A 68903-nucleotide genomic window follows, 5' to 3' on the forward strand; every position below is an offset into this window, starting at 1 on the left:
TAGCATAGAAGATATGACTGAAGACAGAACCAGGAAACAAAATTATTTTAACAATTTAAACTGTGAGCTAAAACCTGAAAGATAAAATTTAACAGAAATATATGAAAAATCTACATTCAAGTTGAAAAATACAATAGTACAAGTACAAAGTGGGATGGGTTCTAGCTTAACCATGCGAAAATCATCCAGAGGTTTTAGTGTCTGCAAAGATCAATGTGAGGATAGCCTGAAGTTACATTTGTAACACTTCCATTTGAAAATACTGCCCTACCTTCCTCCTCCCTTTCATCCCCTTGCCACTATTCCCCTGGAATACATAGAATAATGACCCCCAGCCCCGCTCGTTCTAATCCCCGGAACCTGTGATTAGTTATGTGGAGAAATGGATTTAAGATTGGAGATGGAATTAAGGTTACTAATTAGCTGATCTTAAAATAGAGAGATTTTCCTTGATTATCTCAGTGGATGCAATATAATCACAAAGGTTCTTAAAAGTAGGAAAGAGAGGCAGAAGAGGAGACTAGAATTATGTGATGGGAGCACTCAATCCACCACTGCTGGCAGTGAAGATGGAGGAAGGGATGTGGATGGCCTCTAGACGTTGGAAAAGGCCGGGAAACAGATTATCCCCTAGAACCCAGAGAGCCCTGGGAACATCTTGACCTTATCACAGAGAGATCTGTGTGTTGGACTTCTGTTTGTTTGTTTGTTTGTTTGTTTGTTTGTTTGTTTTTGAGACAGGTTCTCACTCTGTCACCTAGGCTGGAGTGCAGTGAGGAAATCATAGCTCACTGCAGCCCCAATTTTCTGGGTTCAAGCGATTCTCCTGCCTCAGCATCCTGAGTAGCCGGAACTATAGGTGCATGCCACCCACTCAGCTAATTTTTTAATTTTCTGTAGAGATGGGGGTCTTACTCTGTCGTCCAGGCTGGTGTTGAATGCCTGGGTTCAAGCCATTCTCCTGCATCAGCGTCCCAAAGTTCTGGGATTACAGGCATGAGCCACTGTGCCCAGCCTGTGTTGGACTTCTAACCTACAGAACTGTAATAATACATCTGTGTTGTTTTAAATCACTAAAGGCTGTGGCAACTTGTTAGGGAAGCAAGAGAAAAGCTAGTACATTTTTTATCATTTATTTTCCTTCTCTGCATTGCAATGCTGTGCTTATTTAGCATCCACATGTCCTTTCTTCTCTCCTGTCTCTCTAAGCAAGCAACATGATGCCATAGAAGGGACAATAAACTATTACTTAGATGTTGTGGATTTAGAAACTTAGTCACTGATATGACTCTGTGATCATATATTACTCATGGTTAGTTTCCATAATCACATAATCACTAGTTTCCTAATTTGTAAAACAGAAATCTAAAATAGCTTCCTTCTTTGACTCTGTGCTGCTTCAAGGAATTTATGAGATGAGGTATAGGAAATAATAAAATCCAACTGTTGAGCATATAATATGTGCTGTGTATTCTTCTCTATGCTTTATGTGTAACCTTCTATTTGATCTCTGTAATGATACGTGAGCTGTGAACTTTTATTTTCTTCACCAGGATAAAGAGAAGTACTCTGAAAACTATAAAGTACCAGAAATTATAAATAAATGGATGTCCTGTAGGGAATCAATGTACAAGAAAAAAGTTTTTTCAACTAATAATTTTCTGAAAACTTTTTGTTTTCTTATTTAAACTTTACTGATACTAGCTTTCAATATTTGTACCTTGAACATTTTCATCACAGTTATTCTCTTTCTTCATTAATCTGTCCATTCATTCTATAAATATTTGTGAATTACCTATGATGTGTCAGGTACTATCCTAAGCCTTTGGGATAGAACAGTGGATGAAACAGACATGGCACCAGCTATTTAGGATTATCGATTTTAATGAGGGCTATAAAATGGGAAGTGACAAAGAAGTGTGGTCAGTAGCATCATGGGAATAGTGGTCCCTAGAAGGATATTAGTCATTCATGTAATACAGAGCTGGGGTGTCAAGGAACATTGTTTAGAGGAAGACATATCTAAAGATTTGAAAGCTAAGTAGGAGTTAGGCAAAGTGAAAGCAGAGAAAATTCCAAAAGAATAGTTACCTTCGCCAGGCGCAGTGGCTCACGCCTGTCATCCCAGCACTTTGGAAGGCCGAAGAGGGCGGATCACCTGAGGTCGGGAGGTCGAGACCAGCCTGACCAACATGGGGAAACCCTGTCTCTACCAAAAATACAAAATTAGCTGGGTGTGGTGGCGCATGCCTGTAATCCCAGCTACTCCAGAGGCTGAGGCTGGAGAATTGCTTGAAACTGGGAGGCAGAGGTTGTGGTGAGTGGAGATCGCACCATTGCACTCCAGCCTGGGCAACAAGAGCGAAACTCCATCTCAGAAAAAAAAAAGAAATAGTTACCTTCAGTATTTCTGCCTCTTCCTCATTTACATGGAGTTTCTTTTTCTCTCTCTCTCTCTTTAAACTCAAGTAGATCCTTAAGTTTCATTCCCAAAATATAATTTGATACTAAGTTCTTGTAAAATTTTCAAACATTTCATATTTAATAAGCTCTTTATACTCCATTTTTATCTGATCTCACATTCTTTTAAACCAATAACCAAGCAATGTTTGATTAAAGGGTACTTTATTTCCCTATTGAAGTAGAACATGGCCTTCTGTTATTAATCATAATATAAATAAAATTCAAAATAAACAAGCAAATGTTTCCTGTATAATTTCATTCTTGTGGTTGCCTTCCTTTGCCACTAGATGGTACTTGTATGCCTGAGAGACCAAAATGCTGATTCAGTTTACCTTCCTGGAAACTGTATAACCAATCAGAGGATCAGGTCATTGAGAAGAAGAAACTTGCCCAACCTAAAATGTAAGTGATCCTGGTTTTTAAATTTATCCTTAAAAATTAACCCAACATTATCTTTTCTCTTTAGATAAATATGACAGTAAAAATTTTTAAATTAAATTAGCTTTAATTTATGCCCATCTTGTACCAACCCCCATACCCCATTGTTTTTTTACATTTCTTTATTTTTACTTTCTAATAATACTGCTTTTCTAACATCCTAACCTGGAAAATTTGGTTACTTGTTCCTTATTGGAGGCCCTCCACCCTCCTAGCTCCTTGTTTAAGCTAATGCTTTTCTTTCTACTTGGAAAAGTCACTACCTCCCTTCCGACCCCTCCCTCATAGATTTTATTTTCAGAAATCCTAGTCATTCTTCAAGGCACATTTCAACTAGTACCACTGTCATGAAGTTTTTCCCGTTACTATTACTTGAAAATACCTTCTTCTGATTCCTTTTTCATTCTTCTAACAATTTCAGTAATTTGTTTGATAATACATGTAATGTATTATTCTGAAGATCTATATGCATCTCCATAGCAATTAGGCTTCCTGCATTGTGATTATTTATGAAATTTACTTAATCTCTGTACTATACGATGTTTGCCTCTTGAATGCAGAGACTATCTTAGTAATCTGTATATCCTGAAATATTTTGCACATTATTATTTATTGAATTGGGTTTAATGGTAATATCCATAAGACTATTGCAAAAAACTCTAAGAATAACAAAATGATATGATGATTCTTAATGATAGTCTCATGTGTAAGTTGGATGAAATTCATTAGCAAAACCTGTAAAATCAAATCATCTTTTTCGCATTTGCCCTTTTTTCCCATGGCATGAGACTCCTGCCTTCTCCAAATATATAGAAATAATGAATAGAGTATAAGTATTTTAAAATATAAAGCTGAGTTTAAAACAGAGACAGCAAAGACTTCAGATACCAGAACTGAAGAAGAAATTCAAAGCCACAATAATAAGGTCCAGGAGCTGAGGTTTTAACCCCATTTGGGACTAAAAGATGTGGTCCTGAAGCCACTTATGAGGATCTGGAGCTAACATTCCTGCATAAACTAGAACTCCAAAGAGGTTTTCACTTTTTGAAGCCTTAGAAGTCTAGGATGAGTAAGGGTGAGAGTAAAGGTTCCTGTGAATATTGAAAGCCTCTGCCAATGGAAATCCAGTTTTACCTTATCATTTGAAAAGAGAATCCTAAGCTTAAAAACAGAGAAACAGCCAGGCCCTATAGAAGCAAGTATAAGAATCCTTGATGAGGACATAGGCACAACTCAGGAAACAAAAGAATCCCACAGAATAAATGGCCTTCAGTAAAAGTGAGCTCTCAATAAAATTTGCACACCACACAAAGAAACAATCTACCAAAAGGCAGATGAGAAGACACAAGAAATAGAAAAATCTGTGCCCGGCTGGGCATGGTGGTTCAAGCCTGTAATCCCAGCACTTTGGGAGGCCGAGATGGGCAGATCACGAGGTCAGGAGATCGAGACCATCCTGGCTAACACAGTGAAACCCCGTCTCTACTAAAAAATACAAAAAACTAGCCGGGCGAGGTGGCGGGCGCCTGTAGTCCCAACTATTTGGGAGGCTGAGGCAGGAGAATGGCGTAAACCCGGGAGGCGGAGCTTGCAGTGAGCCAAGATCCGGCCACTGCACTCCAGCCTGGGGGACAGAGCAAGATTCCATCTCAAAAAAAAAAAAAAAAAGAAAAGAAAAGAAAAATCTGTGCCCAAAGAACTTGAGTTAATCAAGCAACCTGACCACTAGGAATAGTGACTCACACTTGTAATCCCAACACTTTGGGGTCCAAGACAGGAGGATTGCTTGAGGCCTAGAGTTGAGAGCAGCCTGGGCAACATAGTGAGACCCTATCTCTACCAAAAAATTAAAAAAACAAAACAAAACTGGAAGTGACTATCAAAGAAAAATCCATAAAATGATTAAAAACATAAAGGAAAATAAAAACCAAATGAAAGAAAAAGATAAGATAAAATAAAAAATTTTTAATGGAATTTATTGATCTATTAATAATTTTGATACTTATTGAACATCTGCAGAGTTCTAGCAGTGTTCTGGGTACTAAAGATAAAATAGTGAATAAGATACACAAATTTCCTACTGTCATAGAGCTTTTTCTATTAAAAATAAAAAGCTCATCAGATGGGTTAAATAGATGAACTAGATACAGTGAAAGAGATAATTATTAAACTGGAAAATAAATCTGAGGAAATTATACTGAGGATTAAAAAATGGAGAGTATAAAAGTGAAGTTATATCCTTATAATACAATAACAAGACCTAACACATATTTAATAGAAGTTCTAAAAAGAAAGAAAAGAAAGAAAATAGAGGGTAGGCCTGATTCAAAGAGAAGATAGCAGAGAATGTGTGAGATATGAAGATAGACTTGAACCAGAATGCAGTAATTCCTTAACAGGATACATGTTTTAAAAGAAATCAATATCAGAACACTTCTAATTAAAATTAAAGAGCACCAAAACAAGAAAAACAATTCCTAAGAGCAAAACAAGAAAGAAAACACACCTATAGGCTGGGCATAGTACCTCACGCCTGTAATCCAACACTTTGGAAGGCTGAGGCAGGAGTATCACTTGAGCCCAGGAGTTCAAGACCAGCCTGGGCAACATGGTGTCTCCAAAATGAATAATTTAAAAAATTAGCTGGGCTTGGTGGCCCATGTCTGTCATCCCAGTTACTTGGGAGGCTGAACAGGAGGATCACTTGAGTCTGGGAAATCAAGGCTACAGTAAGCCATGATCATGCCACTGCACACCAGCCTGAATGACAGAGTAAGACCCTGTCTCAAACAACAACAATAGTCTACCTATGAGGAAACAAAAATAAAATTGACAATAGGACTGCCACTAGTAAAAAGAAAGATTAAAATACAATTTTTTTTTTTTTTTTTTTTTTTTTTATACTTTAAGTTCTAGGGTACATGTGCATGACGTTTATATCATGTATAACTCCCCAATGCAATCCCTCCCTCCTCCCCCCTCCCCATGATAGGCCCCAGTGTGTGATGTTCCCCTTCCCGAGTCCAAGTGATCTCATTGTTCAGTTCCCACCTATGAGTGAGAACATGCGGTGTTTGGTTTTCTCTTCTTGTGATAGTTTGCTAAGAATGATGGTTTCCAGCTGCATCCATGTCCCTACAAAGGACGCAAACTCATCCTTTTTGATGGCTGCATAGTATTCCATGGTGTATATGTGCCACATTTTCTTAATCCAGTCTGTCACAGATGGACATTTGGGTTGATTCCAAGTCTTTGCTATTGTGAATAGTGCCGCAATAAACAAACGTGTGCATGTGTCTTTGTAGTAGAGTAATTTATAATCCTTTGGGTATATACCCAGTAGTGGGATGGCTGGGTCATATGGTACATCTAGTTCTAGATCCTTGAGGAATCGCCATACTGTTTTCCATAATGGTTGAACTAGTTTACAAGCCCACCAACAGTGTAAAAGTGTTCCTATTTCTCCACATCCTCTCCAACACCTGTTGTTTCCTGACTTCTTAATGATTGCCATTCTAACTGGTGTGAGATGGTATCTCATTGTGGTTTTGATTTGCATTTCTCTGATGGCCAGTGATGATGAGCATTTTTTCATGTGTCTGTTGGCTGTATGGATGTCTTCTTTTGAGAAATGTCTGTTCATATCCTTTCCCCACTTTTTGATGGGGTTGTTTGCTTTTTTCTTGTATATTTGTTTGAGTTCTTTGTAGATTCTGGATATTAGCCCTTTGTCAGATGAGTAGGTTGCAAAAATTTTTTCCCATTCTGTAGGTTGCCTGTTCACTCTGATGGTAGTTTCTTTGGCTGTGCAAAAGCTCTTTAGTTTAATTAGATCCCATGTGTCAATTTTTGCTTTTGCTGCCGTTGCTTTTGGTGTTTTAGACATGAAGTCCTTGCCCATGCCTATGTCCTGAATGGTACTACCTAGATTTTCTTCTAGGGTTTTTATGGTATTAGGTCTAACATTTAAGTCTCTAATCCATCTTGAATTAATTTTCGTATAAGGGGTAAGGAAAGGATCCAGTTTCAGCTTTCTACTTATGGCTAGCCAATTTTCCCAGCACCATTTATTAAATAGGGAATCCTTTCCCCATTTCTTGTTTCTCTCAGGTTTGTCAAAGATCAGATGGCTGTAGATGTGTGGTATTATTTCTGAGGACTCTGTTCTGTTCCATTGGTCTATATCTCTGTTGTGGTACCAGTACCATGCTGTTTTGGTTACTGTAGCCTTGTAGTATAGTTTGAAGTCAGGTAGCGTGACGCCTCCAGCTTTGTCCTTTTGACTTAGGATTGTCTTGGCAATGCGGGCTCTTTTTTGGTTCCATATGAACTTTAAAGCCGTTTTTTCCAATTCTGTGAAGAAAGTCATTGGTAGCTTGATGGGGATGGCATTGAATCTATAAATCACCTTGGGCAGTATGGCCATTTTCACGATATTGATTCTTCCTATCCATGAGCATGGTATGTTCTTCCATTTGTTTGTGTCCTCTTTGATTTCACTGAGCAGTGGTTTGTAGTTCTCCTTGAAGAGGTCCTTTACATCCCTTGTAAGCTGGATTCCTAGGTATTTGATTCTCTTTGAAGCAATTGTGAATGGAAGTTGATTCCTGATTTGGCTCTCTGCTTGTCTGTTACTGGTGTATAAGAATGCTTGTGATTTTTGCACATTAATTTTGTATCCTGAGACTTTGCTGAAGTTGCTTATCAGCTTAAGCAGATTTTGGGCTGAGACAATGGGGTTTTCTAAATATACAATCATGTCATCTGCAAACAGGGACAATTTGACTTCTTCTTTTCCTAACTGGATACCCTTGATTTCTTTCTCTTGCCTGATTGCCCTAGCCAGAACTTCCAACACTATGTTGAATAGGAGTGGTGAGAGAGGGCATCCCTGTCTTGTGCCAGTTTTCAAAGGGAATTTTTCCAGTTTTTGCCCATTCAGTATGATATTAGCTGTGGGTTGTCATAAATAGCTCTTATTATTTTGAGGTACGTTCCATCAATACCAAATTTATTGAGCGTTTTTAGCATAAAGGGCTGTTGAATTTTGTCAAAAGCCTTTTCTGCATCTATTGAGATAATCATGTGGTTCTTGTCTTTGGTTCTGTTTATATGCTGGATTACGTTTATTGATTTGCGAATGTTGAACCAGCCTTGCATCCCAGGGATGAAGCCCACTTGATCATGGTGGATAAGCTTTTTGATGTGCTGCTGAATCCGGTTTGCCAGTATTTTATTGAGGATTTTTGCATCGATGTTCATCAGGGATATTGGTCTAAAATTCTCTCTTTTTGTTGTGTCTCTGCCAGGCTTTGGTATCAGGATGATGTTGGCCTCATAAAAAGAGTTAGGGAGGATTCCCTCTTTTTCTATTGATTGAAATAGTTTCAGAAGGAATGGTACCAGCTCCACCTTGTACCTCTGGTAGAATTCAGCTGTGAATCCATCTGGTCCTGGACTTTTTTTGGTGGGTAGGCTATTAATTGTTGCCTCAATTTCAGAGCCTGCTATTGGTCTATTCAGGGATTCAACTTCTTCCTGGTTTAGTCTTGGGAGAGTGTAAGTGTCCAGGAAATTATCCATTTCTTCTAGATTTTCTAGTTGATTTGCGTAGAGGTGTTTATAGTATTCTCTGATGGTAGTTTGTATTTCTGTGGGGTCGGTGGTGATATCCCCTTTATCATTTTTTATTGCGTCTATTTGATTCCTCTCTCTTTTCTTCTTTATTAGTCTAGCTAGCGGTCTGTCAATTTTGTTGATCTTTTCAAAAAACCAACTCCTGGATTCATTGATTTTTTGGAGGGTTTTTTGTGTCTCTATCTCCTTCAGTTCTGCTCTGATCTTAGTTATTTCTTGCCTTCTGCTAGCTTTTGAATGTGTTTGCTCTTGCCTCTCTAGTTCTTTTAATTGTGATGTTAGAGTGTCAATTTTAGATCTCCTGCTTTCTCTTGTGGGCATTTAGTGCTATAAATTTCCCTCTACACACTGCTTTAAATGTGTCCCAGAGATTCTGGTATGTTGTATCTTTGTTCTCATTGGTTTCAAAGAACATCTTTATTTCTGCTTTCATTTCGTTATGTACCCAGTAGTCATTCAGGAGCAGGTTGTTCAGTTTCCATGTAGTTGAGCGGTTTGGATTGAGTTTCTTAGTCCTGAGTTCTAGTTTGATTGCACTGTGGTCTGAGAGACAGTTTGTTATAATTTCTGTTCTTGTACATTTGCTGAGGAGTGCTTTACTTCCAATTATGTGGTCAATTTTGGAATAAGTGCGATGTGGTGCTGAGAAGAATGTATATTCTGTTGATTTGGGGTGGAGAGTTCTATAGATGTCTATTAGGTCCGCTTGGTGCAGAGATGAGTTCAATTCCTGGATATCCTTGTTCACTTTCTGTCTCGTTGATCTGTCTAATGTTGACAGTGGAGTGTTGAAGTCTCCCATTATTATTGTATGGGAGTCTAAGTCTCTTTGTAGGTCTCTAAGGACTTGCTTTATGAATCTGGGTGCTCCTGTATTGGGTGCATATATATTTAGGAGAGTTAGCTCTTCCTGTTGAATTGATCCCTTTACCATGATGTAATGGCCTTCTTTGTCTCTTTTGATCTTTGATGGTTTAAAGTCTGTTTTATCAGAGACTAGGATTGCAACCCCTGCTTTTTTTTGTTCTCCATTTGCTTGGTAGATCTTCCTCCATCCCTTTATTTTGAGCCTATGTATGTCTCTGCATGTGAGATGGGTCTCCGGAATACAGCAGACTGATGGGTCTTGACTCTTGATCCAGTTTGCCAGTCTGTGTCTTTTAATTGGAGCATTTAGTCCATTGACATTTAAGGTTAATATTGTTATGTGTGAACTTGATCCTGTCATTATGATATTAACTGGTTATTTTGCTCGTTAGTTGATGCAGTTTCTTCCTAGCCTCGATGGTCTTTACATTTTGGCATGTTTTTGCAATGGCTGGTACCGCTTGTTCCTTTCCATGTTTAGGGCTTCCTTCAGGGTCTCTTGTAAGGCAGGCCTGGTGGTGACAAAATCTCTAAGCATTTGCTTATCTGTAAAGGATTTTATTTCTCCTTCACTGATGAAGCTTAGTTTGGCTGGATATGAAATTCTGGGTTGAAAATTCTTTTCTTTAAGAACGTTGAATATTGGCCCCCACTCTCTTCTGGCTTGTAGAGTTTCTGCCGAGAGGTCTGCTGTTATTCTGATGGGCTTCCCTTTGTGGGTAACCCGACCTTTCTCTCTGGCTGCCCTTAAGATTTTTTCCTTCATTTCAACTTTGGTGAATCTGGCAATTATGTGTCTTGGAGTTGCTCTTCTGGAGGAGTATCTTTGTGGCGTTCTCTGTATTTCCTGAATTTGAATGTTGGCCTGCCCTACTAGGTTGGGGAAGTTCTCCTGGATGATATCCTGAAGAGTGTTTTCCAACTTGGTTCCATTTTCCCCCTCACTTTCAGGCACCCCAATCAGACGTAGATTTGGTCTTTTTACATAATCCCATACTTCTTGCAGGCTTTGTTCATTTCTTTTTCTTCTTTTTTCTTTTGGTTTTCTCTTCTCGCTTCATTTCATTCATTTGATCCTCAATCGCTGATACTCTTTCTTCCAGTTGATCGAGTCGGTTACTGAAGCTTGTGCATTTGTCACGTATTTCTCGTGTCATGGTTTTCATCTCTGTCATTTCGTTTATGATTTTCTCTGCATTAATTAATCTAGCTGTCAATTCTTCCACTTTTTTTTCAAGATTTTTAGTTTCTTTGCGCTGGGTACGTAATTCCTCCTTTAGCTCTGAGAGGTTTGATGGAGTGAAGCCTTCTTCTCTCATCTCGTCAAAGTCATTCTCTGACCAGCTTTGATCCGTTGCTGGCGATGGGCTGCGCTCCTTTGCAGGGGGAGATGCGCTCTTATTTTTTGAATTTCCAGCTTTTTTGCCCTGCTTCTTCCCCATCTTTGTGGTTTTATCTGTCTCTGGACTTTGATGATGGTGACGTACGGATGGGGTTTTGGTATAGGTGTCCTTCCTGTTTGATAGTTTTCCGTCTGGCAGTCAGAAGGACTGTCTGTTGGTCTGTTGGAGATTGCTTGAGGTCCACTCCAGACCCTGTTTGCCTGGGTATCAGCAGCAGAGGTTGCCGAAGATAGAATATTGCTGAACAGCGAGTGTACCTGTCTGATTCTTTCTTTGGAAGTTTCCTCTCAGGGGTGACGCCACCCTGTGAGGTGTGGGGTGTCAGACTGCCCCTAGTGGGGGATGTCTCCCAGCTAGGCTACTCAGGGGTCAGGGACCCACCTGAGCAGGCAGTCTGTCCGTTTTCGGATCTCAACCTCCGCGTTAGGAGATCCGCGGCTCTCCCCAAAGCTGTCAGACAGAGTCGTTCGCGTCTGCACCGCCCCTGCTCTTCCCCTAATGGGCTGCAGCTGTGCGCTGTCCGCAGCGGTAGAGTCTACAGAGACAGGCAGGCTTCCTTGAGCTGCTGTGAGCTCCACCCAGTTCGAGCTTCCCAGCGGCTTTGTTTACCTACTTAAGCCTCAGCAATGGCGGGCGCCCCTCCCCCAGCCTCGCTGCTGCCTTGCGGATAGATCGCCGCAGACGGCTGTGTTAGCAGTGAGGGAGGCTCCGTGGGCGTGGGACCCTCCCGGCCAGGTGTGGGATATATTCTCCTGGTGTGCCTGTTTCCTTAAAGCGCAGTATTGGGGTGGGAGTTACCCGATTTTCCAGGTGTTGTGTGTCTCAGTTCCCCTGGCTAGGAAAAAGGGATCCCTTTCCCCCTTGCGCTTCCAGGTGAGGCGATGCCTCGCCCTGCTTCAGCTCACGCTGGTCAGGCTGCAGCAGCTGACCAGCACCGATTGTCCGGCACTCCCTAGCGAGATGACCCCAGTACCTCAGTTGAAAACGCAGAAATCACCGGTCTTCTGTGTCGCTCGTGCTGGGAGTTGGAGACTGGAGCTGCTCCTATTCGGCCATCTTGCTCTAAAATACAATTTTTAAAGGGCTATGGGAAATTCTATTCTCAACTAAACTGACAAAATGAGGATGAGAAAAGTTGTCAGATAAAGACCACTAGAGTTTACCATTCACAGACGTAGGCTGAAGCAATGACTGACAGATGTACTTCAATAAGAAGGAAATTGAATCTGAAAGGAAGAAACAAGATGTAAGAAGAAATATTGAACAAAGAAACTGAATAAAATTTTGGAGAAACTAAGTATTGACATGTAAATAATGTATTATAACCAAGAAAATTAAGATGCTATAACATGAAAGAAGAGGAAGTCAGGGTCGAACATACTCTGTTTCTAAATTCCATTTTTTGAGAGGAGGCTACAGTTATTATTAATTTTGGAAATTGTAAAATGAAGTATGCATGTTAAAAATTTCAAGACACCTGTCGTGTATTTGCTACATCATTTGAGAATATTCAATTCAGGGACTAGAAAATGAAAGAAAGGAAGAATTAATTAAGAGATACATAGATATGTTAGATATAAGATAAGTAGAGTATATGTGTACTGAGTGCATAAACAAGAAGATATGGAAGGACTGGGTAAGCACCAAATATTCATGAAACACCCAAGGCACTAAATATTCACGAGGCCCCATTTTGGCTTCGTGTATCCTCTGCTCAAGACAGATAAAATCCATGGGTGCGCAACAGGTAACAGTGGTGAGTCACAATTGTAGCCAGGCGGACAAGTCCCTGAGTCTTTCTTGCAGAGAAAATATAAATTGGCTCTAGGCACCCTCATCTGCCGAGTCTTCCTTGTTTATATGCAATTCTGGTCCTTAGAATCACAATGTTAGTAAGAAGAATTAATACAGAAAAATAGAAGAGAGGTCATATAAACATTTTATAGAATAGGCTTCAGTTAATTCAATCCTATAGTAATTGCACCCTTTCCTAAGTACATTATTAACCTACTTTCCCCCTTTCCCCTTGATTCTTGCTGTATCCTTTAAATTGACTCAATAAACTGTGATCTCAGCATCTTACTTTGGTCTGTGAGCCTGTCTGGGCCAGTCCTTTGGTAAAGGACTTGGAGACACCATTGTATCAAGGTAATCTCCCACTAACATACCACTAAAAGGTAGAAATATATAACTTGTAAATTAGTAAAAGAAAAAAGGGGAAGAAAAAGATCACTCAAATGGAAGGCAAGAAAGGCCTAAAAAATTAAGAAACGGCATCTTAAAATCAAACTTGATTACCTCTTCTTTTATTTCAAAGATAGACAACTCATTTTTAATTCACCTACCTTGTCACGTAATTTCTTATTGGTTATATAAATACGTGGTTAAGAAGGATTCTAAAGTGAAGTCCCATATTAATAAAAAAGAGTGCCTTCATCTATTAGCAATGTCTACCCAAAGGCACTGGAAATGAGCTGAAATAATATGAGGAGTACATATGTGTCTTTATTAATCCAAGTTTTCTAAGCTTAAAAAATCACCACCAATTCCCAAAGCCCTCAAAAAGTCAATTATATTTTCTTTTAGTTTTTGTAAATTTGATGCTTTTATGCCTAATATTTTTATATGTTTGAGAGAAGTTACTTCATATACTACTAATTCAAATAAGAATATTTGTAGTATCTATAACAGCATGAAAATCATAAGATAATATTTTTAGTTACTACACAGGAAAGAAAGTCCGTCAATATGCCTATAACTGGCAAGAAATTTCAGCCATTATTCAATTGGATTCTACAAATGGTCATTGAGCTCTTACTGTGACATGCACAAGGAACTCTACTAAAGGATGCAAAATTTAAAAACATAGTCCCTGCCATCCTGTCATCAAGAAATTTAATAGTGAAGGAGATATCCATTACATACTCAACTGTAAAACAGTATTATGTCAGTAGATTCTACATCTAGCTGGGTATTAGGATCATCCAAGAAGCTTTTTTGTGTGTGTTTATCATTTTTGACTGTCAGAACCTGTCCAAGATCTGAAAAAAAAATCTCTAAGATATGAAGTCTTGAAATTTATAGATTTAAAAGGGCTTCCACATAATTCTGATACTTAGCCATATTTATGAACAGCCATGATAAATGTTATGCTATTAATACTTAGAAGAATGTGGCTTCTGTTACTTTATTGCAATTGTTTTATGACCCTAGTTCTCAAGGAAAGGGAACATAATATGAGTACATTTCCTTAGGAGGATAAACTTACAAGGATAAACTTGCAAAATAGAATATTAATATGGGTTCAACCCTGGAGTGCCAGAGAACACTATGAAAGCATTTGATGACAAGAGGGAATAGAGGTACAAACTTACCCAACATGTTGGGGGAAGGGACAGGATAAGAAATATAAACATAACCTGTGTCCAAATTGTGCCATGAGGCCAGGCCTGTTTTTTAACTTTCTTTGTATCTGCACTTCAGCCTGAGGACTGACTTGGAATAGCTCTTGTTAAATTGGAAATTTTAACTACAAAAAAAAAAAAAAAAAAAAAATCGTATTTGTACACTTCTCGTTCCTAGATTGGCAAATATTTTCAAGTCCCTCAACTATTATTTCTGGCATATTTTTGTGTTATTTTCTAAAAAGACAATCTATCTAGTCAGATAAGTTTTCTAAGTAGGATTGCTTGACTTTACATATTTTTGTGTAGACCTTTTATTTTCTTGTGAAGATTTTTATTTTTCAAATAATTTTTTATTTTTATTTTTACTGTTGTTTCTTGATGTTAAAATGGCTTGCGTTCATTCTTTTACAAACTAAGGAAAAGAAGAAAAGTATGAATTAAAATAAAGGAAGCATTTTAACTCTAGTTGTTCTGATATACGTTATATACCATATGGCTTAGGATAGACTGATAGACCAAATAGACCAGTTGACCCAAAAATGTGCAACAGGCCAAATACCACTGATATTTACTTCTTACTCACACAGTAATTCAAAAGGATGCCCTAGGCATTGTCATCCAGTTGGGGGATAGTGGATTGAAAAGGCACAAAGGAACAAAAGGCCCCCTTATTTACAGTCCAGACCCTGAAGTGACAATTATCACTTAAGCCTACATTTGTTTTATGAGAAACAGCTATGTGGCTCTACCTAGTTGCCAGACAAGTGCCAGTCTTGGCTGTGTGGCCACTTTCCAGCTATAGTTCCATATTATGGAAGGATTACAAATATTCAGTGACAACTAGCCATATGTATTCTCTTTCTTGAAAATGTAAGAGAATCTACTTTTGAAAGTGTCTAAGCCTGGCACTTCATAGGGGTTATTTATTGACAACACTATTTTTACTCCATTATTATTGGTCTTCTTAAAAATTTGTGGAAATTCAGCTGGGCACAGTGGCTTACGCCTGTAATTCCAGCACTTTGGGAGGCTGAGGCGGGAGGATCACGAGGTCAGGAGATCGAGACCATCTTGGCCAACACGGTGAAACCCCGTCTCTACTAAAAATACAAAAATTAGCCAGGCATGGTGGTGGGTGCCTGTAGTCCCAGCTACTCGAGAGGCTACTTGAGAGGTGGAGGCAGGAGAATCGCTTGAACATGGAGCACAGAGCTTGCAGTGAGCCGAGATCGCACCACTGCGCTCCAGCCTGGGCAACAGAGAGAGACTTCATCTCAAAAAAAAAAAAAAAAAATTGGAAATGTATATTTTCCCCCAAAATTATTCATCTAAATTTCCTAATGTAATAGCTTAGATTTGTGCAATAGATTCTCAAATAAGTATTTTAAATTTATTTGAATCACCGGTTACATCTATGCATCTATGTATTCCTTTAATCCTGACTCAGACAATAAGCTGTTTATCTAATTTGTTAGTGTTTTTAAGGAAAAATAATTGAGTCTACTTATGAATTCTATTATTTTTCTGCATAGAATTTTTTGAGTATTAAATCTTGCATTTGTATTCGGATAGTGTTTGTTTGTTTGTTTGAGACATTGTCTCACTTCATCACCTAGGCTGGAGTCTTGGCTCACTGCAAACTCTGCCTCCCAGGTTCAAGTGATTCTTGTACTTCAGCCTCTAGAGTAGCTGGGATTACAGGCGTGGGCCACCACTTCCAGCTAATTTTTGTATTGTTAGTAGAGACAGGGTTTCACCATGTTGGCCAGGCTGGTCTTGAACTCCTGACCTTAGGTGAGCCACCTACCTTGGCCTCCCAAAGTGCTGGGATTATAGGCATGAGACACCATGCCCAACCATGTATTCAGATAGATTTTTAAAGCAATAGTGTAGGAGCGATGTAATTCCTAAGCCCTTGTGTATTTAAAAATTATTATTATTATTATTATTATTATTTTTTTTTTTTTGAGACGGAGTCTCGCTCTGTCGCCCAGGCTGGAATGCAGTGGCCGGATCTCAGCTCACTGCAAGCTCCGCCTCCCGGGTTTACGCCATTCTCCTGCCTCAGCCTCCCGAGTAGCTGACACTATAGGCGCCTGCCACCACGCCCGGCTAGTTTTTTGTATTTTTTAGTAGAGACGGGGTTTCACCGTGTTAGCCAGGATGGTCTCGATCTCCTGACCTCGTGATCCGCCCGTCTCGGCCTCCCAAAGTGCTGGGATTACAGGCTTGAGCCACCGCGCCCGGCCTAAAAATTATTCTTTTACCTTAACACGTGAATCACAATTTAGCAGCTGGGAACAGAATTCTTGGGTAATATCCTTTTCTTCTCAGAACTTTGTGTACACACACACCACACACACACACACACAAAGAGAGAGAGAGAGAGTTTTTATTTTCTGAACCATTTGAGGTAAATAATATACCTTCATTGGGGCTGGATTTGGCCCCTGAACTGCAGTTTGTCAACCCCTGCAACAGAGGCTGAAATGGAATGAAGAAATATAGAAGAGTTAAAGGAACTTTTTTAATTGGCAAAATCATGAGTCATATACAAATACAAAATGAACATATATAAAACATTTTATTTAGTTCTTTAAATAATGGAAGAATCAGTAAGATGTTACCACTGGTTCAAAGGTGAAATTCAAACAACCCTCCCACACACACACATGCATGCACACATGCACACACACACACAAAATCAAGGGTGCTGAAATAATTTACTAGTGGATGCAAAATTGGTCAATATCCATGGGCAATGATCAATTGTATTCCTCTGGACAAAATTCATTTGCATTTCTAGAGACAATAATCATCTGCTTTATCCTTTTTTACAACTTTCAACGTTATAAAACAGCTCAAAGATAATGAGAGGCTCAAGCCCCTACATTCATGGCCACATTAGGGAAACTGAGACCCTAATGAGGCTTTTCAGCTATCAAATCAAGCATAATGACATCTTAGCATGTACTGATTTCAAAATATCCAATTCAGACCTTAATGCTGCTTTATAGGGAATGCTAAAAATTAATTTGTATCATTTGTTTATAAAATGTAATAACATTTTTATAATATGGCACCGAAGAAACATTCCAACTCCTCTATTGCAAGAGTAGGTGCTGTCTTAGCGAAGAGGACTTGAAACCACCTTTGCAAAAATCGTATCAGTGAAAAAATTATGACAGTGGAGGAGATCTGATCTAGCCCACATCCCTCTTGTCTTTAGCTTTCAAGTTGCCTTTAATTATTCCTGACCTAACTTTGGAAGATGCTTAGGTTGTAGTTTAAATGGTAATAGCCCTTTCTCCAAAACTCAGCCACCCTTGTAAAGCTAATGAGAGGCCACCAAACTAGGTAAGGGGAGAAGAGGAGCTGAATTCTGCAAAGGCATAGACTGACCACAAGATATGAAACTTCCCTAACCACCTGCAGATAACATCACAATTGTAGATTGGCCTTTTGAGATATCTTTTCAGGGTTTTTTTTTGCATGTCTGACACTGATGGCTCCACTTGAACCCACCAAACCACTCCTGTGCCTACCCTCCCAGGAGTGACTCAGCTAAAGAGGGCAGCTTTAACCCTCTATGATTTTATCTCTGACCCAGCTAATCAGTAGCAAGCACCAACTTCTTAACCACCCCTATTCCTTCCTCCAAACTGCCTTTGGCAAAACCCCTAATTTGGGATCCTTCCATGAGACTGATTTGAGTAATAACTCTGTCTCCCATGTGGTGTAGCTGGACTCATATCAATTAAACTCTTTCTTTACTGCAATGCTGTGGTCTTTATTTGTGCAGCGGGCAGGATGAACCCATTGGGTGGTTACAGAATTTGCACAGGGACAGAAACACTAAAGTGGCTTTCAAGATGCAGACTGAAATCACAGCTCCAACACATTATACAAGTATAACAGCCTAATGTATTATATTGAGGTAATACAAGTGACACACTTAGTATATAGGCTGGTACAAAGTAATCACTCAATATTGTTATTTTATTTTATTTATTTGTTTGTTTGTTTGTTTATTTTTGAGACAGAGCCTTGCTTTGTTGCCCAGGCTGGAGTGCAGTGGCGTGATCTCTGCTCACTGCAATCTCTGCCTCCTGGGTTCGAGCAATTATTGGGCCTCAGTCTCCCAAGTAGCTAGGATTACAGGCACCTACCACCATGCCAGGCTAATTTTTTTATTTATAGCAGAGACAATATTTTACTATATTGACCAGGCTGGTCTCAAACAACTGACCTCAAGTAATCCACCTGCCTCAGCCTCCCAAAGTGTTGGAATTACAGACATGAGCCATCACACCCAGCCCTGTTATTTTTCTTTTAGATCAGGGACTTGATAACATCTGATTTATCTAAAATTTGCCAAGATATGATTTTGGACACTCTTGACAAAGCTGTGAGTTACTATATTTATGTCACATTTGTGTTTTATTAGAGAAAGTTATTATATCTTGGTGGGAAATACCAATACATTCAATTTTCTAGAAACTTGCTGAAGTGTAGGGGCACGGAATTGCCACACCTCTCCTAAGGTATCTTCTGATATCATTTATCCTGGGGTGTACATTTAGGTTAGTAGAAAGAAGAGGAACACCATCTAATTTTCTATAGGAATCAAAAGGTTCTTTGAATTACATTCAGTCTTCTCTAAAAGTCTCAACTGACACTATGGAAATTAATCTTTCCAGCATGGATTCAATTTTATTAGAACCTAATATAAGGAAATATCTTGTTCTATACAATTTTTTTTTTGAAAAAAGCAGACATTTTCCACACTAAAATGAACACAGAGGAAGAATTAAATTTGAACCTAATTTTATTTGAAGTAAATTATAGACACTTAGTTGCATCTTTTCTGTTCAATTTATAGCACGCATTAGACATTTAAGAAACTAGAATTGTTATACCCTGCTACTGGACAGGGGTCCTGATCCAGACTCCAAGAGAGGTTCTTGGATCTCGTGTGAGAAAGAATTCAAGGTGAGTCCATAGAGCAAAGTGAAAGCAAGTTTGTTAAGAAGGTAAAGGAATAAAGCGGCCCCAAGGGCTGCAGGTTGCCCATTTTCATGGTTATTTCTTGATTATATGCTAAACAAGAAGTGGACTATTTATACCTCTCCTTTTTAAACCATGTAGAGTCTAAAACTTCCTGACGTTGCCATGGCATTTATAAACTGTCATGGTGCTGTTGGGAGTGTAGCAGTGAGGACCACCAGAGGTCACTGTCATCGCCATCTTGGTTTTAGTGGGTTTTAGTGACTTCTTTATGCAACCTGTTTTATCAGCAAGGTCTTCATGACCTGTATCATATACTGACCTCCTGTTTTATTCTATGACTAAGAATGCTTTAATGAATGCAACCTAGTAGGTCTCAGCCTTATTTTACCAACCCCCTATTCAAGATGGAGTTTGCTCTGGTTCAAACACCTCTGACCCCTGTATTTCTAAATTGAAAAAAAAAAATTATCACTGAAGTGACTTTATTTTTAGAACCATGAAGATTTTTTTTTCTTAAATGTAACATTTTTCTATATGAAGAACTGTCATTTTAATTCCATACCATACTCACTCATCACTCTGCTCAAATTATCATTCCAATTCTCAACTCAGTGGTTTGTTGTTGCTGTGGGTTTTTTTTTTTTCTATTTATGGTAGATGAAAACTAACATTGATGTTATAAAAATAACATTAACATGCACACTCAAAGCCCATAAGAAAATCTTTCTGGGTTGAGGACATTTCTGGCTGGGTTTTCAAACAACAAAAGTCTGTTGACTTTTGAAATATCCTTTATTTGACATTGGATTGTTCTCTTTTGCCTGCTTGATCAGAACAGGTGAATTTAATTTTCTCTTTTCTTTGTGCTATTATCAACTGCAGGCACCTCTTTAAGAGGACCCAGTAGAAGAGAACTGCCCTTGAAATGCTAAAATGGGGAAAACAACTTGAGAATGTTATGAGGCAAGACAGACTGACGTGAAAGATATTTTCATCTCTGTGCACTTGGTGCCAACTCAAGGCCAAGTTAGGAAAACAGTCCACGATGTACTGTAAAGTAATACTGAATGGAACAGGTGAGTTAAGAATGGAGTAAGAATGGAAAAGTGAGTCAGACATAAAGTCACAACACCCTGAATTTGTCCTCAAGATAATTATCAGTGGCATTAATTGGCAAATTTCTGTTACTATTTAATAGTAAACTAATTAATGCTACAAATATTTGCATTTTGTGAAGAGAACATTACAATGTTCTCAGTATAAAACTAAATGGGGTAGTGGAATTTAGTTTCAAACTCCGACCTATCTCTTAAATCACTCATTTCTATTTCAAGCTGAAGGGGAGAAAAAATATTGTGCATGAAACCTATAAGAATTTAGAGTGCTTATCAGGAAAAGGAGAGTGTTCTGCTAGTAAGGGCTTTATTTAAATTTACTAAGGGAAAGTGTATTTTCTGCTTCTATGGCAATTTTTCTGTATGACTACTTTCTAACAAAAATGAAATCTTTCTGTCCAAAATAGGTGAGTGCCTTAAACGAGAGAGCCTATATCATAGTCTTTGATTGTTGATCCTGTTTTTACATGACCTTGGAACCATCTCAGGTTCTTAATTCTTAGCTTTTCCTTTACATAACTATAAAAATGGAGATGATAAAATGCTGAAAAGTTTTAAATGTTTGTATGTGTTTGTTTGCTTTGTTCTGGGATTCCCGAGTGAGCATTTTTATCTCTATGAAATATTACTACACTGGGAACTTAAAAATACAGGGGCAGAGTCAGGGGGCAATGCCATAAAAATGAAGACAATTTTGATGAAACAGAACTTTAAAAGTATGAACTTTTAAATACTTTAAAGATATATATCTTAGAATTAAGCTAAAAAAACATTTTTCTGAATGTTGATGAGGGTACAGAGCAATAGAGCTTCTTATATACTGCCAGAGTGGTGTGTAGTGGTAACATCTTTCTCGAAAGTAATTTATCAACATGTGTCAAGAACTTTAAAAATGTTTTTAAGCCAGATGTGGTGGCTCATGCCTGAATTCTAGCACTTCAGGAGGCTAAGGCAGGTGGATCACTTGAGACCAGAAGTTCAAGACCAGTCTGGCCAACATGGTGAAACCCCGTCTCTACTAAAAATACAAAAATTAGCAGGAGGCAGTGGCTCATGCCTGTAATCCCAGCACTTTGGGAGGCCAAGGTGGGCGGATCGCCTGAGGTCGGGGGTTCAAGACCAGCCTGCCCAACATGGAGAAACCCCGTCTCTACTAAAATACAAAATTAGCCAGGCATGGTGGTGCATGCCTGTAATCCCAGCTACTCAGGAGACTGAGGCACCAGAGTTGCTTGAACCCAGGAGGCAGAGGTTGCAGTGAGCCGAGATCATGCCCCTACACTCCAGCCTGGGTGACAGAGGGAGACTCTGTCTAAAAAAAAAAAAAAAGTGCTTTTACTAATTTGCTTAGGCTGCCATAACAAAATACCGTAGACTCAGTGGCTTAAACCACAGAAATGTATTTCTCACAGTTTTGGAGGCTGGTGTCCAAGATAAGGTGCCAGCTGATTTGATTTCTGGTGAGGGCTCTCTCTCTGACTTGTAAAGGGCCGCCTTCGTGCTGTGTTCTCACAGAGCAGGGCTGCAGGGAGAGAGAGAAATATCTTTCTTTTCTTATAAGACTATAGTCCTTCCTGTTGGTTAGGGTCCTATCCTTGTGACCTTATTTCCTAATGACCTCTTTCCAGATATAGTCACATTGGAGATTAGGCCTAACATATGAATTTGGGTGGGGAACATAATTCAGTAATGTTCTTACCATTAGATCAAGTAATTCAACTTCTAGCAATCTATCCTGTGTGCATAGTGTAAGGTATGGGTGGGGAGGAAGGGGAGGGAACTGAAATGTAGCCCTATATGGGAGCTTATTTATATTCATCACATTCTTTATTTACAATTTAAAATAGAAAAACAACACAATGTTCAAAAGATATTTTGTTTGACCACAACACACAAGTGTGTGTTTGTACCCTGACACACTCAGAAAATAGTTGAGTGTGTTATGGCACAACATAGACAGAAAATTAGACAGCCAAAACTTTTACTTTTTTTAAATCATGGGAAAATGATTATGTTCTATTTTAAAATGTAGGCTAATGGCCAGGTGCGGTAGCTTACGCCTGTAATCCCAGCACTTTGGGAGGCTGAGGTGGGCAGATCACCTGAGGTCAGGAGTTTGAGACCATCCTGGCCAACATGGTGAAACCCTGTCTCTACTAAAAATACAAAAATTAGCTGGGCATGGCAGCGCACGTCTGTAATCCCAGCTACTCAGGAGGCTGAGGCACAAGAATGACTTGAACCCAGGAGGCGGAGATTGCAGTGAGCCGAGATCGAGCTACTGCACGCTAGCCTGGGCAACAGAGTGAGACTCCATCTCAAAAAAAAAAAAAAGAAAAAAAAATGTAGAATAAAAAGTTATTTATGTACTGTGATATCCGCAATGTAAAATATATGGATGTATGCATAGAGAAAAGCCTTAGGAAATATATTACAAAAGATTAACAACGATTATGTCTGGGTAGCAGGATTATACGAATCTTTATCACATTTTTTGCAATAAGCATATAGTGTATTGATAACATAAAAAATATTTTTTCAAAGTGAACATATATGTAAATGTGCGGTAAAGTCAAAATAGGAAAGCTAAATGTGTCTGATTATCTAGGAAACCCATCAAGTATCTTAATGATGAGATGACATGAAGAATTTTCAAATAAAATCTCAGGTAAATAAATGTAGGCTTGATTTGTTTGTTTGTTTATTTATTTTAGCTCTATTGTTCTTTGTAATCCCCAAAGCGTTTCCTTCCTTGTTCTGCCCATGTTTACGGGTTGGAGATAGAAAAATAAGGAGAATGTGTCTGTTTCTGATTTAATCCCTTATATTGCGTTATTTTAATTACTGTATGTAAATTGAATTTATTGTTCTTTTAGATAGGGCTGCTGAATGGAATACACAAAAAGCCATTTTTTTTTATGTAATTTTTTTTTTTATGCCTTGCCTTATTTCCAACATAGGGGTCCTCAAATTTTCTCTACAATAGAGTTGAATTTCAGGCATCAGTGGAAGGAACGATGAAACCTGATCTTGTGCTATTAAAGAATCTCCTACTGCTGCTCTCTATCCTTAAGCTTGATGAGATCCCTTTTGAAAATAAATATTCAGGCTGGGAGCGGTGGTTCATGCCTGTAATCCCAGCACTTTGGGAGGCTGAGGCGAGCGGATCACCTGAGGTCAGGGGTTTGAGACCAGCCTGGCTAACATGGTGAAACCCCATCTCTACTAAAAATACAAAAACTAGCCGGGCATATTGACGCATGCCTGTAGTCCCAGCTACTTGGGAGGGTGAGGTGGGAGAATTGCTTCAACCCAGGAGGTAAATGTTGCAGTGAGCTGAGATAGCACCACTACACCCCAGCCGGATTGACAGAGCAAGACTCTGTCTCAAAAAAAAAAAAAAAAAGAAAAGAAAAGAAACGTTCGTTGTTACAAACAATTCTGCCTGACACTGAAACATGACTTTTGTTATTGTGGATTGGTTTGTCTTTCTTTTTTTTTTTTTCCTTTTTTTTTTTTTTCCAGATGGAGTCTTGCTCTGTTCAGGCTGGAGTGCAATGACACAATCTCGGCTCACTACAACCTCTGCCTCCCAGGTTCAAGCGATTCTCCTGCCTCAGCTTCCTGAGTAGCTGGGATTACAGGTGCGCACCACCACACCTGGCTAATTTTTTTTCTATTTTCGGTAGAGACCGGGTTTCATCATGTTGGCCAGGCTGGTCTCGAACTCCTGATCCCATGATCCACCTGAGTCAGCCTCCCAAAGTGCTAGGATTACAGGCGTGAGCTACTGCAACCAGCATCAGGTTTACTCTATATATTTTTATTTTTATTTGAAATAAAGTCTCACTCTGTCACCCAGGCTGGAATGCAGTGGCATGATCTCAGCTCACTGCAACCTCTGCCTTCCAAGTTCAAGTGATTCTCCTGCCTCAGTCTCCCGACTAGCTGGGATTACAGGCATATGCCACCACGCCTGGCTAATTTTCGTATTTGTTGTAGAGATGGGGTTTTACCATGTTGGCCAGGCTGGTCTCAAACGCCTCACCTCAGGTGATTTGCCCACCTCGACCTCCCAAAGTGTTGGGATTACAGGCATGAGCCACCATGCCTGGCCCAGGTTTACTTTAGAATGTCCTTGGACAACAGCCTAACCACCTAATGAATTCTTCCTACCCATTGCACAGACAAAACCAATTCACTGAGACCATGGCACTGCAATAAAAAAAGAGTTTAATTGACGTGAGGCTGGTCACACCACACGGCAGACTAATTTATTACTCCAATCAATTTCCCTGAAAATGTGAGACTGGGCAACATGGCAAAACCCATCTCTACAAAAAAATACAAAAATTAGCCAGGTGTGGTGGCGTGTACCGGGAGTCCCAGCTACTTGGGAGGCTTAGCCCAGAACGTCAAGGCTGCTGTAAGCTGGGATCACACCACTGCACTCCAGCCTGGGCAACAGAGTGAGACCCTGTCTCTAAATAAATAAACAATAAACTAAATGTCTCTCAAAGTTAGCTTGGCCCAAGCCCAGGAATAATTATGGGCAGTTTGGAGATTAAAGGCAAGATGCGAGTTGGTTACATCTCTCACTGTCATAATTTTCTCACTTTTATAATTTTTGTGAAGGCAATTTCAAGAAGTGGAGTCTATTCAGTTAGTTGGGGTATTTAGAATTTTATTTTTGGTTTACACTTTCCAAATAGCCCAGCTCTGAGAAGTGAAACTCTAGGCTTTCAAATATATATGTGTGTGTGCGTGTGTGTGTGTGTGTGTGTGTGTGTGTATTCAGACAGGGTCTTGCTCTGTCACCCAGGCTAGAGTACAGTGGCATGATCCCAGCTTACTGCAGCCTCAAACTCCTAGGCTCCAGAGATCCTACTTTTACAGTAGGTAATTAGTCTGATATGAGCAGAGCAGGAGAGGCTCCTCCCCCATCAGGAATGTCAGGTGACCATCAGGTGATGGTCAGTCAGTGGTTACACTGTCTCTTTAAAAGAATAATTAGTCACAGCTGGCAGCAGGGAAGGACAGTCTCCCAGTAGATAAAAATGCCTGAAACTGATGATCAGCATCTTCCCGATAAGATCTCAGGAGTTAAGCAACTGGGCTCAAGCATGTGCACTAAGAGGCAAAATAGCAGAGTTTAACTGGTATATGACCTTTCTCTGGAAACGCTTGACTGGTAAGGGAAGAACGCCTCAAGTGAGCATGTATACAACTTCAGTAAAGACACTTCAAGTGCAGCCCCACCAAGTGCTAGCAGGCCACTGTGCACGCAGACAGCCCACCCCAAAGGAAGAATCAGGGGAGAAATAACGTGACCCTGGAAGCATGCCAATGTATAAGATCCCAAGTCAAAGGCCAGACTGCACACCAGAATCTCTCAGGTTGCCTGCTTGGCCGTCTTCCAGTGTGTTTTACTTCCTTTCATTCCTGATCTAAAACTTTTTAATAAACTTTCATTCCTGCTCTAAAACTTGTCTCAGTCTCTCACTCTGCCTTATGCCCCTTGGTCAAATTCTTTCTTCTGAGGAAGCAAGAATTGAGGTAGCTGCAGACCTGTATGGATTCGCCACTGCCAACACTCCCACCTCAGCCCTCTGAGTAAGTGGGACAACAGGTGTGCATCATCATGCTCTGCTAAGTGTGTGTGTGCGTGTGTGTGTGTGTGTGTGTGAAGATGAGTTCTCACTATGTTGCCCGGACTGGTCTCAAACTCCCGGACTCAAGTGATCCTCCCTCCTTGGCCTCCCAAAGAGCTGGGATTACAGGCATGAGCCACCATACCCAGCCCCTCAAAAATATTTTCTTGTTAGTGTTTTTCAAAAGCTTATTTTAGAGTACAAATGCCACCAATTTGACTATTCCATCTCTATGTTAAGTATACTGAGTAGTTCAAATTTCATAATATAATTTACAGAAGATGAGAACAACCTCAGTAAATAACTCAAAATTTATCTGTGTATTCAAGACCACACTCATTTATTCAACCTCTATTTGTTGAGCACTATGTGCTAGACATTGTCCTAAACACTGATGGGCATACTTCAAAAGATAGAAATACAATTGGTTTTCACAGCATGTAATAAGTTCCCTGAAACATTTTGAAAGAAAAGTGGTGACCCAGAAATATGTTGTACTAGAATAATTCATTGGTGGGTGAACACCAGGTAATGTACTCTGGGGACCTAGGCAAATGAGCCTATCACCACCTGAATAAAACCATGAGTTAGTTACAACAGCAGAATCCCAGTAGATTTCCAGATTGGCATCAAGGTAAACCAAACAGTGTTACAAATCCAACTCAGGCAAACAAGAGATTAATGAGCTAATAAAAAAAAAATCAAGCAAGTTACAGACTAAGAGAAAACCAATGCATAAAAAAGTTCAAAATAGGGCCGGGCGCAGTGGCTCATACCTGTAATCCCAGCACTTTGGGAGGCCAAGGCGGGCGGATCATGAGGTCAGGAGTTCAAGACCAGCTTGGCCAATATGGTGAAACCCCGTCTCTTCTAAAAATACAAAAATTAGCCAGGCGTGGTGGTGGGCACCTGTACTTTTAGCTACTCGGGAGACTGAGGCAGGAGAATCACTTGAACCTGGGAAGTGGAGGTTGCAGTGAGCCAAGATGGTGCCACTGCACTCCAGCCTGGGCAACAGAATGATACTCCATCTAAAAAAATAAATAAATAAGTTCAAAATAGAAGGGAGGTGAAGCTGGCATAATTCTCTGAGTGTGGATTTAAGTATTCATCAAGATTGACATGTTTGACACTGTGTCAGTGGCCTCAAGCCTAATCATGCTAGTGTGATAATCTTTTTTGGCTTTTGCATTTTCTTTCTTTCTTTTTTATTTTTATTTTTTGAGACAGAGTCTCCCTCTGTTGCCCAGGCTGGAGTGCTGTGGCACAATCCCAGCTCATTGCAACCTCCGCCTTTCAGCTTCAAGTGATTCTCCTGCCTCAGCCTCCCGAGTAGCTGGAACTACAGGCATGCTCCACCATGCCCGGCTAATTTTTATATTTTTAGTAGAGATGGGGTTTCACTATGTTGGCCAGGCTGGTCTCAAACTCCTGGGCTCAAGTGATCTGCCCTGCTCAGCCTCCCAGTGTGTTGGGATCATAGGCGTGAGCCTCTGTGCCTGGCCGTTTTTGCACTTTCAAGACAGTTATAAGCAACACTATTTTAGAACAAATTAAGCAATACTTATACGCAGTCTGAATAACAACAAAGTTCTAAGTCACTTTCTTTTTCTCTTTATTTTCTCTTGGCTTTCTTCTATTTGCATGGCCTCAAGTATCACCTCAATACTCAAATCTGTAACCCGTAAGAGCAGTCCAAACAAATGACTTGGCATATTTTCCAAATTCTACTGATACACCGCCAAATGCTTGCTGGCCATTTTCCCCAATTGTTTTGACATCTCAAACTCATGATGTCCCAGACATCACCTTCCTGGAAATGTATCTATCCTACTGTGATCATATGCAACTCCCTCACGATGCGTGTGATCACAATGGCACCACCCCCATCCCTCTTCTTCTAAGTTCCTTCCTCTTCCAAGTCACCCAAATTCAAAGCCTTGAAGCCGTCATCCTTCTAGCTTACAACTCCCATCCAGGCTCAGATTCATATTAATTTGAGGTAATCAGTGAGGTAGTCTTTACATACGTTTATTTTTATTTGTATATGCTATTGAGAGGCATATCTCTGGGTCTATTCATGACCTCTTTTTAATGCCTCTTTTAATTTTTTTTTTGGCCACTTTAAGAAGATGTAAAAGAGATATATGTGGTTGCAGCAAGTTGTTTTACTTGTATTCATGAGTACTGCCCGTCTGCTGAAAAATGCTTGTCTGTGAGACTGTTCTTAGTTATCCATTCCCTAGTTTTCCCTGTGAAAGAGAAATTAGTCACTTTTCACTCCAGCCTGGGCAACAGAGCAGGACCCTGTCTTAAAAATAAAACTGATTACTTTTATTGAACAGTATAAAAAAGAGGATGACATTCCATCAAGTGTAATAGTGACAGAAAAATAAAACTGTGCTTGCCTTTTCCAAAAAAAAAAAAACACGTACTGTCCTAAAGTAGCAATCTTTTGTGATGTAGACTGAATATTTGTGTTCTGCCAAAATTCGTATGTTAAAATCTATTGCCCAAATGTGATGTTATTACAAAGTGAGGTCGTTGGAAAGTGATTTGGTCAAGAGGCTGGAGCCCTTATAAAAGAAACTCCAAGCTGGGGGCAGTAGCTCACACCTATAATCCCAGCACTTTGGGAGACTGAGGCAGGTGGATCACTTGAGCCCAGGAGTTCTGATACCAGCCTGGCCAACATGGCAAAACCCCATTCCTACTAAAATGATAAAAATTAAGCAGGTGTAATGGCGTGCTTGTAGTCCTAGCTGCTTTGGAGGCTGAAGCAGGAGAATCGCTTAAACCCGGGAGGCAGAGGTTGCAGTGAGCTGAGATCATGCCGGCACACTCCAGCTTCGGCGACAGAGTGAGACTGAAAAAAAAAGAAGAAAGAAAGAAAGAGAGAAAGAGAGAAGGAGAGGGAGAGAGGGAGAGAGGGAGGGAGGGAAGGAAGGAAGGAAGGAAGGAAGGAAGGAAGGAAGGAAGGAAGGAAGGAAAGAAAGAAGGAAAGAAAGAAGACTCCGGAGATCCCTTCCGCTTCTGCTCTTCCACCATATGAGGACACAGTGAAAGGACAGCTGTCTGTAATACAGCAAACCAGCTCTGATCAGATACTGAAATCTGCCAGTATCTTGATTGTGGACTTCCCAGCCTCCAGAACTGTAAAACATACATGCTGATTGTTTATAAGCCACTCAGTTTATGATATTGTGTTGTAGCAGCATGAACTAAGACAGTACTTAATTATGCTTTTTGATATTCTGGAAACAACTAACATTTTAAGGCAGTGATTCTCTTTCAGGGTATCTGTAACATCCAAGTAATACAAATATAATAATACTGAAGGAAACCAGAATATGCCACCCCAAAATGTGCTGCTTTGACATAAAAATTATTTTCAGGCTGACGACAATTACGAAGCAGCAAACAGAAGCAAAGCTATCTCTATCCAACCCCTTTTCTCCCTTAATTTTTCTTTACTGGAGACAATCCTAGACTCTTATAAGCCCAGGCATGGCACCAGAGGAATCTGCAAACAAACCTTACTGCTCTAGTTTCCTCCCATATATTTTACCTTCCCACAGTTTCTAAGCCACTGCTTTGAATTACTTTTCATTGAGATTTCTCTGCATGATGTGTGCAATAGTAATCAATAACTTAATTTTTCTCTTGTTAATCTATCTTTCATTATAGAAGTCCTAGCTAAGAACTAGGAGGAGTTTAGGAAAAAATTAAGTATTTTTCCTCCTGCAAATACCAAGATAGATTGTTAATATGCCACATGTTCATCGTTGCTATTTTCAAATCAATCAATATTTAAAATTTTATTTTCTTCAATTACCCAAACATTGAATGTTGATAGTTATAACCCACACAGACAAAAGTTATCTGAGATATTCAGTAAGTCCTACAAGTACAAAGTGGTACAGAAACCAACAAGCCCAAGAGTATTGATATCGTTATATTACATTAGTATTAGACTATAGTATTATATTAGTAGACTTTGAAATGGGCATAAAAGGGCACCAGGTGTTGTGTCATGCACATCTTTCTGGGTTATCTCTACCTGTCATTATCTATGAGGTATTTTATGACTCTGTAAATTGTAGAGAACTGAGAATAATACACATGATTTCTGACCATAGAAATGCAGATGAATTGTGTGCTGGCAGAAAGCAACTGATTATTGCCCTATGGATACTGACAACTTTCACCAGTTTTGCAGCTATTTTTAAATGTATTTCAGCATTCCTGATTGCCTATGTATCACTAGCATTTTAGATTTTCCTTTGAACCACATGTCTCTTGATAAACTAGGAATTCTTCATTGATAAGAGTTACGTATTCTTTATTCCCTTATCATCTAACTGATGGTATAATCATTGGGGGCTTGCAGTTAAATAAGGTCAATCTAACTGGTAAGTATTTGAATATGAGAATGTTAATACTTGCCTTCTTTCTTTATAGGGTTTCCTTTATTTTAGTAATTTACTTTCCTGCAGGATTTATCTTTAATTCTGTATAAATTTCTTACAGATTATACAATTAATTAGCTGAAGTGAAACAACAAAAGGAAGAAAAAGCAAAGCAAGAAACTTGTACCCAAAATAGAGCAAGGGAAAAAAATGTATAAGGGGAGCAGGCAGATGGGGAGAGGGCCTCAGTGTTTGAAGCCTAAAGCATACCACAAATGAAACTGGTAAACTTAATTTTTATTCCCTCTACAGAAAACACTAGAGAAACTTTGAGCCAAAAATACATGCTGACTTGATACAGTGTAAAGAGTTTTAAAAATTATGTGTAATCCTAGACAAAATTATTTAAAGTCAATAAATTTTTCTTCAAGGAATTTCACATCTTGCGATTCCATCACTGCTCATCAAGGTTATCTTAGTTTCTCTAAAGATTGAGTCAAGATTTATCTTCAAGATAGCACTTTTCAAAAGAATTGATGCATCGTCCACAGTTATCCTGTCTGCCCACAGTTCTTTTATTTTGGTTCATTTTATCTCCACTTGAATATGGACATATTGACGCCACTGTCAGAAATTCTCTACATTTTTTAAAGTAAACGGCTCTCAATTTTTGACATCCTCTCTAAACCCAAATGAGTTCAAATTGTATGTGTTCCTAAGTTATCACACTGAAGAACAGCATGGGAGATACCCTGACCTTCAAATCCAGAGGTTATGTCCTCAAGATAAAAGCCTTAACCAAAAAAAAAAAAGTCCACCTTCATGTATGATGCCAACATGAAACTGGAATAGTAAATCAACATAGCGCAAAATTTCCCCATGTCCTATGCTTTTTATTTTTTATTTTTGTTATTTGTTTTTTGAGACAGAGTCTCACTGTGTCACCCAGGCTGGAGTACAGTGGTATGATCATGGCTCACTGCAGCCTCAACCTCCTGCGCTCAGGCGATCCTTCCACCTTAGTCTACTGAGTAGCTGGGACTACAGGCACATGCCTCCATGCCTGGCTAATTTTTGTATTTTTTATAGAGGCGGTTTCATCATGTTGCCCAGGCTGGTTTTATGCTTTTAAATGATCAGTTCTGTAGGCTTGGAGCCAACCTTTATGGTTATCAATACCCCATCACTTTAACCTGTCTTAGGTATCATACTATTCCTTTTTTACTTTTTCCTTGCTCTGTCGCTCAGGTTGGAGAGCAGTGGTGTGATAACAGCTCACTGCAGCCTTGACCTCCTAGGCACAGTTGATCCTCCCACCTCAGCCTTCTGAGTAGCTGGTATCACAGGTGTGAGCCACCATGGCTCGCTAATTTTTGCTTTTTTTGTAGAGACGAGCGTCTCACTCTGTTACTGAGGCTGGTCTTGAACTCTTGGTCTCAAGCAATCCTCCCACTTGGCCTCCCGAAGTGCTGGGATTACAGGCGTGGCGCGAGCCACCATACCCGGCCTAGTACTCCTTCTTATATGTATCAAAAATCATACTAAACAATTAGTTCCAGGTTGCAAATGAGGATTTGTTTTCTCCATCTGTTCATACACATTTGTTAATATTTGTCCTCTTTTGGGAGTTTTAATTCCTTTATTCCTCAAATGGGTGCAACCCATGATAGACCTCCTGTATTAGTTATTTCCTTCCCAAATATTTCTTTCTTTTTTCCTTTTCTTGTGTTATTCGTCAATTCCACCCCCAAAATCCAATGAATTGAGTTAGGCAGGGAGTGTATTTGTGTGTGCATAGAAAGAGATTGTGGCAAAGGTCATATGTGATACTCCTTTTTTCTTTTCTTGCCGAGACAGAGTCTCTCTTTGTTGCCCAGGCTAGAGTGCAGTGGCACGATCTTGGCTCACTGGAACCTTGGCCTCCCAGGTTCTCCTGCCTTAGCCTCTGGAGTAACTGGGATTACAGGCATGCGCCACCACGCCTGGCTAATTTTTGTATTTTTAGTAGAGATAGGGTTTTGCCATGTTGGCCAGGCTGGTCTCAAACTCCTGACCTCAGGTGATCCACCCTTCTTGGCCTCCCAAAGTGCCAGGATTACAGGCATGAGCCACCACACCTGGCCATGATATTACTATTAAGCATACAAAACGAGTATGGAGTATACGCTTCTAGTGGATAAAAGGTATACAGACATAGAATGCAGAACTTCTGCCCCCAGAGTTATTATTACCTGGAAGAGGAAAAAAGACATTTACAGAAATAATGTGTTGCGAGAAGGAAATTCTAGAAAAGTGATACTGATAGAATGATGCAGGCCTTCTGAAGAGGAAGAGAATCCTTCCTGCTTGGGAGGTAAGAATACATTCAGGGTGAACTATTTCATTACGAATTTCTCATCTTGAGATTCTAATTAAGTTTTTTTAAAAAACAAACATACAAACAAAGCACAACTAGCCCAGGCACGGTGGCTCACACCTGTAATCTCAGCATTTTGGGAAGCTGAGACAGGAGGATCCCTTGAGCCCAGGAGTTCCGGTTGCAGTGAGCTATGATTGTGTCACTGCACTCCAGCCTGGGCAACAGAGCAACAGACTCAAAAAAACCTCTCTGTCGCGCGCACACACACACACACAAACACACACACACACACACACACACACACAGTAAAACGGATGGAAGTTTTCTTCACTGGGAAGATCTTATACCTTACCAAAGATTTTCAGTTGGGAGAATATTTTTTCAATGAACATAATAAAGTGGTTTTAATAAGAAATGCGCAGTAAAATATATATGTATATCTCCATTTAAGTTTTGTCAAGTTTTAATTAAATGATTAAGAGTATCTGGTGTGGAAACAAACTCCTGAGTTTTCATTCTAATTCTACCCACTTCTGGCAATGTGACTGAGGGTAGATAACTGTTCAATATCTGCAAAATGCAGATTATTATGGATGTTGTTATTCAGTTGTGAGCACTGGATGTGATAACAGTGCATTCAAAGCAGACTTGAAGGCCAGGCATGGTGGCTCATACCTGTCATTCCAGCACTTTGGGAGGCTGAGGCGGGCTGATTGCTTGAACTTGGGAGTTCGAGACCAGCCTGGCTAACATGGCAAAAACCCATCTCTACAAAAAAAAAAAAAAAAAGATTAGCTGAGCACAGTGGCATACACCTGTGGTTCCAGTTATTCGGGAGGCTGAGGTGGGAGGATTGCTTGTGCATGGGAGGATTGCTTGAGTCTGGGAGACAGAGGTTGCAGTGAGCCAAGATCACACCACTGCACTCCAGCCTGAGCAACAGAGCGAGTCTGAAAAATAACAGTAATACAGTTAAATTAAAAAATAAAGAAAACCCCAAAACAGACTCAAAGAAAAATGTCATTTTAGAGTCAATAAGAGTCGTAGCAGCAGGAATACAAAGACTTGGATAAAAAGCTAGAAGTTGCCATATTTTTTTGATCTTCTAACTTATTAGAAGATACACTTGATTGGATAAACATTGGAATAAACAAATACCTTTTTACTGACTAGATACCTGTTAACTTTCTGCTCAAAATTCATGACAAGCCAATAAAGCTCTCCACTGGAAAACAAACAAAAAGCAAACATAAAAGGGCTAACCAAACTCATTTTAAAAACATACATGCAAATTTAGATGATAATGCATAAGAGCCAAACCAGTTTAATTCAAATTGCATAACAATTTCAATAAACATGATGTTTCATGTATATAAAATAAAATACATATTAATTGCCATTAGATGTCATTACTAGCTTACCCCATGATGTATTAAGTTCATATAACAAATGTAAAACTTTTAGAGAAATCCACCCTTTGACTTTCTTCTTGGTTCTGTAAACAAGACTGCTATATAAATAGTTGTTTTGAATAAATATTATAAATATACAACTTTCCCTGCTGACTTTTTTTCTAGAATTTTTAGCATAGTAAGTCATTATTTTGTATCATAGCACAATAAAATAGTTTCTAAATAAAACCTGAGGTTAATTTTCCCACCTTTGCATAGAAATTACATTGTATACTTGGTTGTGCCATTCTCCGCTGTGAAGGTGAACTATGCTGTAAAACTAACAGGGTCTAGTTTAGTGAAAACCATACAGGCTTCCTGGCCCACCTGTGCTGACTGTACAAAAGCACGTCCTAAGCTGAGAACACAGATTACTCAATGGTTTATTCAGGAATAAGAACTCAGCAGCCACACTAGAGCAATATTTTGACATAGCCTAGAAAAGCACTGCCCTCTGTGGGTACTTATAGGAGGGTTTGTTAGGATATGTTGGAACCAGATACTATGAACTCCCAAAGCTGATAGCCAGCTGAACTGATTGCCTAGTGTGTTTGGTTGGAAGAGACTAGCTACCTGGCCACATTTGCTGTTAGCATCTACAGTGAAATGAGTGCCACTAAGGCCCACATTCAACCCATGGTTGCAAGTGAAAAGAACCAATGCTCTTGGGTGAACCGTCTTTGTGTTCTTCAGGATGCTGGTGATGGCCCTGGCTTGATTGGAAATTCATGATCCCTGGAAAATTCAGAACATCTAAGCCACATAAAACTACCAACTACATTGCTTGCAGGTATCATAAATGACCAGGCAGACCATCCTACCTATGCGTAGGTGGTCTGCAAAAAATGTAGCCTTCACAGCAGTGTTCGCAGAGCCAGCACACATTCATAGATTCATAGAAGTCTAAGTCTGGGCAAATGTGGCTGCTCTGTTTAGAATATCATAGCTTCATACTGTGGGACACCATTCCCTCTGTACTGTCCACACTGTTCATCAATAAGGGAACTTAAGGTCTGCCAGCAGTATCCTGATTCATTTCAATTCAATTTATTCATTTATCTAACAAGTATTTATTAAGTGCCTCCTATATGCAAAGCACCGTACTATGCTAAAGATGGAGCAATGAACAAAACATACATACACAAATAACACACACACACACACACACACACACACACACAGAGTTTCAATGGAGGAGGGAAAAAAAAACAAGATAAAAAGTAAAGCATATGAAATGTTACCCCATGTGAAGGAGAAAAATAATTAAGTTGGCAAGAGAGATGCTGTGGTTTCAGTGTCTCCCCAAATTCATGTGTTGAAACTTAATCCCCATTGTGGTAGTGGTGACAAGCAGGGCCTTTTGGGAAGTGGTTAACTCATGAATGGATTGTCACCTTAGAAAAGGGATGGAGGGAACTAGCTGAGCTCCTTTTGCTCTTCCTCTCTTCACCAGGTGAGGGCACAGCATTCATGTCCTGTTGCCCTTCCCCCCTCTGTCATGTGAGGATGTTGTTGCAAGAAGATGCCTTGCTGGAACAGACCCTCACAGAAGCTGCCAGTGCTTTGATCTTGGACTTGCTCGCCTCCAGAAGTGTGAGGGGAAAAAAAATTCTATTATTTATGAATTACTCAGTCTGTGTTATTTTTGCTCTTGCAGTACAAACCAGGCAGATCAACCTACCTGTGCCTAGGTGGTCTGCAAAAAATGTAGCCTTCACAGCGGTGTTCGCAGAGCCAGCCCACGTTCATGGACTCATAGAAGTCTAAGTCCTGGCAAACTGAAATGAGAGATATGGCATTGGGAGAGTGGGAATCTAAATTTTAGATGAGATAGAGCTAAGGATAGCTCAGTTAAAATGTGACATTGTAGGCAAAGATTTCATGGCTAAGACTTCAGAAGCATAGACAACAAAAACAAAAATAGACAAATGGGACTCTACTAAGCTAAAAAGTTTCTGTACAGCAAATAAAACAATCAGCAGAGTGAAAAAATAACCTGTTGAACGGGAGAAAATGTTTGCAAACTATTCATCCTACGAGGGACGAATATCTACACTATACAAGGAACTGAAACAAGTCAACAGTAAAAAAGCAAGTAATCCCATCAAAAATTGGGCAAAGGACATCAACAGACATTTCTCAAAAGAACACATACAAATAGTTAACTGGCCAATTTTTTTAAAAAGTACAACATTACTAATCATCAGGGAAATGCAAATCAAACCCACAATGACATATCTTTCCCCAGTTAGAACGTTTTTTTTTTTAATTAATTAATTTTTTTTTTGAGATGGAGTTTCACTCTTGTTGCCCAGGCTGGAGTGTTGCGGCACAATCTTAGCTCACTGCAACCTCCACCTCCTGGGTTCAAGTGATTCTCCTGCCTCAGCCTCCCAAGTAGCTGGGATTACCAGCATGCGCCACCACACCCAACTAATTTTTGTATTTTTAGTAGAGACGGGGTTTCTCCATGTTGGTCAGGCTGGTCTCGAACTCCCGACCTCAGGTGATCCATCTGCCTCGGCCTCCCAAAGTGCTGGGATTACAGGCCTGAGCCACCACACCCCGGCCATAGGATGGCTATTACTAAAAAGACAAAAAAATAACAGATATTGGTGAGGATGCAGAGAAGAGCAAACTCTTACACACTGTTAGTGAAAATGTAAATTAGTACAGCCATTATGGAAAGCAGTATTGAGGTTTCTCAAAAAAATAAAAACTTGAACTACCATAGGACCTGGCAATCCCACTGCTGGACATTTAGGAAAAGAAATCAGTATATCGGAAGGATACCTGCATTCATGTTTATTGCAGCAGTATTCACAAAAGCAAAGATATGGAATAGACTAAGTGATCATCATTGGATGAATGGATAAATAAAATGTAATATATACACACAATGTAATACTTTTCAACCATAAAAATATAAAATCATGTCATTTGCCTCCAACATGGATGGAACTGGAGGTCATTATGTTAAGTGAAGTAAGTCAGACACAGAAAGACAAATTTTTCATGTTTTTATCCATATATGGAAGCTAAAAAAGTTGATCTCATGGATGTAGGGACAGATAGATAGATACCAGAGGCTGGGAAGGATGTCCAAGCTGAGGGAAGGGGATGAAGAGAGGTTGGTCAATGGGTACAGTTGATAGAAGGTGTAAGTTCTAATATTAGATAGCAGAGTAGGATGATAATATTAATAGTTAGCAACAACTTATTGTATATTTCAAAGTAGCCAGAAAAGAGGCTGGGCACCATGGCTCAGGCTTGTGATCTCAACACTTTGGAAGGCTGAGGCAGGCAGATCACTTGAGGTCAGGAGTTCAAGACTAGTCTGGCCAACATGGTGAAATCCCACCTCTACTAAAAAGAACATACAAAACTAGCCAGGCATGGTGGCGGGCACCTGTAATCCCAGCTACCCGGGAGGCTGAAGCAGGAGAAGCACTTAAATCCTGGAGACTGAGGTTGCAGTAAGCTGAGATCGCTGCCACTGCATGCTAGCCTGGGTGACAGAGCGGGACCCCATCTCAAAAAAACAAAACAAAACAAAACAAAAACCTGTAGCTAGAAGAGAAAACTTGAAATGTTTCTAACACATAGAAATGATAAATACTCAAGGCGATGGGTACCCCCAAATACCCTGACTTGATCATTACACATTTGCTGCAACAAAGTATCACATGTACCCTGAAAATATGTAAAATATTATGTATAAATTTTAAAAATATGACTTTGGAGTTGAAACTCGAAGAAGGTGGGGAAGCCAGCTGTGTGAATTTCAAGCCAGCCAGCTGTCTTTCCCGGTAGGGAGAATAGTAAGTGCAAAGGCCCTGAGGAGGGTGCATGTCCATTTTGTTCTAGGAACAGCAAGCAGAGCAGAGGAAGTGGGAAAGAGAGACCGATGGAAAGAATGAGAATGAGGTCAGAGAGGTAATGAAGTGAGGGCAAGAGCGAGCTTTGTATGAGACCCATGAGAGCTGCACCGTATATGCTATTGGCCATCCTTTAACTCCAGCTACTACTTAGGCAACTAGCGGCACAGATGTAATCCCACAGCACCTCTTCTGATGGCTACTTACCTATTGCTTCTTCCCCACTGCGGCATGGAACACTTGCATGAACCCCTTAGCCCTGTCCATACCAAGAGTCCTTATGGGGGATGGGAGCCAATGGATAAATATATCCTTTGCAGGACCATTGAGGGATCCGGCTCCAATTTTGCCTATTGTGGAGGTCAGCTCAATAACGTACACTTGGATTTCCTTTCCTTCCTTCCTTGTTTCACTTTTCAAACAGTCTTCATTTGGGGAATCTTTTTTAACCCATAAGCTACCCGCACATAGCCCCTATACCAGGCTCTACTTTGGGTGGGAAGGAAACCAGGGCTAAGACAACTAGTAGATCATAGTAAGAACTTTGGCTTGTTTTTTCTTTTCTTTTCTTTTTCTCTTTTTTTCTTTTCTTTTCTTTCTTTTTTTTTTTTTTTTTGAGGCAGGGTCTCGCTGTGTCACCCAGGCTGGAGTGCAGTGGTGCCATCTCGGCTGACTACAACCTTCAAGGGATTCTCCTGCCTCAGCCTCCCAAGAAGCTGGGATTACAGGCGTGCACCACCACACCCAGCTAATTTTTGTATTTTTAGTAAAGGTAGAGTTTGGCCATTTTGGCTAGGCTGGTCTCAAACTCCTGGCCTCAGCTGATTCACCCACCTTGGCCTCCCAAAGTACTGGGATTACAGGCATGAGCCACCGTGCCCAGCCAGAACTTTGGCTTTTACTCAGAGTGAGATGGGAGCCATTGGAGAATATTTGAGCTGAGACATCAGGTGATCCGACTTCTACTTGAAAAGGATCACTCACTCTCACCTGCCAGGTTGAGAACAGACCACCTTAGAAATGGCACAGTCAGGAAGACAAGTTAAGCTTCCGCAATAACCCAAGTAAGAGATGATGATGTCCTGGACTAAGATGGTGGCTGTGGAGGTGGTGATCAAAGTTAACTTCTGAATAAATGTTGAAGGCGGAGCCTAGGGATTTGCTCATGAGTTGGATGTGGGTTATAGCATAGACAAAATGTTTGTGTTCCTTAGTTTCTAATTCATATGCTGCAACCCTAACCCCCCAGTGTGACGGTAGACAGAGGCAGGGCCTTTGAAAGGTAATTACATTATGATGGTGGCATCTTTGTGAATGCGATTAATGCTTTTAAGAGAACTCCGAAATGGTCAGAGTTCTTTCCTTCTGCCGTGTGAGGGCACAAGGAGAAGATGGCTGTCTATGAACAAGAAAGTGGCCCTCACTAGGCACAGAATCTGCCAGCATCTCGATCTTGTACTTTCCAGCCTTCAGAAGAAATATTAATAAATGTCTATTGTTGAAGCCCTGTAGCCTATGGTATTCTGTTATAGCAGCCTGAGCAGACTAAGACACTCGATAGTCTCAAGGTCCACTTTGGAATTTTATTTTATTTTATGAAATGAGATAAGATGAAAGTCTTACTTTCTCACTCTGTTGCCCAGGCTGGAATACAGTGGCACCATCTCACCTCACTGTAGCCTCCACCTCTTAGATTCAAGCTCCCATCTCAGCCTCCCAAGTAGTTGAGACTACAGGCATGCACCGCCACACCCGGCTAAGGTTTTGTTAATTTTTGATGGACACAAGTTCTCACCATGTTGCCCAGGCTAATCTTGAACCCCTGAACTCAAACGATCTGCCCACCTTGGCTCCCCTCTCCCCAAAAAAGTGCTGGGATTACAGGTGAGAGCCACCATGCCTGCCCACTTTGCAATTTTAATGACAGTTTTTCTTTTCCTACAGACCCAAAGTTTTCAATACAAAATTCAAATTGTGGTGTCTAAAATTCAGTTTGGTACTACAGAGGTCAATCAAAATCACAAGTACAGTGAAAAGCCTCCACAGCAGTCCTTCCTACGTGTGTGTTTTCTCCAAATGTAAGATGTACCTGGAAAGAAAATCTCACTATTTTGGAAAATCCTATGCCCTTGCCAACAGAAATAATTTTTAAGCCAAACATGTATTAGCACAAAAGCAGGCAATCTCTATTCCAAAGGAAGGTTGCAACACTCCTTTTCTTTGTACAACAGATGTGTGCTGGTCTTTAGGTCATAGAATAGTTAAACAATCTTTCTCCAAAACTACTGCTGATGGTTCATTGACTAATTGAAGAAGAAATGCTTCCTCCAAGTTAGAGCGATTATTTCACTCTAACTTAAGGGTTTTAACTATAGGGACATAGATCGGATAAGTCCAAAGAACAGAGCTCTATGGCTCAGGAGCCTTTGCGTATTTTCCACAATAATAAGTTATGGTACCTGTTTATTATATTATTATATTGGTAATATTGTTATTTATTGTGTATATTATTATTAATTGTATATATTATTATTATATAGGTAATATTGGTATTATATATTATTTATCTATATATTACTATATATAATTATTGTATATACCACATACTATATATATTATTGTATATTATATAGTATATGTTTATTGTATATATATTATTGGTATTTACTGTATTGTTATATTGGTAATGCTAATCTGAACAAGCAGATCCATGAGTCTCCAATATTTGCACACTTGCTAAAGTGTCTGAATGTTAAATGCAGATGCATTGATTGCCTATATTTGTGTTTCAGCAGCCCAAATACCTGAGAAAAATGACTCAACTCTAATAAAAATTTTTTACCCATAAATCAAATCTGAACATGATTTATTATAATTTTTTATTTTTCATTGAGACAGAGTCTTGCTCTGTCACCCAGACTGGAGTGCAGTGGTGCGATTTTGGCTCACTGCAATCTCCGCCTCCCAGGCTCAAGCGATTCTCATGCCTCAGTCTCCTGAGTAGCAAGGATTACAGGCATGCCTCACCACACTCCGCTAAATGACTTAATTTTCAATTTAAATATTGTAGAACTCAGTTTAGCTACCTGTTGAATTAAATGTCAGGCACACTGGCCAGGCGTGGTGGCTCACGCCTGAAATCCCAACACTTTGGGAGGCTGAGGTGGGCGGATCACCTGAGGTCGGGAGCTCTAGACCAGCCTGACCAACATGGAGAAACCCCGACCCTACTAAAAATGCAAAATTAGCTGGGCATGGTAGTGCACGCCTGTAATCCCCTGCCTCTCAGGAGGCTGAGGCAGGAGAATTACTTGAGCCTGGGGGGCAGAGGTTGCAGTGAGCAGAGTTTGTGCCGTTTCATTCCAGTCTGGGCAAAAAGAGCGAAACTCCATCTTGAAAAAAAAAAAAAAGTCAGGCACATCCTTAATTTACTAAATCAGCCTTCACATCTGTAATTGAAGTAACAATCTCTTTGATAATGTTATCTATAAGGCAAGGGAATACTTTGACTTAATGAAAAAGAAAATGTCTGTGAATGAGTATATCTTCTCAGGAAAAGCTTCCTTGCTTATGCTGCAATTGAATCAAAGAAACACTGAGTTTGTCAGTAAAACCTAATAGAGAGCATATTTGTAATTTAAAAATGATTATAATTGTACAAATGTAAAAATGATTATTATGTAATTAAGCAATATGAGTTCATCACATTTGCCCTGACAGAAAAAAATCGGTTTCTCTTTTTTTTTTGAGACGGAATCTCAGTCGATCACCCCAGGCTGGAGCGCACTGGCGCAATCTTGACTCACTGCAACCTCTGCCTCCCAGGTTCAAGCAATTCTCCCGCCTCAGCCTCCTGAGTAGCTGGGATTACAAGCGCGTGCCACCACACCCAGCTAATTTTTGTATTTTTTGTAGAGATGAGGTTGCCCCATGTTGGCCAGGCTGGTCTTGAACTCCTGACCTCAAGTGATCCTCCAACCTCGACCTCCCAAAGTGCTGGGATTATAGGCATGAACAACCGTGCCCAGTCAAAAATAGGTTTTCTGATACCAAAACAATCTCCGGTTTTATCCTGCCCTATGACCTTAGGAATTTTCCTAACGGATGTTTGCTTCAGTTTATTCTTATCTTAGATGGGTAATTCATTAAGTGTAAAATATTTAAAGGTAATTTTAATGCACAATGTTTTTAATTTATTGTTTCTGTTTATTTTGATAATTCTCTAGAAAGCCTGAGTTTCCCTGTTCTTCTCTTAGCCCTGCCAGCAGCCAGCTTTCTGATTTGGGGCAAATTATTTAACCTTGGATGCTTTCATCTATAAAATGTGAGGACCGATCTTCATCTATAAATTGTGAAGATCGATTTGTAATATTTGGTTGAGATCTAATTTCTGTGGTTATTTTATTTTTTTATTATTTATTTGATTTTATGTTTTTGAGACGGAGTCTCGCTCTGTCATCCAGGCCGAAGTGCAGTGGCATGATCTTAGCTCACTGCAACCTCCGCCTTGCCGGTTCAAGTGATCCTCATGCCTCAGCCAGCCTCCCAAGTACCTGGGATTATAGGCATGTGCCACCACACCCAGTGAATTTTTGTAATTTTTGTAGAGACGAGGTTTCTTCATGTTGGCCGGGCTGGTCTCAGACTCCTGGACTCAAGTGATAACCTGCCTCGGCCTCTCCATGCCCGGCCTATTTGCTTTATTTAAAGATTATCATTTGTTTTCCAAAAATTAAAGATCTTGTTTATATTAAATTGATATTTTATTTTTATGTATCGAGTTTCTTTCTTTCTCTGCCTCCCTCCCTCCTCTCTCCCTTTCTCTCTTCTCTTTCTCTTTCTTCCTTCCTTTCTTGCTTGCTTGCTTGCTTTTCCCTCCCTTCCTTCCTTCCTTCCTTCCTTCCTTCCTTCCCTCCCTCCCTCCCTCCTTCCTTCCTTCCTTTGTTTCTTCCTTTCTCTCTTTCTTTCTCTCTTTATAAAAAGACAGGGTCTTGCTCTGTTGCCAAGATTGAAATGCAATGGTGTAATCATGGTTCAGTGTAGTCTTCACCTCCAGGGATCAAGACATTCTCCCACCACAGCATCCTGAGTAGCTGGGACCACAGGCATATGCCACCATGCCCAGCTAATTTTTTGGGGGGGCTGGGGCATTGGGGTAATGGAGTTTCGCTCTTGTTGCCCAGGCTGGAGTCCAATGGTGCAATCTTGGCTCACCACAACCTCCACCTTCTGGGTTCAAGCAATTCTCCTGCCTCAGCCTCCCAAGTAGCTGGCATTAGAGGCTCCTGCCAGCACGTCTGGCTAATTTTGTATTTTTAGTAGAGACAGAGTTTCTCCATGTTGGCCAGGCTGGTCTCGAACTCCCTACCTCAGGTGATCCGTCTGCCTCGGCCTCCCAAAGTGCTGGGATTACAGGTGTGGGCCACCGTGCCTGGCCTTCCAGCTAATTTTTTTTTATTTTTTGTAGAGATGAGGTCTTGCCATTGTGGCCAGGCTGTGTATTGAGTTCTAAAATCTATAAAGCTGGAATAACAGTGAAAGACTTCTTTTGTCATATGGTGAACCCCAGCATTGGGATTCAGCCTGGGAGGCTGCATGGGTTCTTGACTTTGCACAGAAAGGAATTCAAAAGTGAGCTTATGAAATAAAGTGAAAACAAGTTTATTAGGAAAGTAAAGGAATAAAAGGTGACTAATCTATAGGCGGAGCAACCCTGAAGGCTGCTGGTTGGCTATTTTTATGATTATTTCTGATCATACACTAAATTAGGGGTGGATTTTTCATGAGTTTTCCAGGAAAGGGGTGGGGAATTCCTAGAACTGAGGGTTCCTCCCCCTTTCAGACCATGCAGGGTAACTTCTGGATGTTGTCATGGCATTTGTAAGCTGTCATGGGGCTCGTGGGAGTTTCCTTTAGTAGGCTAATGTATTATAATTAGCATATAATCAGCAGTGAGGAGGACTAGAGGTTGCTTTCATTGCCATCTAGGTTTTGGCTGCCTTCTTTACCGCATCCTGTTTTATCCGCAGGGCCTTTGTGACCTGTACTTTGTGAAACCGGTCCTGCTGAACTCCTTTCTTACTTTGAAATAGACAAAGAGTACTGAGTGTCCTGTCTAGAACAACCTTTGGGCTATCTCCACCTTTCATTGTCTTTGAGCTATTTTACAACTCCATGAGATATAAAATGCTGATAGTAATACAAATGATTCTTATCCGCAGAAATGCAAATTGTGTTCACTGATATGCAATTGAACATTACCTTTGGATATTAACTTGTTTTACATTTATTTGCAAATTCATTCCAGCATTCGTAATTACTATGCATGTGTAGTCTTTGAATTCTCCTTTGACTCGGTTCTAACATCTTATTGATTGCCTCATTAATTAATAAGTTAAATAAAACCTTACACATGTTCATTTGATGTTTGTATTTGAGTCATGATTTTAACCTTTTAAAAATTATCCTTTATATACACATAATCTGAGAGGAAAAGAAAAAAATTATCCTTTTTTTTGAGACAAGGTATTGCTCTGTTGTCACCCAGGCTGGAATGCAGTGGCGCGATCATGGCTCACTGCAACCTCCACCTCCTGGGCTCAAGCAATCCTCCCACCTCAGCATCCAGAGTAGCTGGGACCACAGACACATGCCACCCCATCTGGCTAATGTTTGTATTTTTTGTAGAGACAAAGTTCTAGCCATGGTGCCCAGGCTGGTCTCGAACTCCTTGGCTCAAAGGATCCCCCTGCCTCGGCCTCCCAAAGTGCTGGGATTACAGGTATGAACCACTGCACCCAGCCAGAAATTATCCTTTAATTTACCTAAATCAGATTACTGTAAGGATGAAATAAGATGACACATAATAATCACTTATAGCACAGTGTCTGAGACATAATGATAGAATTATTATTCGTATTTAATCTACTGACCAAACGAGCTTTCATTCTGGTTAGCAAATATCATCTTCACAGCTCACTGGTAAGAATTAAAACTACAATAACATAAAGGATTTAGCTGAAATGGTTTAAAAAGAGTGAAGGCCACAGTAGACTTGAGAGACAGACTTATATTTCATTAAAATACATATATTGTGTTATAAATGTTCAAGTATTGATATCTTACTTAAAACCGTGTTTTGATTTCATATTAAATGCTTTTTTTTTTTTTTTTTCTCGCTGTCGCCCGGGCTGGAGTGCAGTGGCCGGATCTCAGCTCACTGCAAGCTCCGCCTCCCGGGTTCCCGCCATTCTCCTGCCTCAGCCTCCCGAGTAGCTGGGACTACAGGCGCCCGCCACCTCGCCCGGCTAGTTTTTTGTATTTTTTAGTAGAGACGGGGTTTCACCGTGTTAGCCAGGATGGTCTCGAACTCCTGACCTCGTGATCCGCGCGTCTCGGCCTCCCAAAGTGCTGGGATTACAGTTTTGAGCCACCGCGCCCGGCCCTTAAATGCTTTTGAAATCCGCGAAGGGGCTAGCAGAGATTTATTGCTACCCGAACTGCCTAGGGGTGCAGAGGCTCAGGAAAAACTCCTGGAAACATGCAGTGGAGTTTGAAGGGAACCGTCTTCCTACTGTTCACAGTTCTGTCACCAACAGAGATCACTCACTTGTTGCAGATTAATTAATAATATGGCTTTTGTCACCATGGGGGAAAATATAAGGGGAAAGGACAAATAAGAGTCAAAGTAAGGGAGTACAAATTAACTTCCAGTCTGGGTGCAATGACTCATACCTGTAATCCCAGCACTTTGGAAGGCCTGGGCAGGCAAATTGCTTGAGTTCAGGAGTTTGAGACTAGACTAGGCAACGTGGCAAAACACACCAAAATAAATAAATAAATAAATAAAAATCAGCTGGGCATGGTGGCATGCGCCTGTAGTCCCAGCTACTCGGGAGGCTGAGGTGGAAGGATCACTTGAACCCTGGAGGTTGAGGCTGCAGTGAGCCGTGATTGTGCCACTACACTCTAGCCTGGAAGACGGAGTCAGACCCTGTCTCAAAATAAATAAATAAATAGATATAAAAATAAATGTCCAACTGTCATGTTTTTTAAAAGTCTCCAAGCCTAACTTATCACAAAAATAAACAGACCTAGGCCGGGCGCGGTGGCTCAAGCCTGTAATCCCAGCACTTTGGGAGGCCGAGACGGGTGGATCACGAGGTCAGGAGATCGAGACTATCCTGGCTAACATGGTGAAATCCCGTCTCTACTAAAAAGTACAAAAAATTAGCCGGGCGAGGTGGCGGGCGCCTGTAGTCCCAGCTACTCCGGCGGCTGAGGCAGGAGAATGGCGTAAACCCGGGAGGCGGAGCTTGCGGTGAGCTGAGATCCGGCCACTGCACTCCAGCCTGGGCGACAGAGCAAGACTCCGTCTCAAAAAAAAAAAAAAAACAGACCTTGCAGTGCAGATAAGTGAAGAATATTTTCTTTCTGTATGTATTCCTATATTATTCCACTGAACAAAGAAATATGAGCCGGCTAGCTTTCAAAATAGGGTTTGGATAAACAGGAAGGCTTCCTGATTATAAGCTTATTACACACTCAAACAGGTTTTCTAGGAACAAGACTGGGCTTCATTGAAATCGATTAAATAGGTTGTGAGATGAAATGAGAAGGGTGAGGCCGGGCGCGGTGGCTCAAGCCTGTAATCCCAGCACTTTGGGAGGCCGAGACGGGCGGATCACGAGGTCAGGAGATCATAGACCATCCTGGCTAACACGGTGAAACCCCGTCTCTACTAAAAATACAAAAACTAGCCGAGCGAGGTGGCGGGCGCCTGTAGTCCCAGCTACTCGGGAGGCTGAGGCAGGAGAATGGCGTAAACCTGGGAGGCGGAGCTTGCAGTGAGCTGAGATCCGGCCACTGCACTCCAGTCCGGGCGACAGAGCGAGACTCCGCCTCAAAAAAAAAAAAAAAAGAAAGAAATGAGAAGGGTGAATAGAAATGTCCTCAAAGAATGTTTCCCCTCAATGTTAGGATGAGCAGAATAAACATGCAAACTGCCAACTAAAAGAGTTGAACTCTGTAAAATATCTGAAGAGATTTATTTTGAGCCAAATTTGAGTGACCATGGCCCATGACAGCCCTCAGGAGGGCCTAAGAACATGCGCCCAAGGTGTCAGGGCGCAGCTTGGTTTTATACATTTTAGAGAAGCTTGAGACATCAATCAAACACATTTAAGAAATACACTGGGCAAGGTGTGGTAGCTCATGCCTGTAATCCCAGCACTTTGGGAGGCCGAGGCGGGCGGATCACCTGAGGTCGGGAGTTTGAGACTAGCCTGACCAACATGGAGAAACCCCGTCTGTACTAAAAGTACAAAAAATTAGCTGGACGTGGTGGCTCATGCCTGTAATTCCAGCACTTTGGGAGGCTGAGGCGGGCAGATCACCTGAGGTCGGGAGTTTGAGACTAGCCTGACCAACATGGAGAAACCCCGTCTGTACTAAAAGTACAAAAAATTAGCTGGATGTGGTGGCTCATGCCTGTAATCCCAGCTACTCAGGAGGCTGAGGCAGGAAAATTGCTTGAACCCGGGAGGCAGAAGTTGCAGTGAGCCGAGATCACGCCATTGCACTCCAGCCTGGGCAACAAGAGCGAAACTCCGTCTCAAAACAAAACAAAACAAACAAAACAAGATGAACAAAAAAGGAAATACATTGGTTTGGTCCAGAAGGTAGAACCACTCACAGCAGTGGGGGGCTTCCAGGCAACAGGTGAATTTAAACATTTTCTGGCTGACAATTGGTTGCATTTATCTAAACACCTGGGATAGACAGAAAGGGAATGTTCAAGTTAAGATAAAGATTGTGGAGACCAAAGTTCTTTTGAAGTTTTATAGTGGCTGTCCTTAGAGACAATAGATGACAAATGTTTCCTACTAGGATCTTAGTTAATCTCCTTAGGACTAGGAGGATATGGAAGAAAAAGATCTAGCTATGTTAATAGAGATTCTTTACAAATTTTCCCCCACAAAGAACAGCTTTGCGGGGCCCTTCCCTCCCCTCCCCTCCCCTCCCCTCCCCTCCCCTCCCCTTCCCTTCCCTTCCCTTCCCTTTTCTCTTCTCTTCTCTTCTTTTCTTTTCTTTTCTCCTTCCTTCCTTCTTTCTTCTCTTTCTCTTTTTTTTGTTTTTGAGATGGAGTCTCACTGTGTCGCCCAGGCTGGAGTGCAGTGACACTATTTCAGCCCACTGCAAACTCTGCCTCCCAGGTTCAAGCGATTCTTCTGCGATTCTCCTGCCTCAGCCTCTGGAGTAGCTGGGACTACAGGTGCACTCCTCCACACCCGGCTAATTTTTGTATTTTTAGTAGAGGCAGGGTTTCACCATATTGGCCAGGCTGGTCTCGAACTCCTGACCTCGTGATCCACCTGCCTCAGCCTCCCAAAGTACTGGGATTACAGATGTGAGCCACTGCACCTGGCCAGGGCCATTTCAAAATATGGCAAAGAAACATGTTTTGGGGTAAAATATTTTGATTTTTTTCTTTGTCTTGTAATGTTATGCCAGAGTCAGGTTGGAAAGTAAATCATATATAGGGTTAACTAAAATCCATCTGCATTTATGACTTTTTAGGGCATGACTCCCCAGACTCCTTAGAAAAGAACTTGGGCAAGATAAAATTTTGTTTTTATTTTTTGCCCCAAAAATCTTTTGAGTTTAGTCCTCAAAACAAATAAAGAAATGCAACCAACATTTATTAAATGCTGACTAGGTGTCAGGTACTATTACAGCCAGGAAATTCTCTGTCCTTGGGAAGCTCACCTTGGGAGGGAATGAGGATCAGAGCAGGAGAGGGAAATGGGGAATGAAATGAAGTAAATGACATGTTGTATTAGAAAGTGGTAGGTGCTCTAGATCCTTGAGGAATTGCCATACTGTTTTCCACAATGGTTGAACCAGTTTACAATCCCACCAACAGTGTAAAAGTGTTTCTATTTCTCCACATCCTCTCCAGCACCTGTTGTTTCCTGACTTTTTAATGATTGCCATTCTAACTGGTGTGAGATGGTATCTCATTGTGGTTTTGATTTGCATTTCTCTGATGGCCAGTGATGACAAGCATTTTTTCATGTGCCTGTTGGCTGTATTCATGTCTTCTTTTGAGAAATGTCTATACCATATGACCCAGCCATCCCATTACTGGGTATATACCCAAAGGATTATAAATCATGCTGCTATAAAGACACATGCACACGTATGTTTATTGTAGCACTATTCACAATAGCAAAAACTTGGAATCAACCCAAATGTCCATCAGTGACAGACTGGATGAAGAAAATGTGGCACATATACACCATGGAATACTATGCAGCCATAAAAAAGGATGAGTTCGTGTCCTTTATAGGGACATGGATGCAGCTGGAAACCATCATTCTCAGCAAACTATCGCAAGAACAGAAAACCAAACACCACATGTTCTCACTCATAGGTGGGAATTGAACAATGAGATCACTTGGACTCTGGAAGGGGAACATCACACACTGGGGCCTATTATGGGAAGTGGGGAAGCGGGGAGGAATGGCATTGGGAGTTATACATGATGTAAATGACGAGTTGATGGGTGCTGATGAGTTGATGGGTGCAGCACACCAACATGGCACAAGTACACATATGTAACAAACCTGCATGTTGTGCACATGTACCCTAGAACTTGAAGTATAATAAAAAAAAAAAAGAAGAAAGAAAGTGTTGGTTGCTGTGGAGAAAAATGAAAACATCAAGCAGGGAAAGGGCTGAGGGCTGCAGTTTTAAATAGCTTGGTCAGAGGTCACTTTGAGGTGATGTTTGAACAAAGACTTAAAGGAGGAGAAGGAGCAAGCCCTGAGCATGTGGGGTGGGGTAGGGGGAGGAGAGAATGTTTGAGGTAGAAAACCCTGAGGCAAGTGAACGTCCCTGCTTGAAGAATAGGAGGTCAATTGGCCTCAGCAGAATAAGCAAGGTCAAGAAAAGTGGACAAAGGCAGAAAAGTAATGGTGTGTGGATGGAGGCAGATCCTCATAGGCCCAGTGAGCCAGTCAGAAGTCTTTGATTTTCATTCTCAATGAAACAGGGAGCTACTGGAGAATTTGAAACCATGGGGTGATGATCTCACCTGCCTTAAATTTCTGAAGGATCACCGGGGGGAAAAAAGGCATCAGCAATTGTGATCCAAAAGTGAAAGGGGTCAACGGAGAAAGAGATGGAGAAGTCTATAAAGAGAAACAGAGAAGTACCTGTCTCTAAACCTTGCTCCTGTGCCTCCCTCACCCCAACCTCCTACTGCCACAAGGCATTATTGGAAAGAATCCTCCCCCAAATCTGGGGACCATCCAATTGAGTTGGTTCATTTGCTTTTTTTCTCTTTGAACTGAAGATTAGTAAAAACTATTGTTGAAGAGCAGGGGCGAGATAGAGGAATGAACAAGGAGGCTCAGTCTCCGATGGATACAAAACCCAGGGCCACACAAATCAAGTGGAATGACGCAAAAGGTGAATAAACAGATGACATGCACTGTAGACAAAGAGACAAGAAGTCACCTGTACTCTATCAGGACAAATACGAGGTCCAGGTAGAGCCAGGCAAATCTTAGCAAAAACAATAGCTTTGTAACAATACAGGTATCCTATGGGCGAAGAGGGAATGTAGCATGAAAGAGGCAAACAGCCACCTTGAAGGAAATCATAGATCAACAACAACATAAAAAGGGATAATATTCATCCAAGGAAAAACATTACAAGATTCAAAGGAACATAATTACACCACTAAATTTAAAAAATCTGAAATAACAATTAAAAATACATATACTATTGAGAATTGAATTACTGACATAGAGGAAAGGCTTTAGATAATCAATGTAAATGAAGGTAAAGAATATAGAGAATAAAACAATACATGAAGCTAAGAAGATTCAGGACACATGGCTGGGCACTGTGGCTCACACCTGTAATCCCAACACTTTGGAAGGCCGAGGCCAGAGGATTGCTTGAGGCCAGGAGTTTGAGAATAGCCTGGGCAACATAGTGAGACCTAGTCTCTACAAAAAAAAAAATTTTTTTTTAAAGAGAGATCCAGGACACAGACTAAAATAATCCAATAAAAATAATCTCTTTCCCTGAAATAGAGACCCCATCAGATGATACCAAAGATGTATTTAAAAATAGGCTTCCAGAGAATATCCTATACATCTAGAAAAAAACTTCATCTCTCAATTTACAAGAACACACTTCCTAGGAAAGTCTGATAAAGAATGCTCAAATTCAATATGATGACTCAATGATAGAAGAATTCTCTAGGCATCCAGGTAGAAAAAGCAAATCACCTTCAAGAGGAGAGAAAAAAAGTTGGCGTTAGACTTCTCTACAACAGCCTTTGAAATCCAAAGATGACAAAGAAAAGTCCACAAACAAGCCACTCAACGTGGAGTCTGCAGATCGGTAGCGTGAACATTACCTGGAAGCTTGTTAAAAATGTAGAATCTCAGGCCCAATGCCAGACCTACTGAATCTACATTTTCAGCAAGTCCCCAGAAAATTCCCTTTGCATATGGAAGTTTGAGAATTATTAGCCTACAAAGCTTTTATGGAACGAAGGTGTTGCCAGGAATATTCAATTGCAGTTACTGTCATTCCACTTACAAGATCCTATTTTCAAACATGAAATAACTTACGGAATTAGCCCTTCTGAATGCTTGACAACAAACATCATGTCTCAAAAAAGAATTCAAAAACAAAAAGCAAGAAGTGAAAATAGTGTGATAACTTTGAGTTCATCTGAATATACAGCAAAAAACAGCCGTGACAATTGTAGTCAAGGAATTTAATGTGAATGCAATAACCTGGATGATGTAAAAATGATATAACTCATAACAGGGAAGAGGAGAGAAAGAATATTTTACTCTTTCATAGAAGACAGACTATACATACTGTCTAAGATCGAAGCATATTATGTTTTCTAAAAAACATAATGACTCCAATATCTTAATGTTTCTATTGTTTACATTCGTTCCTTAAAAAAAAATTAACCTACAGACATATTTTAGGAAATGAGTTCATCTGTGGTGAAAAGACACATGAAATTCAACAATTTCACTTCCTTTTATTTTTGTTATACTAAATTCAAGAAAATTTAATATTTTAGTTACATTTTTATAGTTTTTTATTTTTTATTTTTTTGAGACAGAGTCTTGCTCTGTCACCCAGGCCGGATTGCAGTGGCACGATCTCGGCTCACTGCAGTCTCTACCTCCCGGGTTCAAGCAATTCTGCCTCAGCCTCCCAAGTAGCTGGGATTACAGACACGTGCCACCACTAAAACTACAGTTTTTGTAGTTTTAGTAGAGACTGGGTTTCACCATGTTGGCCAGGCTGGTTTCAAACTCCTGAACTAAGGTGATCTACCTGCCTCAGCCTCCCAAAGTGCTAGGATTACAGGCGTGAGTGACCACACCCGGCCCACTTTTATAGTTACAGCATTTATAGTTACCATTTTTACAAAAGCATTTTGATCTTTCTCTTTTCATCTCTCCATCCATCATTGATCTTTTACCAACACATATGCACAAAGAGTTGCATGTGCATTCGTGGTGTCTAGAATGATGTTTAATGTTGACAACACAAGTATTTAATTGTTCATATTTTTATATTTCTTCCTTTTCTAACTTATTTCAAAAGAGTATGTACAATTTAAGAAATAATATAGCAAAACAAATATGAGAAGACATAAATAGTAGTTAATTAGCCAGGTAAGGCTAATTAACTACTAATGGTTTGCATCTGTAATCCTGGCTACTTGGGAAGCTGGGTGGGAGGATCTCTTGGGGCCAGGAGTTCAAGGCCAGCCTGGGCAACATAGCAAGAAACTGTCTCGAGAGAAAGAAAGAAAGAAAGAAAGAAAGAAAGAAAGAAAGAGAGAGAGAGAGAGAGAGAGAGGAGGAAGGGAGGGAGGGAGGAAGGAAGGAAGGAAGGAAGGAAGGAAGGAAAGAAAGAAAGAAAGAAAGAAAAAGAAAGAAAGAGAGAGAGAGAGAGAGAGAGAGGAGGAAGGGAGGGAGGGAGGAAGGAAGGAAGGAAGGAAGGAAGGAAGGAAGGAAAGAAAGAAAGAAAGAAAGAAAAAGGAAGAAAGAAAGAAAGAAAGAAAGAAAGAAAGAAAGAAAGAAAGAAAGAAAGAAAGACTAAAAAAAATTAGCCAGATGTTGTGGCATGAGGTCAAGGCTGCAATGATCTATGATTGTACCATTGTGCTCCAACCTAGAAGACAGAGTGATACCCCATCTCTAAATAAATACATAAACAAAAATAAGCAAATAAATAGTAGCGGGGCTTTTGGGGGTTTATTTTTGCTGTTTTTGTTTGTTTGTTTGAGACAGGGTCTCACTCTGGCTCTCAGGCCGGAGTGCAGTGATGCCATCATGGCTGACTGCAGCCTCGACCTCCTGGGGCTCAGGTGATCCTCTCACCTCAGCCTCCTAAGTAGTTGGGACTACAGGCCCTCTCCACCATGCCCAGCTAATTTTTTTTTTCTTTTTTTTTTTTGTAGAGATGGGGTTTTGCCATGTTGGTCAGGCTGGTCTCAAACTCCTGGGCTCAAGTGATCCGCCCACCTCGGCCTCCCAAAGTGCTGGGATTACAGGCATGAGCCACGGTGCCCAGCCAATAAATAGCAGTTAATTGTAAGTGGCAGAAGAAAATAGAAAAGTTGATTCTCTTATTTGATTTTTTATCTATTTTTTATTTTAAAAAAATTTAGCCAAACTTTATGTCAGCGATGGGCTTCATTCAGTCCCATGGCCTTAAGTACGGGAATGGAGAGGCAGAAGTCAAGGTCAAAGCACATCTAAAGTAGGGGGTCTTAGAACTCTCTCTTTCTTCATATAATAGCCAGGATTCTCAAAGGATACACTCTCAGGGTAAATTAAACTACAACTGACCTATCCAGCATCCCAGCCACAGAGTTGTGTTGGCATAAATGTTCCCTTGGTATGGAAGAGAAGAAAATGGGTAAAAAAAATGAGTTAATTTTTGTTTGTTTGTTTTTGAGATGGAGTCTCACTTTGTCTCCAGGCTGGAGTGCAGTGGCATGATCTCAGCTCACTGCAACCTCCGCCTCCCATTTTCAAGTGATTCTCCTGCCTCAGCCTTCCAAGTAGCTGGGACTACAGGTGCATACCACCACACTCTGCTAATTTTTGTATTTTTAGTAGAGACAGGGTTTAGTAGAGACAGAGATAGGTTTAGTAGAGACAGAGCCATGTTGGCCAGGATGGTCTCGATCTCTTGACCTCGTGATCTGCCCTCCTTGGCCTCCCAAATTATTGGGATTACAGGTGTGAGCCACAGCACCTGACCAAAATTATGATGCTTGACATGGTAAGGTTACAAACCAGCAGATCCGCATGCTAGGAATGACCAGCTGAGATGGGATGGGGACTCCCAAGCCTTGAAGTTGGTTTGAGATGGTCCCCAATTGGTAATTCACTCAAGTACTTGCAGATACGAATAACAGATCTCTCAGGAAGAGGCTGCCATCATCATAAGCACCGAAGAATCCTCACAGAGTTTTTCAAGGACAAAGGCCAGCGCTCCATCAATGATGATAACCCAGATACAGGTAACAAGGCAACATGAACTCAAACCAGCAGAAACAGAGACGGCAGAAACAGTCCCACAAATGACCACATACAGATTATAAAACAAATATCCTCAATGTGCTTAAAGGAATAAGTGACAAAAGCTTGGGCGTATTTGTAGGCAGCGTGAACCTACAAGACTGACCTTGCAGATTTGAAAAATAACCAAACAGATCCAGACTGTCTCGAAATGAAAAATGTTAATAGCTAAAATGAAAACTCAACAGATATGTTAGGAAACAGACACAACAAGGTAGTGGAATTAGTTAATGGGAAGATTGAAGTAATTACTCAGAATTTCAGCTCAGAAGAAAAAAATATGCAAAATGCAGAAGAGAGCTTAAGAGACGTGGAGAAGTCTAACACATTTGATCAATTATAGAAGGAAAAGGGAAAAGAAATAGAGGAATATTTGAAGAGATAATGACAGAAAAAGTTCCAAAATTGGTGAAGGTACCAATCCACAGACTTGAGTGGCTTGATAAATCCCAAGAAGGCAAATAAGAAGATAAGTATGATCATACGTATCAGATTGTTTTAACCACAATGAAGCTGGGGTAGCCATATCGATGTCAGGGAAAGTTGACTTTAAGACAGAAAGAATTAGTACACCAGGGATAAAGTGGGCTGGTTCATTAGGATAAAGCACTCAATTTAAAAGGAAGGTAATCATTCTATATTTTATGTGCACCTAATAATACAGCCTAAAAACAAAAAGAGCTGGGTACGGTGGCTTATGCCTGTAATCCCAGCGAGGCTGGTATTACAGCCGAGGTGAGCAGATCATCTGAGGTCGGGAGTTTGAGACCAACCTGACCAAAATGGAGAAATCCCATCTCTCCTAAAAATACAAAATTAACCGGGCGTGGTGGCGCATACCTGTAATCCCAGCTACACAGGAGGCTAAGGCAGGAGAATCGCTTGAACCCAGGAGGTGGAGGTTGTGGAGAGCCAAGATCGCACCATTGCACTCCAGCCTGGGCAACAAGAGCGAAACTCTGTCTCAAAAAACAAACAAACAAACAAAATATATATAAAGAAAAAAAAAAGAACCACAAGAAGAAGAAAAAAATCTGTAAATTACATTGTAAAAACAAAACGAAAACAACCATTTCAGTAATTGATGGAACAAACACATTAAAATGTCAGAACAGAGAGATACAGAAGATTTAAACAACAGGATTAACAAAACTTGAGCTAATGGATATTTATAGACCATGGCTAGCAACCACAGTGGAATGCATATTCTTTTCAAGAATTTACATAGACATACATGTACCCAAGATGCTCCTATATAATTTGGAACAAGGCATGAACATAATACCATACACATATACAACGATGCTCATAGTGGAATTATTTAAAGAGCCAAAATCTGGACACAACCCAACTACTTATCAATAGTAGACTGGATAAACAAATTGGGGTAAATCCATAAAAAGAATATTATTAAAAAAACAAAATAGGCCGGGCACGGTGGCTCACGCCTGTAATCCCAGAATTCTGGAAGGCCTAGCCGGGTGAATCACCTGACGTAGGAGTTTAAGCCAGCTTGGTTAACGTGGTGAAATGCTGTCTCCACTAAAAATACAAAAGTTAGCCAGGTATGGTGGTGGACAGCTGTAATCCCAGCTACTCAGGAGGCTGAAGCAGAAGAATCGCTTGAACTGGGGAGGCAGAGGTTGCAGTGAGCCGAGATTGCACCGCTACACTCCAGCTTAGGCCACAGAAGGAGACTCTGTCTCAAAAACAAAACAAAACAAAAAAACCCCAAATGAACTATAGTCACGCATGCCAACACAGAAGTATTATGCAACATAATCTTGATTAAAAGACACAAAAGCAAGATACATAAAAAGAGATATAGCATACTTTCATTTATATAAAATATGATAAAGGGCAAAACTCAACAGTTGTGTTCAGACTCTTAGAGACATAAAGAAATCCAAGACAGTGATTTTTGTAGAAGTCAGAATATCATAGACTGGGCGTGGTGGCTCATGCCTGTAATCCCAGAACTTTGGGAGGCGGAGGCAGGTGGATTGCTTGAGTACAGGAGTTTGAGATCAGCCTGGGCAACATGGTGAAACCCCATCTTGACTAAAAATACAAAAATTAGCTGGGCGTGGTGGCCCATGCCTACAATCCCAGCCACTCTGGGGGCTGAGGTGGGACGATGGCTTGAGTCCTGGAGGTAGAGGTTGCAGTGAGCCGAGATAGTGCCATTGCACTCCAGCCTGGGCAACAGAGTGAGACCTCGTCACAAAAAAAAAGAAAGAGAGAAAGAAAGAAAATAAAGGTGAGAACATTAGGATAATGAATACCTATGGAGTGAGGGAAAGGGGTTGTAATTAGAAAAGCACCAAAGGGAAGAGGCTTCTGTAGTGAGAGCAGTAATGTGGATAGTAGGTGTTCATTATGCTTTATAAAGTTGGCTCTATATGTTGAACAAAAATTTCTGTATGTATATTATATTTCTTTTCTGCATTTAAATAGCTGATCTATTTTTTATTTATTCTAAAGTACGTCTGAAGAATGGGTCCAACTTTAAACTTTTTTTATGTAGCTATCCACATATCACTATAATGGGTACTTAAAAGTTGATCTTTCCCCCACGCATTTGCAATGTGCCTTTTTTTTTTTTCTCTGAAATGGAGTCTTGCTCTGTCACCCAGGCTGGAGTGCTGTGGCATGATTTCAGCTCACTACAGCCTCAGGTTCAAGCAATTCTCCTGTCTCAGCCTCCCAAGTAACTGGGAGTACAGGCGCCCACCACCACGCCAGCCTAATTTTTAAAATTTAAAAATAATTTGTATTTTTAGTAGAGAGGGGGTTTCACCATATTGGTCAGGCTGGTCTTGAACTTCTGACCTCAGGTGATCCGCCCGTCTTGGCCTCCCAAAGTGCTGGGATTACACGTGTGAGCCACTGCACCTGGCACAATGTGCCTTTATTGTATACTAAATTAAAAATACAAGTGGATCTAATTCTGTATTTTCTATTCTGTTCCACTGACCCGTCTACTCATGCACCAATACCAAGATGGCTTAATTAGAGAAGATTTAGTGCCTAGATTCTCAACCGCAGCACCATTGACATTTTGGACCAGATAATTCTTTGTTATTGAGGGCTGGTCTATGTAATCTTTGGCCTCTACCTACTAAAATCCAGTAGTGCCCCCTGTCTCTACCCTTACTCCCACTCCTGGCTATGACAATGAAAAATGTCTCCAAACACTGCTGAATGTCTGCAAACACTGGGGGGCAAAATAGTCCCTGGTTGAGAATTACTGCTTTGGAGTATATTTTAATATTTGGCCCTGCCATCTCCACCCCTCGCTCTTTTTGTCTTCTTGGTTATTTAATTCTGCCAAATGCATTTTATACACCACATGTCTAGTTCCAGAAGAAAACATAATAGAATTTTTAATGAGATTGCATTGAATTGATAAGTTAATGAAGGGAAAAGTTCTTTATGATATTGAGTATTCCTATCCAAGAACATGAGTATGTGTATTTATTTAAGTTTATCTTTGTGTCTTCCAGGAAGGTTTTATAGTTTTTCTTATGTAAGCTTTGGATGTTTCTTGTTAGTTTTGCGATTACTGGGTAATTTTGCATTGTATTCTGGACATTATGGATTCTGCTATTTTCCTCCAAGTGTTGATATTTATGTTTTAGCTGGCAATTAACTTGGTTGAACTCACTGACTCTGTGTGGGAGGCACCTCAGATCTCAGTTCAGGCTGCCTTCAGCTGGTTCTGTTCGTGCATGGTCCCGAGGTGAGCCAGAGACTTGGCAGAGTTTTCACACAGATGTTGGGATCCTCCATCTCTCATTTTCTCTTTTCTGGGATTCTCCCTTCTCTCTCTGGAAACTCTGATTTTCCTGAGGCCTTTGTTTGATTCCTCTGACCAGAAAGAGTTCAAAGCAGGGATCTTTGGTGTACCTCACTCTGTCGCCCAGGCTGGAGTGCAGTGATGCGATCTTGGCTCACTGCAACCTCCTCCTCCTGGGTTCAAGCAATCCTCCTAACAGCCTCCTGAGTAGCTGGGATTGTAGATGTGTGCCACCATGCCCGATTAATTTTTGTATTTTTAGTAGAGACAGGGTTTCACTATGTTGGCCAGGATGGTCTTGAACTCCCGACCTCAGGTGATCCACCTGTCTTGGCCTCCCAAAGTGCTGGGATTACAGGCATGAGCCACCATGCCTGGCCTGGTGACTAGCTTTATGCAGGTTGGATTTCTCAAGTATCATTAGACATTATTAGACCATATCCTATCACGACCTCTTGCACATAGTCATAAACTGGACACAGCAGAATCTTTCCTAGCTTGGCTGATGTTCTCAGTGAGTGCCTGTCGGTGATTTAGGGATCCTTTTGTTACCCACCAGAGTTATCAGATACCACATTCTTTTCCTCACTTCACCCAAATAAATGATGATTCCACACAGACCTTGTAGGTTTGAGTGGTATAGTAGTTTCCTAGGTCTATTGTAACAAGTTTCCACAAGCTGCAGGGTTAAAATAACAGAAATTTGTTGTCTCGTAGTTCTGGAGCTAAGGAGTCTGCAGGGTCATGCTCTCTTCTATGGGGACCCCTCCTTGCCTCTCTTCTAGTGATGCCAGCAACCCTTAGCATCACTTGGCTTGAAGACGCATCACTCCAGCATCACTCGAATTTCTGCCACCATTGTTACATGGCATTCTCCATATGTCTTCTGTGTGCTCAGATTTCTCTTCTCTTAAAAGGACACTAATCACTGGATTAAGGCCCAGCCTCTCCTTCATGAGCTCATCTTAACTTGATTGCATCTACGAAGATCCTGTTTCCAATTAAGGTCACATTCAAAGACACTGAGTAGGATTTGAACATACCTCTCTGAAAATACAACTCAACCCAAAATAGGTCGTTTCCTTCAATGGAACCTACTGGAGGAAGAAAGCATGGGGATAATGCGTAGAGTTTTGTTACGGAGGTCATTCCGGGATTTTTGGTCTATTTTTCTAGGTGTTCTTTTTTTTTTTTTTTTTTTCCGTCAGGAATGGGGAGATTTCTAAAAGGTGAAAGCACTGGATACCTAAGGAATAGAGTGGGTTGAATAGGGTTTGTAGTGGAAGAAGAGGGTGTTGTTTTAAGGGAATAAAAAAAGTAAAGAATACAAGATGGTGGACTGAAAACAAGTTTGCTTTAGACATTAGTATCACCCAAGACACATCCACATTGTAGTTCTACCCTAAAACAAGCTGGAAAACACCTATTTTAAAATTAATGAAAAATCTAGAGAAAAACTTTCTTTTTTTCAGTTTCTTGATCATGTAGTGGCATGATTTTGGCTCACTGCAACCTCTGCCTCCCGTGTTCAAGCAATTCTCTCGCCTCAGTCTCTGGAGAAGCTGAGACTACAGGCGTGTGCCACCACACCTGGCTAATTTTTGTATTTTTATTAGAGATGGGGTTTCACCACGTTAGACAAGCAGGTCTTGAACTCCTGACCTCAGGTGATCTGCCTGCCTTGGCCTCCCAAAGTGTTGGAATTACAGGTGTGAACCACCGCGCCTGGCCGAATTTAGAGGAGAAAATTTCAAATATACATCTTAGATTCCATATTTCTAACTATAATATTCACTTTACACATAGGAAAAATATTTTACTTGTATGTAGAGAATTAAATGGCTTGTATAATATCACATCAACTGTAAATTAGAATATAATTCACTATGCTCTTTTGTGCAGTAAATACATCACATTATCTCAGAACAGGGCTACTTATTTTACATTTATTTCTTTTAAAAAATGGAAAACTGTCAGGTGTGGTGGCTTAGCCTACAATCCCAGCACTTTGGGAGGCCCAGGCAGGTGGCTCGCTTGAGCCCAGGAGTTTGAGACCAGCCTAAGCAACATGATGAAACCTTGTCTCTATGAAAAATACAAAAGTTAGCCAGGCATGATGGTGCATGCCTGTAATCCCAGCTATTTGGGAGGCTGAGGTGAGAGGATCACTTGAGCCTGAGGAAGTGGAAGCACTCCAGCCTGAGTGACAGAGAGAGACCCTGTCTCAAAAAAAAAAAAAAAAAAAGTAAGTAAGAAAGAAAGAAAAAGAAAAACTAAAACTATATGAAATTTTTAATAAATGGAAAAAACTCATCCTATTTTTTGTACCATTCTTGGAACAAAAAAAATACATAGTTTTTTGGCCTATCATCTTCCAGTGTTTTTTCCATTTTCACTAGTATTTTTGTATAGTTGCAAGAAATCATCGTTCTTAACTTTTAAGTAAAAAGTAAATAAGCGTAACAATTATGTATAATTAAGGGATTCAGTTAAAAGAAACTTAATCGCTTTGCATTTTCACTTAAAGTCCGTAATACCCAGGGAAATTTCGTTTTCTTTTTTTTTTTTTTGAGACAGAGTCTCGCTCTGTCGCCCAGGCTGGAGTACAGTGGCGCGATCTCGGCTCACTGCAAACTCTGCCTCCCAGGTTCACGCCATTCTTCTGCCTCAGCCTCCCGAGTAGCTGGGACTACAGGTGCCTGCCACCACGCCCAGCTAAATTTTTTGTATTTTTAATAGAGATGGAGTTTCACCATGTTAGCCAGGATGGTCTCGATCTCCTGACCTCGTGATCCGCCCGCCTCCGACTCCCAAAGTGCTGGGATTACAGGCTTGAACCACTGCGCCTGGCTACCCAGGGAAATGTCTAAGTCTTGTCAGCTCCTTCTTGGAATCTTCTCTCATGAGTTGCTGATAATGGTCTTAAAACTGGTCTGTTTTCACAAAAACATGTTATGTAATTAAACACCTGTCTGCTGTACACCTGCTCAAGCTAGCAACTTGAACTCAAATATTGTTATCAGTCAATGTATCAAACTCAATAAGTTAACAATTATAAATGAACTAGATAATTTCTGTGACTAACCATGATTCCTGATATATAGATTACCATCAAAAAACATATATATGTGGTGAAAAAGAGCACCCTCAATTCAGCTATAAATGCCTGTGAAATGAAATCATCTAGACACATAGCACAGAAGCAAAAGTGCAGAGTGAAGAATGAGGTCTGGCTTTGGAAAGAACTGGGTTCAGATCTTAAGTCCTCCATGTTGACTCATGAAGGTCCTTAAACCTCCCTAAAGCTTCCGCTTCACGGGTAAAGAAAACACGGTTTATTTCACAGGGGTCTGTTTTTCAGAGACAGGGTCTTGCTATGTTGTCCAGGCTGGTCTTGAACTCCTGGCTCAAGTGATCTTCCTGGTTCAGACTCCTGAGTCATAGGGTTCTTGAGAATGTGATAAAATTAATACAGTGGCCAGGTGCAGTGGCTCATTCCTGTAATCCCAGCATTTTGGAAGGCTGAGGTAGGTGGATTTCTTGAGCTGAGGAGTTCAAGGCCAGCCTGGGCAACATAGTGAGAATTTATCTCCCATTTCTGCAAAAAAATACAAAATTAGCCAGGCGTGATGGTATTCGCCTCTAGTCCTAGCTACCTGGGAGTCTGAGGTGGGAGGCTTGCTCAATTGAGTATTGAATTATTCAATTGTTGAATAAATATTCAAGGAATAATAGGTCATATAGAGATACTACTCTATAAAGTATGCTTCTAATTCAACTGGCCTGACTATGGTCACTTGAATTCTTTTTTTTTTTTTTAGACAAGAGTCTTGCTCTGTCATCGAGGCTGGAGTGCAGTGGTGGTGATCTTGGCTCACTGCAACCTCCGCCTCATGTGTTCAAGCAATTCTTGTGCCTCAGCCTCCCAAGTAGCTAGGACCACCAGCATGCGCCACCATGCCCAGGTAATTTTTGTTTTGTTTTGAGACTGAGATTAGCTCTTTTTGCCCAGGCTGGAGTGCAATGGCGCCATCTCGGTTCACCGCAAACTCCACCTCTGGGGTTCAAGCGATTCTCTTGCTTCAGCTTCCCGAATAGCTGGGATTAGGAATTACAGGCTAGTGCCACCATGCCAGACTAATTTTGTATTTTCAGTAGAGACAGGGTTTCATATTGGCCAGGCTGGTCTTCAACCACTGGCCTCAAATGATCTGCCCACCTCAGCCTCCCAAAGTGTTGAGATTATAGGCATGAGCCACCATGCCTGGTCTTGAATCTTGATTGTAACCATCACTGTGGTCTATTTGATTGTGGTATTTACCTTTAAAAATACTTGAATGGAACATTCAACTCATGGTTTCATCAGGATAATAGAAATTAGTGGTTACAAGTGATACGACTTTATATAGTTTAGTATACATTTAATTTATGCATATAGGCTGAGTGGGAGGACTCACACCTGTAATCCCAGCACTTTGTGAGACTGAGATGGGTGGATCGTTTGAGGTTAGGAGTTCCAGACCAGCCTGGATAACATGGTGAAATCCTGTCTCTACTAAAAATATAAAAATTAGCCTTGTGGTAGTGGCGTGCACCTGTAATCCCAGCTACTCAGGAGGCTAAGGCAGGAGAATCGCTTGAGCCTGGGAGGCAGAGGTTGTAGTGAGACAAGATTGTGCCACTGCACTCCAGCTTGGGCAAGAGAGTGAGATCCTGCCTCAGAAGAAAAAAGAAAGGAAGAAAGGAAGGAAGGAAGGAAGGAAGGAAGGAAGGAAGAGAGAGAAAGAAAGAAAGCGTTTAGTAGAATTGATTCTATTTTATTTGGCTCTTGAAACATGTCAGACCATTTTGTGGGGGATGACATTCAAGGAACAAAGAAAAGCTAAAAATGTTAAGAATACATTTTGTTCCCATAGTCTAGTTAGAGGGAAAGGCTCTTTGGAGGAGAATGGCAATAAACAGATTTGGACAGGAAGTCAGATTATGACAAGTCTTACATACCATGCTGAAGAGTTTGAATTCTTACTGCAGGTGTAGGTGTGTAAGATAATGAGCCACTGGAACACAGCTTTACATTGCCATTTCTAGTACGTTTGCATTGGAGCAGCTACACAGATAATACCTGGGGACTGGGTGACAAGAAAGGGCCCCTGAAGTAGTATCCTTTCACTTCCTCTAATTGCTCTCAATCTGCAACGCAGTCCTTGAGCCTCACAAATCAATTCCTCTGTACTACAGCCATGCATTCTCTTTATGGCCTGCATCGTACGCTACTGTGCTTATTTATGTATGCACTTGCGTCCTTAGATAGACTGTCAATTTTTGAAGGCAGATGCCATATTGCACTCACTTTTGTACACTCAGGATCTAGCCTGATCTCTAGAAGATAGTAAGTATTCAACAAATTCATTATTGCATGCATCCAGTAATCATTTGGTGAGTTTCTACTACATGTTTCCTAGGAACCGTTATAAGCGCTGAGTGTATGACGGTGAACAAAATAAAGAAAAATCCTTACCCTTGTGGGGTTTGCATACTGATTCAGAGAGACACACAATAAATAAGCAGGTAAATAAAAAAACAAGTAAAATTTTACTGTATCAGATAGTAATAAGGGTAATACAGTAAAAAGGAAATGAGGGAGGGGAGCAGAGAGTGCAATTTGAAATAGGATGGCCAGAGAAAGCTTCACTGTGAAGGAGGCATTAGAAAACAGACTTGAAAATTGAGAGCTCAAGTTTTACAGTATCTTGGGGGAAAGATTGTACACCGAAGGACTTGAAAAAAGGAAAGCCCTGAAAAAGGACAGTGCTGGCCGGGTGCAGTGGCTCATGCCTGTAATCCCAGCACTTTGGGAGGCTGAGGCAGGCAGATCACGAGGTCAGGAGCTTGAGACCAGCCTGACCAACACAGTGAAACCCCGTAGCTACTAAAAATACAAAAATTAGCCAGGTGTGGTGGCGCATGCCTATAGTCCCAACTACTCGGGAGGCTAAGGCAGGAGAATTGCTTGAACCTGGGAGCTGCAGTGAGCTGAGATCGCCCCACGACACACCAGCCCAGGTGACAGTGCGAGACTTCATCTCAAAAAAATAAAATAAAATAAAAAGAAAGAGGACAGTGCCAGGTTTTCAAGGAGTAGCAAAGAGGCCAGTGTGGCTGCAACAGCGAGTCCTGTAAGGCTGCTTTGAAGATCTTGTAATGATTTCGGCTTTTATTCGGAGTGGAATGGGAAGCCATTGGAGAGTTTTGAGCAGAGGAGTGCATAATCCAAATGACTAATTCAAGATAATAACTTTGGCAGTGGTTCAGGAAGCATCTGAAGAGGGACATATATTCTTCTGGGCAAGAAGAGGTTGTTTGGACCAGTGTGGATGTGGAGAGACGTGCTGGATAGTTTATATAGTGTGAAAGTGACTTTCACAGGATTTCTGGCCAGGTGCGGTGGCTCACGCCTGTAATCTCAGTACTTCGGGAGGCTGAGATGGGCGGATCATGAGGTCAGGAGATCGAGACCATACTGGCTAACATGGTGAAACACTGTCTCTACTAAAAATACAAAAAAATCAGCCGGGCGTGGTGGTGGGCACCTGTAGTCCCAGTTACTTGGGAGGCTGAGGCAAGAGAATGGCATGGACCCAAGAGGCGGAGCTTGCAGTGAGCCGAGATCGCACCACTGTACTCCAACCTGGGCGACAGAGTGAGACTCCATCTCAAAAACAAACAAATAAACAAAAACAGATTTCTAATAGCTAAATGGGAAACAGAGGTGAGAGGGGTGAAGAATGTCTCTAAGTTTTAGCATGAGCAACTAGAAACATGGAGTTGCTATTTACTGAAATAAATTGGGTGACCATTTAATTCACTGTCAAATTACAACACTGTTGATAACGAAAAGGGATGTCATACGCTTGGGAAAACAACGGTAATCCAGGACTATCTTAGAAAACTTCTTCACCTTTGGGCTGGGTACTCAATCAGGGGTAACTTTGCCCGAAATGGGACATTTAGCAACATCTGAAGATATTTTTGGTTACCATGACTAGAGGACTGAAAAGCCCAGTCCTCTAAAACAAATAATTATCTAGCACAAAATGTCAATAGCGCTGAGGCTCAGAAACTGCCCTAGAACTAGGAAAGAGAATGAGAAGTCTAGGTTTGCTTAAATGAATGGAGATAAAGATCATTCAAATTGAAGAGAGAAATTGCAAGGGTGCTTATTCTTCATTTATTGATCATTTCTACCCAGCATACTTCCAAAAAGATATGAGGATGAGGCCATTTACCAAAAAAGGTATCTAGTCATGAATGTAGCAAAGTATTGATTAAGCAATTATACATTTGGAAGAATTTATAGAGCCAATCAGCCTTAAGATTACAACTAGGGAAGGCTGGGTGCGTTGGCTCACGACTGTAATCTCAACACTTTGGGAGGCCGAGGTGGGTGGATCACGAGGTCAGGAGATTGAGACCATCCTGGCTAACACGGTGAAACCCCGTCTCTAGTGAAAATACAAAAATTAGCCAGGTGTGGTGGCATGCGCCTACAGTCCCAGCTACTCGGGAGGCTGAGGCAGGAGAATTGCTTGAACTCAAGAGGCGGAGGTTACAGTGAGCTGAGATTGCACCACTGCACTCCAGTCCGGGCGACAGAGCGAGACTCCATCTCAAAAAAAAAAAAAAAAAAGTTTACAACTAGAGTTTTACCGGGACCCTCACTCACTTTCTTCTTTCTTTCCTTCTTTTTTATTGCATAAAAATCACATAACATAAAACTTACCACCTTAGCCATTTTTTAGTATACAGTACAGTAGTGTTAACTATATGCACACTGTTGTACAATGCACGTCTAGAAGTTTTTCGTCTTGCAGAACCGAAACTCTATATTCATTGAACAATTCCCTGTTTTTCCTACGCCTAGTCTCTGTAAACAACCATTATACTTCTGATGTCTATGAATTTAACTACTTTAGATATCTCATATAAGTGAAATCATACTGTATTTGTCTTTTGTGACTGGTTTATTTCACTTAGTGTCCTCACAGTTCATTCATGTTGAGACATGTGACAGGATTTCATTCCTTTCTAAGGCTGAATCAAATCCCAATTGCATGTATATACGTTTTCTTTATTCATCTCTAGATGGACATTTAGGTTGCTTCCACTTCTTGGCTCTCTGGAGTAATGTGGCAATGAATATGGGCATGCAATTATCTCTTTGACATCTGGTTTCAATTCTTTTGAATATATACCCAGAAGTGGAATTGCTGAATCATATGGCAATTCTATTTTTAATTTTTGAAGGAAACTCCACACTGTTTTCCATAGTGGCTACACCCTTTTACATTCTCATCAGCAGTAGACACGAGATCCAACCGGTCTACGTCATCACTAACAATTATTATTTTCTGTTTTTTTTTTTTTATAGCGGCCATCCTAATAGGTGTGAGGTGGTATCTCATTGTGGTTTTGTTTTGCATCAGCTGTCTTTTCTTTCCTCCAAGGCTCAGTTCAGCTACAACATCATTGGTTCTGATAGCTTCTTGGATTTCCAAAGTATATAGACAAGGGGGCTAAGGGTGAATTTAAGCAAAATGATTGCCATGATTGCCACGCTTCTAAATAGAGTGATCTGAAATTGGTTTTACAATCAAAGTTTTTCCTATCAGTGACAAGTAGGTAAACCTCTCAGGCAGAATAAGATCATCAAGTCAGATGCCCAAACTCCTTTTTTTTTTTTTTTTTTTTTTGAGACAGAGTCTTACCCTGTCGCTCAGTCTGGTGTGCAATGGTGCGATCTTGGCTCACTGCAATCTTTGGCTCCTGGGTTCAAATGATTCTCTTGCCTCAGCCTCCCAACTAGCTGGGATTACAGGCATACACCACCACACCTGGCTAATTTTTGTATTTTTAGTAGAGATGGGGTTTCACCATGTTGGCCAGGCTGGTCTTGAACTCCTAACCTCAGGTGATCTGCCTGCCACCTCGGCTTCCCAAAGTGCTGGGATCACAGGCATGAGCCACCATGCCTGGCGCCCAAACTCATTCTTATCCCCACTTCATCTTTCCTGCAAAGCACAATGAACAAATGGATGTGTGAATGAATAAGTAAGTGAATACATGAATGAATAAATAAATGAAAACACCATTAACATTTGTAGCAGAACTCAAGAGACTGACTACCAGATCTCTGAAACTATCCTTTCTTCTTTATCTGCTCGGACCTTCTGTGAAGTTATAACTGAACCCTCACAATAGCTGACCTCAAAGCTCTCTTTTAGTCTCAGTTTAGGTCTTTGTTTTTGTTGTTGTTGTTTTTCTGTTTTTTTGTTTTTTGTTTTTTGAGACGGAGTCTTGCTCTGTCGCCCAGGCTGGAGTGCAATGGTACGATCTCAGCTCACTGCAACCTCTGCCTCCTGGGTTCAAGCAATTCTCCTGCCTCAGTCTCCCGAGTAGCTGGGATTACAGGTGCCCGCCACCATGCCTGGCTAATCTTTGTGTTTCTAGTAGGGACGGGATTCCACCATGTTGGCCAGGCTGGTCTTGAACACCTGACCTCAGGTGATCCACCTGCCTCAGCCTCCCAAAATGCTGGGATTACAGGCATGAGCCGCTGCACCAGGCCAGATCCTCATGTTTTTATTCCCCTCTCCTTTGTTTTCTCCAACCAAATTTAGTCATTGAATAAGACAACTCCAACAGTTGTATATACTTGATTGAACATGGTAGTCCGTTAGCTGCTGGAATCTGAGATTGGCATGCCAACTAACTATTAGTTATAAAGCAAATTATTTATTGTATTTGTTTTTTTGAGACAGAGTTTTACTCATGTTGCCCAGGCTGGAGTGCAGTGGTGTGATCTCAGCTCACTGCAACCTCCACCTCCTGGATTCAAGGGATTCTCCTGCCTCAGCCTCTGGAGTAGCTGGAATTACAGGCACATGCCACCATGCACAGCTAATGTTTGTATTTTTAGTAAAGACAGGGTTTCACCATGTTGGTCAGGCTGGCTTCAAACTCCTGACCTCAGGTGATCCACCTTCCTCAACATCCCAAAGTGCTGGGATTACAGACGTGAGCCACAGTGTCTGGCCTAAAGCAAATTATTAAAACCACTGAACCTAGCACTAATTTTCTGCATTCGAGATGAATAGACAAAGGTTTGTAAATTCAGATCCTTTCCTGTCTTGATCTTCCTCTGTGATCTTATAAGGTGATCACAAGCTTTAGTAAAGTGAGTGTAAGTGTCTTTCTGTGTGTGCCTAAATACTGACAGGGTACCTACAGGTTTTTGGGTTTTGTTGTTGTTTTTTTCTTTGAGATGAGGTCTCACTCTGTCACCCAGGCTAGAGTGCAGTGATGCAATCTTG

The 68903-nt window shown here is 40.7% G+C and overlaps 1 pseudogene; it reads right to left on the minus strand.

The window, feature by feature from the left end:
• Nucleotides 1-31909: 31909 nt before the first annotated feature.
• On the minus strand, nucleotides 31910-32055 carry LOC117068104 (annotated as a pseudogene).
• Nucleotides 32056-68903: the final 36848 nt, after the last annotated feature.

This window comes from Trachypithecus francoisi, unplaced genomic scaffold, assembly GCF_009764315.1.
Source record: "Trachypithecus francoisi isolate TF-2019V2 unplaced genomic scaffold, Tfra_2.0 Lachesis_group20, whole genome shotgun sequence".
Classification (NCBI taxonomy): Eukaryota; Metazoa; Chordata; class Mammalia; order Primates; family Cercopithecidae; genus Trachypithecus; species Trachypithecus francoisi.